Source organism: Perna viridis, chromosome 12 (assembly GCF_037379345.1).
Source record: "Perna viridis isolate PV_CMFRI_1.1 ecotype Kerala chromosome 12, ASM3737934v1, whole genome shotgun sequence".
Classification (NCBI taxonomy): domain Eukaryota; kingdom Metazoa; phylum Mollusca; class Bivalvia; order Mytilida; family Mytilidae; genus Perna; species Perna viridis.
The window spans coordinates 3,384,489-3,436,007 of NC_142456.1; the positions used below are offsets into that span (position 1 = coordinate 3,384,489).

The 51,519-nt window shown below is 33.4% G+C and overlaps 1 protein-coding gene across 3 annotated transcripts; it reads left to right on the forward strand.

The window, feature by feature from the left end:
* The first annotated feature begins 1,127 nt into the window (after positions 1-1,127).
* On the forward strand, positions 1,128-40,093 carry LOC148600789 (uncharacterized). Of its 3 annotated transcripts, XM_088556075.1 has the most exons (10): positions 1,128-1,219; positions 1,634-1,724; positions 11,953-12,049; positions 20,319-20,465; positions 21,171-21,299; positions 21,788-21,863; positions 22,532-22,644; positions 34,874-34,913; positions 35,368-35,477; positions 37,215-40,093. In XM_088556075.1, exons 2-10 carry the CDS (start codon positions 1,662-1,664, stop codon positions 37,751-37,753), a joined length of 1,314 nt encoding a protein of 437 aa, XP_088412201.1. In that variant the 5' UTR covers positions 1,128-1,219; positions 1,634-1,661; the 3' UTR covers positions 37,754-40,093. The 3 variants fall into 3 exon arrangements, 2 of the variants coding, with proteins under 2 accessions (XP_088412201.1, XP_088412202.1); XR_015917220.1 differs by lacking the exon at positions 37,215-40,093 and having other exon boundaries at positions 34,874-34,998; XM_088556076.1 differs by lacking the exons at positions 34,874-34,913; positions 35,368-35,477; positions 37,215-40,093 and adding an exon at positions 26,110-28,931.
* Positions 40,094-51,519: the final 11,426 nt, after the last annotated feature.

A 51,519-nucleotide genomic window follows, 5' to 3' on the forward strand; every position in this document is an offset into this window, starting at 1 on the left:
TAGATGCAATGACAACCATTTCGATTATCTTGATGTGCTTAATTTCAATCACCATATGAAGAATGTACTTACTGTAATAAATGAACGATCCCCCAAAACGCATCCTACGTAATAGTACGTTACGTCTCTAAATAACTATTTCAAAACACGTAATAGTACGTTACGTCTCTAAATAGCTATTTCAAAATACTTTGGCAAATCCAAAAACAAATTCTAACATCGTTGGAAATTTTTCAGACCTTTCTGTGTTTACATTATCTTCCTTGTATCAATTTGATCCGATGGAGCAGCGTAGAGAATCAGTGGCGGATCCAGAGTTTTAGGTAAGGGGCGGGGGGGGGGGTGGGGCAAATAAAATTTCTTGACAGGATCACCGGTGAGGATCACGAATTGATCCGAATTTGCTAGGGGGTTTGAGGGCATGCCTCTAAAGAAAATTTTGAAATATTAAACTTCAAATCCTGCATTCTAAGCGTATCCTGAACAATTTTCAACAATATTTAGTGTCCATCCTTGTATGTTAAAAGTTTTGGAACAATCGTACAAACAATGATAGTGACTTTTCGAGATCTTGAAACCTTCCATGCATTCTGCCCAATTCAATTAGCCTTTTTTATGGTAGTATTTTTAAAATTCTTATGAAAATTAAGAGATCTTATTTCAAAACTTTGAGTAGAAATTCCACATTCATATACTACAACTGCTTTGAAGGGTTGCAAGCAAAACGAGGTTGTGGATAAATGCAGTTACGCTGGTGTATATGCGAAAGAGCGTACATGGACATTACTCCTTATACATACACTTTCCTTGTCAAGAAAATAAAAAGTATATCCCTCCTTTCATAAACTTTAAGGTATTCTTCTTAAAAAGATGTTCTAAATCATCGATAAAATAAAATTAGATCATGCACTTTCCATCAACAATGAGACAAAACAAAACCTTTGTTACCTTGCCCGCTTTTCCTATTTTTTCATAGATTTTATTCGTTGATTTTGATATGAAGGTAACTCATTCAGTTATTTAGTTTTGTTCCGTTTCGTTTTTATTCCATATAATTTCGGATTGCTTCATTTCGTTACGATCTATTTCATTCCGTTTCGCAATTTACAGTACCATATTATTTTTAGAAAATGGATTTGCCAAAGTATTTTGAAATAGTTATTTATAGACGTAATGTAACATTAAGTGGGATGCTTTTTGGGATTGTTCATTTATTACAGTAAGTACATTCTTCATAAAGTGTTTTATTAGTGTCTTTCTTGTCCAAATAATTTAATTAAAATTTAAAAATTACTTTGTTCTGAAATTAGATATAGAAAGAGTAATCAAGGGAACCAAGGTTATAGCGGTAATCAAAAGAATGTAAACCAGGGACAAAGACCAGACATGGAAAACAGACATACACAACAAAGAACATAAAGTAACTAAATTCATACATAAAATCATAAGAACATAATACGCATATATAAAAAAATATGTACATTGCGGTATAGTGGGTTAATTATTGTGTTGAAAGGTTAAAATACTCTTTTGAGGATGAGTTAGCAGTAGCTTAATTGTGTCTACTACGTGTACTATGTATGTTTGGTTTGTCATCGCCACAAGACAATGAGTTCACTTTTTTACAACACAGATCTTGCTTCAGGACCTTTAATTGAGACATGGTGATAGGAATTAAGCACATCAAGATAATCGAAATAGTTGTCATTGTATCTATTTTACAGGTAATTATATTAATATTAGTAAGGTAATTACATGTAATTGGAAGGAGTGAAAAACCAAAATATGATCACTTGTAAAACCCTGTTCGGTGCATGTGTTACCTTGGCACGAGTACTAATATTTTAGTTATTTATCATTTCATTTTTTATTATATAAATTTTAGGTAGATTTTCTCTACAATATTTTGTTATATTCAACATAACTACTGCATTTTGTGATCAACGGATTGAAATTTTGACTGGAGAATGTTCGAGAGTGAAATTCACTTATGAATTATCGATATTTATTACATAGGGAACATTCGATAAACCACTGCTTTCTATATATAATTCGCTTCATTCCCGTTTTTTTTTAAATAAAAAGAAAAAAAAAGATAAATAAAAACATATTTTATTACATTTTCAGTCTGATTTGATATTAACAAGACATATATGTACGTGTAACTGTTATTGGTCTCGCATTTTCTAGTTGTCTGCAATGTTTGGAATTGGCGTGAAATTGATTTCGAGTAACACACCTTCATTTATTGAAAATGCCCAAATCGTAATAGAAACAAAAAGACTCTTTAGTCGTTTGGATTCTTGAAAGAGTAATAAAGGGAACCAAGATTCTAGCCGAAATCAAAAGAATGTAATCCAGAGGTAAAGACCAGACATGAAACACTGACACACAAAGCTTGGGTTACTTTTTTAAACGACTGTAAAACAAATATCACGAAAGGAAGCCTGGTATCGCTTTTAGGTGTCTTGAACCGTAATAGGAATTAAGGACCATTAAAGGCCAGGAACAAGCATTTTTAGTGATGTTTGGGCAGTAACTTGAGTAAATGTTAATGGATCGGTTTGAAATTGAACAACAAAGAAGAAGGCTGCGTTGGGTTGAATTTTAGGGTTGTGATTTGAACCGTTTAGGATTAAGGGACCAAAAAGGAGCAAGAAACAAACATTTTAATTATGCTCGGACAATAACTTGACTGTAAGTAATTGGATGTCTTGGAAATTGTTTCACAATGTTCAATTGCACAGAAGGCTGGGATTAGTTTTGAGGTTATGACTATTGAGGAATTTAGGACAAAAAAGGGACCTGAAACAAGCATTTTCTAGATTTCCGGACAATAACGTGATTACAAGTAAACGGATTTTTTTCGAAATTGTACCACAAGATGCCATACCACTATAAAGATTTGTGGGTTTGTGACTAAAAAAGGGGCCTCTTCTGAACAAATTCTTATTCTTTGTCAAATATTTAAGCAGAACCAAAATTCAAAATGTTAAACGTACATTTTTGTTTCATATTTGAGAACTTGCATTGATGAAATGTTTATCCTTACAAGAGTCATTAAGTTAAATTTTATGCACCGTATTAATATTGAAATAATATGCGTTGACAGAATCGTTTGCAGTTATGGTTGCTATCTCGACTTATTGGTTTATTGTTGCTTTACGTTGAATTATATACTTTCATTATAAGTATCAGAGTTTGTGCTCGGAGACGAAACATCTTTTTTTTGATGTAGAGCTAAATTTACCGAAATTTTTAAAGAAGTTGGTTAATTATACCCTTGCAAACAAAGTTTGGGGGGGTATATAGGTTTCCCCGTTCCATCCGTATGTCTTTCCGTCTGTCTGGTCTGCTTGCAGCATTGTTATGAGACTTTGTTGGATGTAATATAACCACATGGAAATGAAGTATTTTGAGATATCAACTTGACATTCATTATATATATTTTTGTATCATAGATGTTGATAACATCATTCCCCAGACAGCATGCCTCCGTTGGGCCAACGTTGGCTGATGGTTGGTTCGTTGGCTTTTAGTTGGCGTTGGCAAGACGTTGGCCCAACGTTGGCCCAATGTAGTAGTCCTTAGTTATGGAAATATTTCTTTCTGATTCAATTTTAACCAAAATGGTTTTTACTTGACAACCAAATGGTAAAACACCACTTTTTAAAATTTTAATTATTTGTATTATTCTACATTTGTCCAACCCAGAGCCAACAGTGAGCCAACACTGAACATTGAACCAACGTCGAAACGACTTTGGTAACAAACATGTTAAAAATACTAAATATTAATACTCTTGATGCAAAAAGTATGTCGGTCTCAAGAAAAGTAAAACTCGGAAGCAAATCCGGATGTATAAAAACAAATATTGTGTTGCATCTAAACTGCGATACAAAGCTTGGCCAACGTTATTCGCGTTTAATATTTAGAATTTAATAACACAAAAAAAAAAAGATTATTATTAATAACCAAATCTTATTTATGTTAATAACAGTGTACATGATTGTCTTCCCCATATGCAGGTTTGTAACTGAGAGCATAATACACCTTTTACAAAACAAAAATTTGTCTTTAATTTTGAACAAATGTATACGTGTTTTCAATGCAAATTCATCCTAAACACAAAATAGTGATAGGTATTACCATATTATGTCTATTCAGTGCAAACACATTTGCAAATTTTCAATATTTAGTATACCAATGCTCGTAGTATCTCTAATGTTATAATATATTTTCTTGTTTTAATATTAACTACAACCAGCTTGTCATTGGCATATTCTTACTGTGAAGAATTTATATGGTAAACTGAGGAGAAATTAGAGCCCTTACTCTGAAGGAGTGCACAGCATCAGCACCTTGCGATATGACCAGGAAATACATTATAAAATTATGTTCTAATATCTTAAGGAATACAATCTTCTGACTTTATGGTTGGGATAACGTTGGGGTTATGTTGGGCCAACATTGGAGATTCGTTGGGTCAATGTTGGCCCAACTAATGTTTGCCTCCGTTGGGTCAACGTTGTCTCTCTTTGCACTTACAACGTTGGACCAACATTGGGTACCCTATGTTGGCCCAACGTAAATGACTCCGTTGAACCAACGTTGGCCCAACGTAGGAATGCTGTCTGGGTCTCGAGTAGGTGCTGAATATTCCCTTTCCGAAATCTTTTTTAAATACAAATGTATGCCATTTTGATAAAGAATGTGATGATCTAAAAACTTTAAAAAATTAAGTTTACTGGACAATCCAAAACTTAAGCAATGCATGCAGACATAATTTTGTTTCCTCATACAGGAAATCCTCTTTATATTAACGAATGCGATTTTTTAAGAAGAGCCTTGTATTTATTATTATATGCCGTTACACTTTAACAGGAAAAAATGTTACAGATATAAGAAGGTTTGAAAATTTTAAATCAGCGTTGTTTTTTCATCCAGGAACCGCAGGCATATGCAACTTGATATAGATGGAGAAAATATATGTTTATTATCCCAGATTTTATTGCCTCTCCCTCCAATCTTTCAAGAGCTTGGAAATAAAGACACTACATACAAACTGAATTCTGCCTCTTATCAACCCTTCATCTCAAAATTGACAAAACGGAAGCTTTCATCTTAACTCTGACAATAGCCACAACTTCGATTTCACCACTGCCAACCATCTGTCCCTATGAGGTAACATACAAGTTGCTTCATGATCAGTGTATGGAGTTTTGATTCTCACCTCATACGTATTGCCAGAAAGTACGACTGTCACATTGATTTTCAAGATCGGACACATCGTGTTACACTAAAAAGCTACTTGAACAAAGACATATTGATCATAGAATATGGTCCACATTCAATAAGTAATACGTTCTTCATCATGATCCAATTGAGCATCTATTTTATTACGACAAGCGACTGTTTTTTTTTCTTTTTCGTTTGACTCGACTTGAACAAGCAGCACGAGTCGTATCTTCCGAGAAGGAGCAGAAACTGTTTTATCTTTCAAAGCTCATGGACAAATTTCTGCTATTTAGTTTAGTTTCTGATGTTTGTTTTCTGTATGTATCTTAAGTTCTTTTGTGTTGTGTGATTTGGTTTTATTCAACCTAAGAAATTGCAATGATTTGAGTGTCTGTATCTTAATGAAATTATAAGGTGCCATTCCACAGAAGGAAGGATGGGATTGATTTTGGGTATTGTCACCTAAGACGTTTAGGAATTATGAACTAAAAAGCGTCCAGAAGCAATTATTTCTTTATGTCTGGATAATAACTTGATTATAAGTGAATGAGTCTCTGTAGAATTGTACCACAATGTGCTATACCACAAACGGAAGAAGGCTGTATCAAATTAAAAGGCTAATGCCTATATTCATTTTACAATGTGGCGGCGAAAAGAACCAGAAACAAGAATGTTTCTGCTTGATGTCCAGACAATTAGTCGAAGTGAATCTCTTTTGAATTGTACTACACGGTACCGTACCACGGTGGGGGTAAATCGATTACAAATTTGGAGCCACAAAAAGACCAGAAACAATTCTTTCTTGATATAAGGATAATAACTTAAATATAAGTGAGTGGATATCTTTTAAATAGTAACACAAGAAACCATATCCCAAAGGAAGATTTGGATTTACGGTTGAGGTTGTGGCTGGAACCAACAAGAGGCCTCTTTGATTCTGTTCCAATTCTGATCCTGTCTGAAATGATCATCACAATCAAATTTCAGAAGTGTATCAAAATTGAATGCTCTCTCTATACTAGCCCCTGTTCAAGGATCAACTTCTTTGGTCGTATCAGGCGGCACCCTGTAAATCACTTTATTTTTCCTTGAAAAAAAGGCAATTAAGTTTATAAGAAAATTCTTATTGTACGCTATGAATAAATGCTGTGTATGCATGGAATATTCTGATGTCTACGGCTGATACATTGATCTATATTGACTTAAAACAATTGAATTGGACTTTAAAACTAAGTAAACCCATCCAAAGTAGATATGTGAACAAATAACAATGTAGATTTGTTCTAGAAGTATTATTGGTTAAATGTTGACACATATTAAGTACCAGTCCATATAAAATTCAGACACTGTCTATGGTAAGATGATTCCTGCTGTAGAAAAAACCCATGGAACCAATGATTTTTTTGTCTACATATGCTAATTTTTTTATGTGACAATAGTCCTTTCTGTATTTAGATCTGAAATTTTGAGAAAACTACATTTAAACCTTACACTAAAGTCAACCATATCAAACTAAATCAAGAACGATAACCCTTGCGAAGTGCTAATTTCATGTACAATTTAAATAAATTTTGTCACAAAAGCGCAACACCAAAATGAGAAACTAAGACTGGTCATGTGGTTTATAACCAGGAAAAAAATGAATTTGGTAGGTTTTGGACATGCATGAGTCTCCCTCTTTCTGATATTTATGACCCCTGCTACTTAAAAGAAAAATACTTTATTTATTAGCGAAGAAATCGGTCACTCACTTTACATCTATACTACTAAAGGAAGAGACCGATTTCTTTGAACCACAACTACTCTGTGTAGTGTTGTGTACTTCTAAAATTTGTCTTTGAAACAATCTTTCTTTTCTACGGAAAACGCGAATTTTTGGGATAAAATAAATATCCAAATTTGAAGACCGTCATTGGTCCGTGTGTTATAATATGCTTTCGCGCATGCGCAATTGACACTCTGTCTGGATCATGTGTACATGTGTTACACGAATGTTGTTAGTTCATTATTTTGCCTAATTACACGACATCTACCATTTTTCTGGGGTACAAAACTGTCCAGACATGGAAAGGCGTAGAACGTGTCAAAATAAACCTTTCCCTTCTATTTGTAAACATCTGCGTCCGAAATCCGGACCTCACCCTTTTTTTATGTGTAAACTGGTATGACTGGTTAGACAGAACCCCGCCCCCCCCCCCCCCGAAAAAAAAAAAACAAAAAAAACAAAAAAAAAAAAAACAAAAAAAACAACAAAAAAAACTGGATCATCTATCACAAACAAACAGGAAATGACATTTCCGCACATTTATGATGTGTCGAAGTAAACATTTCCCTTTTTTTCTGTGTAAAAACACCTGCACCAGAAGTCCACGGGTAAACTTTCCCCCTTTTATGTGTTATAAAAACATCTGCACCTGAAATCCGGGGTTAAATCTTCCCCCTTTTATGTGTCAAAACACCTGTATCCAAAGACAAGGCCAAAGTCCGGTCCTGCAGACCAGACCAAGAAGGCCACTTATACGGTGCACATAATAGCGGAATTATTGATAACATAAAAATCAAGGTTACTCTCTTGCTGCCCTCTGGCCATGGAGTGAAAACTTGGGCAAAACCCCAGGATAACCAGTTTATATCTCTAGGATTGCAGATAGAGACTGCTAATCTTGAAGTATTCGATCGCTGCAAAAATACGCCACTGACGCAACGCATGTCTGGAGCAAGTGTATTTTAATGGAGTTTGGTCTTTTTACCTCAATGGGCCAAATCAACTTTTAAAGTCTGCCCATTGCGTATGCCGTTGTCGTCATCGTCGTCGTAAAACATCAGCTGCTCCCATACCCCTGGGTCGAATTAAACATGGGACCAATAAAACAACTTCTCAGTCCCAGATTAAAGCATTTATTCCAGGAAAGAGCATTTGCATGAGGATATGAAACTTCGTTTAGGGACACACCATTTAACTTCCGGGGAGTGTGGTGGGTTGGGGGGGGGGCTTGTTTTATTTCTTTGGTTGTTAAAATATATCAATCCTGACTTTGGAGAAAGATAATTTGGTCAGGAAAGGTTAAGAAGTAATGTGAGTAAATGAAGAAAAAAAATAATTCGCTTACATGCGTTAGAATAGTACATATTTTTGTTCGCTGTGCGCAAAAAAAATAATATTCTGAGTCGAAAACAAAACCCTGAAAGGTTAATGGTCAACTCCTCTTAAACCACTTAAGCAATTTGAACAAAACTGTACACCATTGATGTATAATAGATGATCGCTGATCCTTTACAACGATTACTCATTTTGTTTGGATCCGTCAAATTAGTATTGTTTCCACACTTTGCTCGAGCGACCACAATTTTGCGGGCATTCTCTAGTGTTCTATACAGAAGTTACATATTTTTACACGACCGAAATATTTTTGCGATCGTAAAATGGTATGGGTTTTAAATTTACAAGAAGGTTCCAACCCTTCCAATAGAAGATCGTGATTGAATCCAGGGGTTTTCTACTGTTTTAGAAATAGGGACCAAAAGGGGACCGAAGCTAGCAATATATAATTCTAGTAATATCATATGCATATTCATACTATTGTTTAAAATATTTCATACCACTTAAGGTAACACTGGAATTGATTTTAGGGGTATAGATTTACGGTACAGTTTTCTTAAGTACGGACAACAAGTTGACTGTATACTAATGGATCTCTCTGAAATTGTACGAAAAGATGTCATACCGAAAAAGGAATACTGGGGTGTATTTTAGGGGTTGTGACCGAATCATAGTAGGATTTAGGGATTATTTTCCTAATGTTTATATTATAACGTGAGTAAAATGGAAAAGATTTCTTTAAGAATTTTACCACAAAAGACCGTTTTTCCTAAAGGAGGGTTCAGGTCAACTTCGTATCATGTGTCAATTGTCTAATCATTATAAAACTTCAAAGCTTTATCAAGCTTCGAATGTGTGCCTATACCTGCCCCAACTGTTCAAGGTTCGTCCTGCGAAGAATGTATATATATATTTGCTACACTGCTCCATCGGATCAAATTGATACAGGGAAGATATATAAACGTATAGAAAGGTCTGAAAAATTCCCAACGATGTTAGAACTTCAAATTTGCGATGCAAATTTTTTGTCGTTCCCTCCGCGGGACTCGAACTCGTACTGCTGTGACATCTATGGCAACACCGCCTGCACAAAGTCCAGCGCCCTAGACCACTCGGCCAGCTAGGCTATATAAAAGTATAGCTTTCGCTGGCTGGGTCATTCCTTCTCGTAGGATTAATCTAGGGCTGTAACTTAGTACACGATGTATGGTGGTACGGGACAGTTCATTTAGATGTTAATATGTAGGATAGAGGATCAAATTAATGATGCATGTCACAACAAATCAATATTATACCTCTCAGAATTTGACGACATTATATATATATAATCGTCTAAATAATAGTCAACAATCACTCTTACGGGGTGATGGATCGTTAAAAACGATGCGAAACATAACAATAAATTAAATAAACGTCTAAATATGTTTAACATCACCAGAAGATGGTAAAATTTAAATTGAATATTTCGGATAACAGATATCCTTCCTCAGCATATATTATATATATATAATTTAAGATGACATTTTTTATTGTTAGAAAAAGATGCCGTCATTTTTATTATACGACCGCAAAACAATTTGCGGTTGTATATTAGTATGCCGCTGTCGTCGTCGTCGTCCATAGACGCGGTTTTCGTGTGATAATTTGAGTATTAGTTGGTTGATCTTAATAAAATTTTATAACAAGGCCCCAAAGCACAAAATGAAGTTTGGTATTGATTTTAAGGGTTATAGTCCCATCTGTGTTAGAATTAGTGACCAAAAAGAGGCATAATCAAGCATTTCATAGAATTCAACTATATAATTCCAGTAAAAGCATAGGAATGTCTATGATATTGTTCCACAATATTCTGTACCACAATAGTCAAATTTGGATTGATTTTTGGGTAAAGACGTGAACTTTTCAGAAATAATGGGCCAAAGCTGGGGCCAGAAACATCAATTTTCCTGATTTCCAGACAATGACTTGACTATTTTTTTTTTTTTTTTTTTTTTTGGGGGGGGGGGTCAGATTTTGAATTTGTTTTATTGGATACCTTATGAAAATCTGTGCCTGCATTTTCCAATCAGATTCCAGATACCTCTTGTGTTCTTTTTAGTTAAAGGGGTAAAACGGGCCACACCCCAAAAAATAACTTATTTATTTTTGGTGCGATTTCGATTTTTTTGTATTGGATACCTTATGAAAATCCCTGCCTGCATTTTTCAATCAGATTTCAGGCATCTCTTACGATTTTCGATTATCATGGGTCAAAGGGGTCACACCCTAAAAAATAAACTTTTCAATATTCGGTCTGGTTTTGAAAATATTTAATTGAATTTCAAGTTTTGTGCTATATTGTGTCCTAACCAGTTGTTATGTCCATAATAAATTGTAAGTCTCCATGTTTATGTCTGTCAAACACTAATATTGTGTTCACACATGCCCAAACTGTTCAGGGTTCGACCACTGAGGTCGTATCATGCTGCTCTCAGCGAAGCTTTTTATCATCTTGGATACCAAACCTTTCCTGTCACCTGATCAATAAACAAGGTAATGATCTTTAAACCACGTTTCTTTTAACTGGACAACTTTTACCAATGAAATAATTCTGTCTAAAAAGGCCTGTGTATTGGAACAGATTCATATGAATTTATCATAGTTTTTGCCAAAATATTGAATTATAAGGAATGCAACTTATATCTGAATATATTATTTTATTCTGCGTAAATCGAACCAAAGTTCTTTATACAAGATAATATATTAAGATATAAGTTACATTCCTTAAGTCCATATATGTATTTTTTTTATTTTCAAGATCATCTACGTTTCTTTAATTTCCACAAAGTTAAAGGTCATTAACTTTGCACATTGACTACTAAATCAATATTATAACGCGTCGTCCAATAGAATGATGTATGCGACAGTATTCATGACACTGAAGGAGGTCATATGTAGGTCAAAATATATGTCAGTTATCTTGAGCATCTTTTAATCGATCTCCGTACATTTATATTAAAGAGTAATCAAGGAAACCAAGGTTATAGCGGTAATCAAAAGAATGTAATCCAGGGACAAAGACCAGACATGGAAAACAGACATACATAACTATATATAACTATATATTTGTATATTTTTCTTTATTCAGATATAAAATTAGAAGTAAACCTTTTCTTGTCAATTTGAATATTTTACTTCATTTATGTTGAAAACAGGAAAATGTATTACCACGACTTTTGTATTTAAAACGATATTTTGTTTTTGATAAGGAATCGTAAAATCAAAACGGATAATGTGTACGTTTTATGCGGAAACTATGGAAAACTGAGTACATAATATTTGCAAGACCATGTGAAAGCTACTTTCAATGCCCTATTTAGACTGTGCTAACACGCCTACAAAGCCACGTGATGAACAATAAAATAAATATATCCTTCCGTTTTATGAGTGCAGGGTAGTTGATGAAATACGTGAAATATACATCCGCGAGGATAGGCTCGGGGTAAAACAAAATATTTTATCGAGTAAGCGTACAGTGGGCATACACAAAGATTACTCCGCAGTGAAGACAAACGGGACTATAGAATTAACCTGGTGATAAAATAAATTATCAACAAAAATACATATACTTACAGATTAACACATGTTTTCCGAATGGATGTAGACCGGGATTCATTCAAAGAAATATACAGTCCAAGCATATTTGCTGTCGACCAATTGTTTGTGCAGTCGGTAAGTATACTAATTTGTCGTGGAGTTCCAGGAAGACAATTTGTCATATTTAAAATTTCTATTTTAGGTAGAAGAGAAAAATGAATAAAGTTCCAAAAGCAAAGTACTTTTAAGTCAGTATCAATACGCTTAGCAGATTTCGTTTTCAAACGCGAATTGCAGAAGAGAAAAAAAATCTGCATAAAACAAACTCGGTAACACAAGCATAAATACAACAGTAGCAAAACACATCATACAAAGAACCATTTTTTTAAGTCCAAAGAAGGTTTGGTTTAGAAGGTTTCAATGTATAAGCAGACTTGATTTTAACAACGACCGCGAGAAATTTGTTGTAAATAAGCCATGTTACACATCACCTCACATGATGGAAATTCCGCTGTAACAGAAGTGTTACTGACTAGTTCAAAAAGTTTCCCTTCGCCCACAGTGAATAATGTTAAGGAAACACGAAGTAACAATTTAATTGAATGCATTTCTTCTGAATCATCTTACTTTGCTTCTACTGTTTAATATGCGTCAATTAATTAGTTTTGTCTCTATATGTAAACTGTATATATGTGTGTCCCTGAGTTAATTGAAAAAAAATGCGTACCGTGAGGTCTCAGTCTTGTATTCTTCGTCCTATAGGCTTCTATAATAAACCTTATATTTTCATGATTTAAAAAAAAAAAACAAATAGACAGGGAGTTTCAATCTAACTTTTGACCATGTTACGGTAATGTCAAAAATAATTTTAGGTCCATTTTAGTGAAAAAGGCACGAACTTTGGTACACCAGAACAGGTCAAACTAAAAATAGACTTCTTCTACTTTCACTTTTATTTTGAATTAAAAAATAGGCCTCTTTTCTGAAGCATTATTTTTCATGAAAGTACCTATTTTCCTAAATGAGCCAAGTTTTTTTGTGTCATAGCTTGATATTAACACTGTATTTTTTTTGAATGAAAAATGATAATAATTTGCGGACAAAAACACAAAAAACAAAAGACAACAAAAACAGAAAAAGTCAAAGGCAAAAAGAAAGCGCACTATATTTTTTTGCTTTCATGTTTTGATGTACACCCGCTTAGGAATTTGCATAACAAGACTGATACCATAAGTAAATTACTCTGAAATGAATGACAGTTTAGTTAATTTGTATGAGCATTCGATGATACCATGATCAACCTTATAGCAGTTTGTAGTCATCAGAAGTGAAAGTGTACCATTTTCTCAAATACTTTTAAAAAGCAAATGTAAACAAAAGGATTATTGTCTCATTGTTCACGTTCAACCACAAATATCATATTAGGTACTATTTATAGACATCATTTAGTTTTCAGAATTCTCAAAATTTCCCCCATAAAACCCTCTAATTTGAAAAATCACTGAATTTTGATTAAACGCTGGATTTGACGGTTTTACTTTCCTTTCTTGCAACGACGGTATCAAAATTAGGTAAAATAGATGATTTTGAAGCGTTATCTATCCCAATCTGTCTTTTGTGGTTTGGTAACTTGTAATACAATTTCAAAAAGAAGCATTCACTAATAGTCAATTAATTGTCTGAACATGAAGAAAATGCATGTTTTTGGCCCCATTTGTTGACTCTTATTTCTGAAATGTTCAAGTCTTTGCCGAAAAATAATCAATCCAAGTGTGACCATTGTGGTATAAAATATTATGGAACAATATTAAGGACAATGTCATTCCTCTGCTTTTATTAGAGAAATATTGTTAAATTCTATGGAATGCTTGTTTTAAGCCCCTTCTTACCACCCAAATTCTAAGAGTTTGGAGCCATACGTCAAAATCAATACTCAGATTATTGCACAAAAACTCAGTGTCTACGGACGACGATGACAGCGCCATACCAATATACAACGACAATTTTGTTTGCGGTCGTGTAAGGTTCCACTATATAGATAGGTCACTGCAGATAACTTTATGAAAATTTGTGGAAATAAAGCTAAATTGAGACACTAAAAGAAACAAATCCAACGATTTTTCCTGTAAAAAGTATATATTTTCAAAACCTTATATTATGGAAATCCATGAGAAAAAGATAGATTTTATTTTCTATTTTGTCATGAACATCTGTAGCCATGGTAACATAATAAAAATATTCAGCTTTCATATCAAATTTTGGGTACTTTCCCAAAATTAATTGTCAAGAAACAGGTTTTCGTAAAGATCAGGCATTTTAAAACTGCCAGAAATAGTAAGCATGCATGGTATTATTGTAAAAACAAATAATTGCTCATTTATTCATGATTTTAATTCTTAAAGTTCGAGGGAAATTGTGCATTTCGAAAAATAGCCTGTTGGTGCAGGGAAAAGAACCCAATCCAGCGAGGACCTGAATCTTTCCGGCTGGCTTAAAGCATGCATTTTACACCCCTGTACCTTCACAAGTATTGCATCTATTTATGTACGAATGCTCTGCTACTCACAATCAATATTCCCACCACGTTTCTCCTTTTATTTTAAAGTTTTACAAAAATTTGATTAGTTTTGTATAGTTTTGTGTACGAAACAGTGTACCTCACCCCATTTGTATAGTGAAGCCTAATTATATCATTGCAACCAACGTTGCAGGAAAGAAAAACGGTCAAACCCGACATTGAATTAATGTACCGTCATGTTGTAAATATGAGAGCAGAAATTTGAGAACTCTGCGCACTAAAAAATTACTGAAAGGAGTGCCCGATATGTATGTCAGTCTACTGCTAGTAGTCCTCTCTTTGTTCATTTGTGTAGCATATAATCAGTGTTTTTATTTCTGTTCTAACAAGGGACTCGGACCTTGCTGAACTGAGTTTCTGATATGTTTAATTATGTAATTTTTTTTTCACAGTGGTCAGATTTAGAAAGGGAGGTTGTGATCACGCCAAATTACTTCAACCCCGCTTTATTTTTTGCACCTGTCCCAAGTCAGGATTTTGTTGCCTCTCCATGTTTTGTTTCGTTTTCACTTTCAGTCTACTTGTATATTTCTGGAGTATATAGGGAGAACTATTTCGTTTTACCCGTGTATGATAATGTTTTGGGGCAAGCTGCAGCATGCCCTGTGGTGTGAGGGTTACACAGTCGTTAACCTATGAGCTTTTATTTTTCACTTCGGTAGTGTTGTCACTTCGATATATTTACCATTTCCATTCTCAATATATTTGAGGTCTTGAGGTGAAAGAACATGTCAGAGTATTAGCTTTGTTTATATTTGCTTTTCACGAAAGACTGATGAAACGGTAAACTTTTACCTAAAGACAAGCAACCACTTAAAGGCGGATCATCATACCAACGAATGTTCATATAGATTAACTAAATTGTCATTCATATCAAAGTAATTTACTTACGCTACCGACTCTCTTCATTGGGGAATGACCGTAAGTTATCAGACACCGGCTTTAAAAAACATAAATCCGGCGTTGAAACCCTATAACCTTCGTTAGGGGTTAGACACGGTGGTATACGCATTGTGATCGTACAGTGGTATGCTGCTGTCGTCGTCGTATTGCATCCATAGACATTTTAGTGTCCAGGTCTGACAATGACTTTTGTATAGGCATATTTCTATTTATGACAATGTCCCCCAGATTGTTTTTTTCCACAAACAGGAGGCTGGCATGGGCTTTGGGGTTGTGACGTTAAGAATTTAAGTATAATCGGGCAAAAAGGGACTACGTATACATTCAATCATTTTCATGTCAGGAAACAACGTACTGGGAAAATCACTGGATATCTCTCTGAAATTGTTTTAATGGTGCTTTTACCATCAGGAAATGTTTGAATTGATTTTAGGGGTTGTGATGAAACATTATTAGGCCCTGGTAAGGTGTTGGTTGAGTAAGATGCTAGAATGCATAGTATGATCCATAACGATGTACAAAAAAATACAGTTTTATACATATAGGTAATGCTTATTTAAAAACGAGTATGATATGGAGTCAGTTAGAAAATAAATAAAGAATTGAGTATTAAACGAGTAATTTTTTTTTACAAAAAGATTGAATTGTGATAGTCAAACAACGAACACTCCAGTGTTACGATCAACATAAACTACGATTTGAGCATGATAAATATTTAATTCTTGAATCGAATGATAATTGACAAGAAGCGACACGCCAACAAAAACTATATTATAAATAAGTCCCTTCATATCAATTTAAATGTAAATTGAATCTGAGAATACCGACCCCCTATCTAAATCGTACCATTTTTTGAAGTCCAATAAAGGTTTGGTTAAGAAGGTTTCGTTTCAGTGCATTAACAGTATATTTGTTATCATATAAACACTGTTCGATACACAAAAAAAAAAAAAAAAAAAAAAAAACCTTAATCACCGTATCAAGATGTATGATAAAGATTTATGTATTCATTAATCAAATATTTTTGAAATTTGTTGTAAATAAGCCAAGTTACACATCACCTTACAAGCTGGAAATTCCGCTGTATTAAAGGTGTTACTAACTAAATCAAAAGGTTTCCATTTGCCTGCGGTGAATTATGTTAGGAGAACACGAAGTAACAATTTAATTGAATGTATTTCTACTGAATCATATTACTTTATACTACTGTTTAATATGCGTTAATTAATTAGTTTTGTCTCAATATGTAAACTGTATATGTGTTTGCTCCTGTTGCGGACTTCGTGTGCCCCTGAGTTAATTGAAAACAAAATGGGTACGGTAAGTAATATACTCTGATATGAATGACAGTTTAGTTCATTTTAGCATTCGGTGCTGAAATGATCAATCTTTGACTGGTTGCTTGTCTTCAGGGGTGAAAGTGTTTCGTTTTCTCAATTAATATTGAGAAACAAATGTAAACAAAGAGAAAATTGTCTCATTTTCCTATTTTTCCTCCTAACAGTCTGTCCGGAATCTTAAATATCATTTTGAGTACTCCTTTAGGCATCATTTAGTCTTCAGAGTTCTGAACTTTCCCATAAATCCTCCCATATTTGAAAAATCGGGGAATTTCGAATGAACTTTGGATTTGATGGATTTTCGTTTTGATATCATAATTAGGTAAAATAGATAATTTTGATGCGTTATCAATCCTAGTCTGCATTTTGTGGTATACCATCTTATAACACAATTTTAAAAAGATTCATTCACTTAAAGGTATTGTCTGGAGATCAAGGAAATTCATGGTTCTGACCCCTTTTTGGCCTCTTATTTCTGAAATGTTCAAGTCGTTGCCCCAAAAGTCAGTCAAAGTTGGGCATTGTGATATAGAATATTGTGAAACAATATTGTAGACATTCCTATGCTTTTATTGGAGTAGAATACGTGAAGTTAATTTATATAAAATGCTTGTATTAGGCCCCCATTTAGAACCAAAATTCTAAATCAGTTCGGGCCGTAACACTTAAAATCAATATCTTTCTTTTCTACATATCCTTAAAGATCAACCTATTTATAATTAAATAATCGCACAAAAACCATGTGTCTACACTCCACAATTTTGTTTGCGGTCGTATAATTATATAGTTGCAACCATGGTTGCAGAAACCGTCAGAATCGGCGTTGAATGAAATTTCCGTGATATTGTAAATATGAGAGGATTTATGGGAAATTTATGAACTCTGCAGACTAAATGATTAATAAAGGAGTGCCCGGTATGTATGTCACTTTACTGCTAGTAGTCATTTCCTTGTTCATTCGTGTAACGTATAATCATTTTTTTAAATTTTTGTTTTAACAACTGAAGGGACTCAGACTTTTTTTACTGAATTTTAGGTATGCTTAGTTGTGTACTATTTTTCCCACAGTGGCCAGATTTAGAAGGGGGGGTTGTGATAACTCCAAAACACGTTGGCTACGCTGTATGTTTCGCAACGTAGACGTAGAAAATAATAGCAGTGATAAGACCTATACTGCTACCACACTTTCCAAAGAGGAGATTGTGGAAAGCCATAAATCTGTGCTATCCTCCTTTGCTCTCTCTACCAAGGATGATGATTGTGATTTACCGTCTATGTACTGGATTCCTAAACTCCACAAGAATCCATACAAACAAGGTTTCATAGCTGGATCTTTTAAAACTTTTAATTTCTATACTCATAACTGTCAAAGAGGGTCTGCAGTCCTACCACAACACTTGTTACTCCCGTAGTGATATTAATTCAATGTGGATCCTGAAAAATTCGAAAGATCTTTTGGAGACACTCAGTTCAAGACTGACTTCAAAACATTATACATCGTTGTTTTTCCAAAAAAAAAGATGGCACACCGTGATACAAGTATATAGTTCTTTGTAGAGATTCCTCACACTTTGTAAGAAATAATTCCAAATCATCTTCCAAGTATACAGAGGAAGATGTTTATACAATGCTGGAATTTTTAATCGACAACACATTTGTCCAGTGTGGTGGACGTGTTTTTCAACAAACGATCGGCATTCCAATGAGAACAAATTGTGCTCCTTTACTTGCTGACTTATTCCTTCATTCTTATAGAATTCTGGAACAGGGTTATGTTGGCACAAGATTTAAGTCATCACTACAGAAGTTTTATGGTCGTCATCATGAACTCGTGAATCGTTATGGTGTATTCAGCTGCACCATAACACTGATTTATTCAACGGGTCGGAGTTTTCCTTTCCTCGTTTGTCTATCCCGGATTTGACTTTTTATGAGCAACTCGTCGGGTGTTTCTAGAAAAGCAGAGGACGCTTACCCTACCTGTGCACCTGGTCCATGCTCCCAGTTTATAGTGGAGTCCGAGTTGCTCATTTGCTTTTGATACTTTGTATGTACGATTTTAGTTACTTTATGTTCTTTGTTGTGTATGTCTGTTTTCCATATCTGATTTTTGTCCCTGGATTACATTCTTTTGATTTCCGTTATAACCTTGGTTCCCTTGATTACTCTTGCACCTGTCCCAGGTAAGGATTTTGCAGCCTTTGCATGTTTTGTTTTGTTTTCACTTCCAGTTTACTTTTATGTTTCTGGAATTTATAGGGGCAACTATTTCGTTGTACCTATGTATTATGTTGTTTTGGAGCCAGTTGCAGCATGCCCTGTTGTATGAGGGTTTCCTCGTCGTTAATTCAAGACAGATGGTTGGCTCTTGGGCCGAAATTTTTCACAACGCAGGGGTTGTCTCTTTTACATATTCAAATTTCCGTTCTCGTTATATGTAAGATTCAGGACAGGCTGTTTTGAGGTGGGATAGAAAAAAATAACCTAATATTTGCATTGCTAACATTTGTTTTTACATGAATGACTGAGAAAACGGTATACTTTTACCCCTGAAAACAAGCAACCGCTTAAAGTTTGATCATTTAAGCACCGAAAGTTCACATCGCTGTAAAGATTGACTAAGCTCTCATTCATATCTGAATAATTTACTAACGCTTCAACTCTCGTCCTCATGACATGACCGTAGAAAACGCGTGCATTGGGTGTTGAAACCATGTAACCTTCGTTAGGGGTTAGACAAAAATTAAACGATATTGCATTAATAATTGATTACATAACCTCACACCGTTTTGTCATTATGCATCTAGACAGGGTCTTCAGCTACTAGGAAACAGATAACGGTCATATAATGGTATCATTTGCTGCCGTAGTCATTGTTGTCGTCCAAAGGCATTTTGTGTCCTGAAGATCACTTTATGAGTATGAGTAAATGTATCTTTTTTGAAATAGTACCCAAGTTACTCCGTGTGGGGTTCAGGTTTCAAAAGACAACCATTTTCCGTTAAAATTCGAATCAATTTGACCGCAATCCAAAATCAGAGTTATTTCATGCTTGAATGGTTTGTTTATACTTGCTTCAACTGTTCGTGGTTCAACATTTGTTGTTTTGTCAAACTGCCTAATGATAAACATAGCATAAGTTTTTTGTTGAGATCATTAAGAGAATTACCCATTTTTAAATAATCCATGCAATATTCATTTGACTTGGTAAGCTACATATGATAATATAACTCTTGACAGATTATAGTGTAAAATTGTGAACACATTTTTTCATGACATTCAACAAAGGATTTTATCGCATGTCAATACACTTTTCATGGCATTATATATCTTCTTTAACAAATTTTCACTAAAACTAAATCTTCAGTGGTTTGCTGTCACAACTTTACGGTACAATTACAATGACACTTCCGGTTCCTGATTGCATAGGCCACAGCACATGACGTAAAATCAACATTAGCTTTTGTAAAATAAAGAACACTTGGCAATATTTAACATTTCTTAAGAAATTCTAATTTCCTGAAAAACCTTGATACATACAGTTAAAGAAAATGAAGTTTGAGAATATTTTTCTATCTTGTAGGTCAAATGTATGATTTCTGTAAAGAGAACGACGGAAACGATGTCTGCATGAGTTGCCCAGAAGGAACCTACCACAAAGATGTTATAGATACGGCTAAGATGCCGTTTGTTATTGATCCGTGTGTTGTTAAACCTAGTTGTCACCAACGTAAGTTATGTTTTTTTTTTAAATTGAAAAAAAAAAACTAGAATGTGTCTTTGGCCACAATTTATGACAAAAAATGCTGCTTAAAAGGGTTAGGAGTCAAGAAATGAAAGCAAACATTACAATAGATGTCCCAAATCAAACGTAATTGATTAAGCACAGTTGAAAGGCGATGTTAAAGGAGGAACTTCAAACTGCGGACTAAGCACAATCAAGAACAACTAAACTAACACAAGAACAAATATCTTGAAATATTGTTTTGAAAAGAGTTTTATTTATGAAATATCAAACTTTAAAGTATAATTTTTCGTTAACCAGAAAATGTTTTTGTTTTTGTTTTATTTTGATTCATCGTATATTGTAAAACATATTTGTTAAAAAATAACAATGATCCGCAGTGTATTTTTTTTTCTGATGACCCTTGAAGGTTCAGTTTAAATGTTAATGTGATTTAATTAAAACAAAATCCTCAAAGCTATTTTTGTTATTCTAAAAGTGTAATTTGATAGGCTTGAGTATGTGTTTGACACATGATTAATGTCTTTAATTTGTCTGTGTAGTATTGAGAAGATTTAGGAGACCACAGCGTTTCTCTACAACACTAGAGACGATATTAGTCAATAATGCAATAATGCTTTGAAGGCTTACTTCCCAGCCTAACTTTAATTCTTACTTTAAACATTTCTTTTTTTGCTTTATCGATTTCAGCGGAAGTTACAAAATTTAATGATAAATGCGTATGTGACCGCAAAAAAGGTTACTTTGGTGAAGACCCTCATAACTGTCGACTCTCAGAAGTTCAGTGTAATAGTCCAGGCTTTGAACTTACCGATAATGGTAAGTATTACATTTGAATGCATTATACAAGTAAATGCTGATCCCAAGCTCAGGATCTTTGAAAATGTAATTACCTCGTTCTTGGCCAATAACTCCTTTTGATTGATACCTTTGATGGACTTTTGATTTTCATCATGTTGTCCATTGCTTTGTAACTTGGAAAAGTCAAAGAAATTTCATTCTTACAGGTTGGTTTTTACCTCTGAATTCGTAAAATGAGAAAGCATCAAGTGCTTAATAAAATCAGGGTAACATTTGTTAAAACAACTCGAGTGTTTGAATGAAATATTTTGATAAATAGAGGTGCATGGAATGAATAAAATAAAATGTAAAAATCTACTACTTTATATGCTTGAATCATTTCGACTTGAAACAAATCACCGTCGTATTTATTGTAATTTAATACTGGATTTTCAAAAATTAACGAAAGTTTATGTCGGAATATCTGTGTATTAAATGGATATTTAAGCATTTAAGCATTTTTACAGGGAAGTGTGAATTATGCAAAACAGGCTTTTTTAAACCAGAAATTGGGAGCAACCATATTTGTAGAGAACAAACAAGGTATGGTACTTGGTTAAAGCACGTTCTTGTGTTTTATGTAGTTTATACTATTTTTAAATACATTTGCATTTGTATTTGAAAGAGTAATCAAGGGAACCAAGGATACAGCGGTAATCAAAGAGTAATCAAGGGAACCAAGGTTATAGCGGTAATCAAAAGAATGTAATCCAGGGACAAAGACCAGACATGGAAGAGTAATCAAGGGAACCAAGGATACAGCGGTAATCAAAAGAATGTAATCCAGGGACAAAGACCAGACATGGAAAACAGACATACACAACAAAGAACATAAAGTAACTAAAATCATACATACAAAGTAACAAAAGCAAATGAGCAACTCGGACTCCACTCGGTAGGGTAAGCGTCCTCTGCTTTTCTAGAAACACCCGCCGAGTTGCTTATAAAAAGTCAAGTCCGGGGTAGACGAAAGAGGAAAGAAAAACTATGACACGTTGAACAAATCAGTTTTCATAGTCAAATTAATTTTACCAACTGCCTGATTCTTACAGAGACCGACACTTAATTATTGAAAACTTTTTCATGAGTGGGCAAGTCCAAACAAATCGATTTTTATATTGTAATTGTAAACAATTACATGTCTATTCAAATCAAAGACGATATTCTGTTGGAAAAACGTGATAGGTACTCAGAATGATTGTTGTTTTTAGCTGTAAAAACAACCAAGAAACAGTTAGTAATGGTTCTGCTACTGAAGATAGGACTTGTAAAAATAGAACACGCTTACAACTACATTACACATCTGATGCCGATGCCAGTAATTGTAAGTATGTACTTGTCAAAGAGTAATCAAGGGAACCAAGGTTATAGCGGTAATCAAAAGAATGTAATCCAGGGACAAAGACTAGACATGGAAAACAGACATCCCGATGTATATATACTTGTCTTGTATACCTGCTTTAAACTTCATCAAAATAAGGTTCATGGAATATCAATTAAAACCTTTTTGTTCATTTATAACTTTGTTTCATTTAAGTAAGCATTTTAAAACGATGTATTTGAAATTTCTTGTGCTGATATCTAACACTCACCAGAATCGTATAAGGTAAAAGTTATGGGTCTTGGTTCGGATGTTGGATTTATTGTGAAAATGTTAAGGGGCTACATCCCAAAACAATTGACTTTTTTATTTTTTGTCCGATTTCAATATTTTCTTATTTAATGAATTTATTATGAAAATCTCTGCCTGCATTATTAATCAGGTTACAGAGATATCTTACGATGTGTTAGCTTTTAAATTCACGTTGTAAAACATTATAATGAACATTAACAAATATATTGACAAAGTTTTGTACTGGTTAAACTGGATATAGCAATGAAAAGTAAATAATGTCATTTACAAAAAGGATGTTAGATTAACCTTTTTTATTACAATTACTATTTATATCAACATTAAGATATACATGTATTCATAAAAATGGTCAAAATAAGAAAAACCTCATTGTGTGTGTATAAAGTTCATTGAATAAACTCAACATCGTAGCTATAATTTATACAACTGTAAGTTGAAATAAAGGAGCATTTTAAATGTCAACCAACGCGAACTTTTCGTTTTGTGCGAGGCTATATGTGTAACAGTTAGTGAGTTAGCAACCTGAAGTTCAGATATGCAAGACAAATGGCGACTTTGGTATATCTGTAAGTCTCTTTTTTAACCATTCTGTTTTGTAAGCCTTCTAGAATGTTGTAGTAGATATATCTATGCATTCATATTCATTGTAATTGGATGTCTCAAAATGTTCAAAAGCATTATTTTAAAGCTATCTCCTTATTTTGATGTTTTACGCAGTGACGAAAGAAGTAAAGATAAATTAGTTTGTTCTGCATGCATCGAAAAGCTTGCTTCACCCAAAATGTAACACAATTAATTTTTTCCTTAATTTACATTTCTTTTGCTTGCACGAATGACTACTGAATTAGATTTAAGCCTTACATATCTTGATACGTTATCAAAAAGGAACACAAACTAATCCGCCAAGATCAAACCGTGCACCTGTCTTTTCATGTGTGATTTTGAATATTGTATCTAAAGTTTTACCACTGGTTTTTCATAAAGAAGATGTATGTAAAATGTGTTGCACTTAGAACAAATAATAGAATGGGGTTAGATGCCTGGGAAAGCTGAGTAGTTCTTTCTTCTTGCAAGACAACCGTAATAATTGTGCGTTGTATTTAGTGCATCGCTGAAGGGGAAGATCATCCCTGAGAGATTTGGATCGTTCGTCGTGTCGGAATCTCACATTGCATATCGGTCGATTGGGTCATAGTGAAAACTTTTTTCTTCGAGGCACCGTTAAATTGTTTCTAAGAAATTCACTGAACTCTGTCTAAAAGGTTTAAGACGAAAACCTTGATTAAATCTTACTTGTCTTGCAGTCACGTCATACATTAAATTGTTGGATTTCATACAATCGCAAAAAATGCAGTCGTATAATATTATTATTCTGTCGTGGTCGTCTACACTTCATGTCCGGACAATAACTATATATATATCTTTTAGAAATTATACAACAAGGTGTCATACTGCGAAAGGAAGGAATTTTTGGGGGTTGTTAGTTGAACCGTGTTGGAATAAGGGTCAAAAAATTAGCTAGGAACAAGAATTGCATGATGTCTGGACAATTACTTGATTAAATCTAATGTATCTCTTTGAAATTTTACAATATGGTGTAATACAACAAACTGAAGGCTACGATTGATTTTGAGGGTTGTGACCCAGACCGTTTAGGCACAACGGCCAATTATGGAGCCAGAACAAGCGTTTGCATGATTTTGTGCAGAAAGATCTGTGTTATGACTTAAATTGTTGATGACATAGAAAACCCGCATGTTCATGATGTCTGGGAAATACCTGGATAAATTACGAATAAATCTCAACGAAATTGTACAAAAAGGAGTCATACCACATGAGGAAGTCTTGAGTTGATTTTGGGTTTAATAACCTGAACTGAACTTGAAATGAGCCACTAAATGGGGCGCGATGCAAGCAATTTCCAGATGTACAGATTAAAACTATAAATCTCTTTGGCTTTGTATCAAAGGCGCCATACCTTAAAAAGATGGCTGAATTGTTTGTTTTTTAGGGGGGTGTGTGCGTTTTGAAATGAGCCATAATAGACCACTGCGATTCTGGTTAAATTATTTTTTTTTGTGTGTGTATTAAATATTTAATCACAGTCATAATTCAGAGCTGTATCAAACTTTAATTGTATGTCTTTACTTGCCCCAATTGTTTTTGGGTTCGACCTCTGCGGTCATATCAAGCTGTGGCCTGCTAAGCTCTTTTAGCGATATCATTAATGCTTAACTTGACATTTAAAAAATTTATAAAGGTACGTGTTTTTCATATTTTCCACTTCTATGTATACTTAAGTGCTACAATTTTCCCACCATAAAGTCAATACAAAATTGTGCATGCGAATATTGTTTGTTTTGTTTGTTGGGGTTGGGGTTTAACGTCCGGGCAGCAATGTTTCAGCTATATTCAGACGATGAACATGAAAAGGATGATAAAGTGAACACGAATAATGACACAAGGATAATAGGGTCGACAAGTTTTGATTGCCACTAGAAAAAGGGGGATGGGTAAGGTCGGGCAATTTAGCCTCCTGTGGCGGAGCCCTATGGTTACTACTCCGGGAAAATACCACAGTAGGGTTCTTTAAAGTGCGAGGAACGTGGCATCTTCCCAACACCACTATGGTTTGCGGTCAGTTTTTCCGTATTATAGCCTGACAACCCCAGCATGTAACATGCCAAGGGTACCCCATTCCACCTCCTGGGGCACACATCCCAGTTACTCTGTGGGCAGAGCGCTAGGTTTCTGAGCACTATTTAGTCACCTTTTACGACAAGCTTAGCGCTGCTGCAGGCCTATTCTTTTAACACCCGGACCTGCACGGTGCGTGCATGTGAATAATTCAGGTTTTAAATGTAAAGACACCTAAAAAAATAAATCAAAGACATATGTATTATTATAAACCGTGATTTTGCTCTTGTAGTTTTATTTAATTTTTGTAGTAAAATCTTAAAATTAAAATATTTGTCGACAAACATAATACGATTTCAGAAAAGAGACTCGGGCATGCAGACTAACTCAAATCATTATCATTATATGTAACAGTAATTCCAATGCGTTGTTATTTATATGCGTTAATTAATAAAAAAAAACTTACATCATACTACATCACTGTAGTGAATTTGAATATTCATTTCTATATTTTTGTAGCATACGTTCTAGTTAAACGTGGTGATATACGTAAATTGAAATCTGATTTGGAATCTGTGAAACACGAGTTAAAGGAACTGAAAGAAATCAAGGTTCCTAGCCTGGAAATGCTTTTAGTTGATTTACGGAAAATGATCGATCGATTAGAAAGACGGAGAAAAAGGAAAAAGAGGCTAAATAAACTTTTTAAAGATAAAAGAAAGAAGAGGAAAGACAGAAAAAAGAAAAATGGAAAAAGGAAGAAGCAAGGTAGAAAACAGCAGAGCGGAAGTGAAAGTACTAATAGTAACAAATGAATTCTGTAATAGCTGTAAATCTCATTTATTTTTTTAATTACATCTCATTTATACATTTTTAGATTAACTTAAAAATAATTTTCTGATACTATTTGTAGAAAAAAATGTTTGAAGTCAAAATTTTGCATGTGCCACCCTTCTACCTAGGTCTTCTATGCACACTATTTTGTATTTATGTACGTTTGGTTTCTAAACTACAAGAAGGAATAATCGAGAAAAAAAAATGCTTTAATTTTGTATGAAATATCTCATTTTGTAATATATACATAAATTTATATTGAAAACAATTCTAACTTTGTTTTTCTATTTTTTTTCGATGATACGATTTTTGTTCAACTTCGACATGATAATTTAGCTACTGTTTATTTACATTTTTAAATACAATTTTACATTTATATGGATATTGACTCTTTGAATGTTTTTTTTTTAATTGTTATCTGTATTAATCATATTTCAGTTACATTCTTATAATCTTATTCTATTACAAATGTATATGTAAATATAGTGGTTTGAGAATCTCATTCAAGGCACTTGATTTTTAAACAAGTCGTGTTGTGTTTTGAAATAGAAGAGCTAATAAAACTGTAATTTAGGAAATAAAATTTAGCAATTGGTTGATAAAGTATTGTAATGTGGAATTAAATATTTGTTGTCAAAATTTTAAATTGGGTTGTGTGTGTACAATTTTGAATGATGAATATTCATATTCTGACTGACAGGTCGATATAAAAATGAGTGGTATTTTTGTATTAGCAACTTCTGGATCGATGACAAATGAGAGTGCTTGAAAGTATTAACCAGCCAAGGGATCCAACTTGTCTGTCTAGATTTATATCATAGATTATTTACTGAAATTTTCAACAAATAAAAAAATAGAAAACGGATATAAATCAATGAAGATCTACTTTGAACTTCTGGATGATAGATATGACTTTTTATCTTACATTTTGAGTACTTTTTGTAAACTTTTTTTTCATGATCTTAAGTGACGAAAGATTACTAAAAAACGTAAACAACATAACGGAATAAGCAATATTACCATCAGTGTTACCTTTATATCCGATATAGAAAAAGACCAGTAGATCATCAAAATGAGATTTAGATAATCTTAATTTATTTTTTACTGGCCTCACTAATGAATACATTAGAAATGTAATTAAGATATTAAACATTGTCAAAAATTGTTAAAATGTGAAGAACATGAACCTCTTAGAAACTAAAGTGTACATGATTGTATGGCAGTATTTATTGTAGACTAGTCCTAAACAGTAAGAGACTGTTCATGTGAAAAAAACAGGCAGATCCTATGATATGGGTGACACACAATTTTTTTCCACTTAATGTTTTTGTTGCACTGTATTGTATGTACCATATGTGTGTATTTCAAAAGGTATAAAGTTCGTTTTGAATCGAAAATGAATGGCTCAGAAAATGATTTGAACGATCCTTAACAAAACAACCGTTTGCTAAAATTAAAGAGTAACATTTTTGTTTCAATGAATTTCGGTGCGTTCTATGTTATTAACTTCTCTTTTACTGCTGCAGTTAATCCCAAACCTACATTCAACTTTGGGAAATGATATATTTGTGATATGAAATGGGTAAATTTTTGAAAAAGAAAATTTGAAATTTGTGATGTGCCATCCACTGCCCTTTTTTTGCATTGACACCCTCTTAATTTGATAAAACACATTGCTTTGTTAAGATCTGTTGCTTTACGTTATTTGTTTTTTTTTCATGATTTGTTTTTTATTGGTGTCATTGTAGTATGTTACATAAGAATAGGGTCTTTAACTATTGAATTAACCAATGTGATAGCCCCGTGCAGGTCCGACTGTTATAAGAATAGGCCTGCAGCAGCGCTAAGCTTGTCGCAACAGGCGACTAAATAGTGCTCAGAAACCTAGCCAGGGGCTAGCCGCTCTGCCCACAGAGCAACTGGGATGTGTGCCGCAGGTGGTGGAATGGGGTTTCCCTAGCATGTTAAATGCTGGGGTTGTCAGGCTATAATACGGATTACCTGACCGCAGACCATAGTGGTGCACCGTGTTGGAAATATGCCACGTTCCTCGCACGTTAAAGAACCTTGCTGTGGTATTTTCCCGGAGTAGGACCCATAGGGCACCACCACAGGGCTAAATTGCCCCACCCTACCCACCTCTCCCTATTTCCAATTTCAATCAAAATTTGTCGACCCCATTATCCTTGTGTCCCATCCCATTTTTCATTTCATCATCATTTCATGTTCATTTTACCATCCACTTGATTGTTTGTAGCCTGAATATAGCTGAAATATTGCTGCTCGGGCGTTAAACCCCAACAATCAATCAATCAACCAATGTGATATTTTAGCATTTCATATATATGCGAAATATACGTTTTTTCACATGTACGAGTACTAGAAAGAGTCATCATTTTAATTCCTAGTCAGAATATTAAGAAACATAACCTTGTGATAATTTTAATTACTATTATTATTATGTTATTGAATTATTACAGTACTTGTATAAACTTATTTAAAGCTTACAGTTGATTCATGGTTGTAATAAATCCTTCATTCAAGTTAACTAACAAATAATACAGAAAAGTTGCTAATCAAAATTCCATGATAAGAGAATAAGATTGATTGGTTATGATTAAACGTCATATGGTAGATAAGTTATGTATTTCACGACTACTTGAATTCAAAGAGGTTAAGAATAATATAAATGATTAAATGATATTTTATTATCTATCAAATTGATATATGCAAACAAACATATTATGACAATTAAACACTGTCTCACCCCCCCCCCCCCAAAAAAAAAAAAAAAAAAAAAAAAAAAAAAAAATATGGATGTGCAAAATCAGATCAGGAACTTTGACACTTTGACAAAATGCTGTTTCAAATAAACGATACCAGAAAAATAAATAGAACAAGAGGCTCCCAGGAGCCTGAATCGCAAACCTGTTTATTGTTTTCATTTCAAAAAGTCACAACGTTTTGCCTTTCAAGAGCAATAACTCTAACAACGATTCGTCCCGAAACTGTGATTCCAGAAACGTTTGTATGTCTTATCATAAGGATTATTTCAGCAACTCAAAGTTTCATTCTATCTATCGTAGTTTTCAAGTTATTTGTTGAAAACGGTAAAACAAAACGTCATTTTCCACCTAAGGGCAATAACTCTTGCATTGAGTCGTCGGAAAACTTTGATCTCTTGGAAACGTTTGTATGTCTAATGATAATAATCATTTCAGCAATTGAAAGAATTTCGCTGAACCTAACGGTTTTGGAGATATATGCAAAAAACTACTGTCTGATCCCTATGTTCTATTTTAAGTAACAGCGACCGTGTTTTTCGATGGATCAAAAACCCCATATCAGTTCTATGAAGGATTCCACGAGGAAAATCTGAGATACGTTTGGTTCCAATTGATCAAGTGGTGTCAGTGGAGAAGAATTTTGAAAATTGTTAACGACGACGAGTGATAGCAATAGCTCAAATGGCCTATGGCCAGGTGAGCTAATAAAGTCGATAATACCATTTCACGCATTTTGTCGGCTCTTCATTTGTCAACACGGTAGTAGCCATGTTTTTGAATACGATATGTACATGGAATTTACAATGTTGTAAAACCTATTTTCGACGAGGTCGTCAAAGGCAAACAATCAATCATAATGCACGGAAATATACAAATTAGATTGGAATTATTGCATGATATTTTAGAAAACAAATTGTTAATGTGAATATTATGAAAAAAAAATATATTTATGGTGCTTTCAATTTTCTATAATCTATTTATTTATTATATCTAACTTGTGGTAAAGATAAACTGTGATATAAATAATAAAATGCATTACGTTTTCTGTTATTGTTTTAAAAAAAAATTAAGATATTTAAGATATGTGCAATCGAATGTCTTTTTTGTATTAATGGAACATATGTTTTGTAAGAGATTTAAAGAAATATACACCTTATATTGCATCATTCTTTTTTTAAGTCAAACAAATTCCATTTAAATATCTAACGAAACATTAAGTGGAAAAAGATATTGATCTTCTATATAAACACAGAATGTCATTGTTTGTTTTATTGCTGTTGTGAAACTCAAGATATTTTTGTATATAATCTTTATATGTCATTATCTATAGATGTTTGTATAGATACCAGTGATTTTTGCCGAATATTCTTAGTTAAAAATGTTTGGTAATTCACACAGTGAAATAAATTCGGTAATTTCACTGTAACACGTTCTCCCACTCGTTCTAAGAATGTATTAATATTAAACTCGTGCGCCGAACCAGTTACGCGCACTCGTTTAATCTAGACATTCTTCGGCACTCGTGATCATATCTTATATGAATAATAATTAAAATATAACAAGAATAGGTATGGTGTATACGTGAAAGAGAAAACAACCCCACCGGGATGAAAAAGTCAACCAGGACCCACTGGTCCTCAATGAACGACACCACAGGGCATGTTGTAGTTTGCCCAAAACATCATGATAAACAGGTAGAGCGAACGAGTTGCCCCTATACACTCAAGTAACATAAAAAGGAAAAAAAAGTGAAAATGAAACAAGACCTACAGAGGCTAGATTTTCCACTAACTTTGATCAAGCGCAAACAATGCGTCGGGGTTGAAGTAACTATTTTTTAGCCAATGACGTTACCATTGACGACGGACAAAATAACCAGTTTACTGCTCGGGAGTGATATCGCCTTGCAATTTTCGGCGTTATATATTTGATAATATGGGAAAGGAGTTTATATACTATAGTTTCAACAGATAGTATTGGAAAACGCATAATCTTACATATCCTTGTTCTCATTTTAGAAAGGATAAAGAAACTGTAGTACTGTGTACTCTGTTGGAAAGAAATTAAATCAATATGAATGTACAACTTTAAACTTGAAAAAACAATTTATGGAGTGCTACTTCTGTAATTTGATCAGGAATTTATTAGCATTGATTTAAATCGCATTCATAGTTTTAGTAATATAGTTACAATTGCAGGAGATCTTTGAAATGTTGGTAAATATAACCAATGAAAAGAACCTGAAACTTAATTTTCAGTTAAGTAATATAAATAACATAACAAAACATGGGATGTTTATTTTATCAAACTTTTATTCCCACCGAAATTAAGAAGTGCTTCTTCATCATTTGTGTTTTTACACGACCGCAATAAATCGCGTATAATTGAATAATGCTGTCGTCGTCGCCCGTAGACACTTAAGTTCCGTAAAATAACTTGAGTAAAAGTGTATAGATCTTTATGAAAATAATACTACAAAAGAAGCCAGAAAGAGTAGGCCTGCAGCAGCGCTAAGCTTGTCATAAAAGGCGACTAAATAGTGCTCAGAACCCTAGCCGGGGGCTAGGGCGCTCTGCCCACAGAGCAACTGGAATGTTTGCCCCAGATGGTGGAATGGGGTACCCTTGGCGTGTTAAATGCTGGGGTTGTCAGGCTATAATACGGAAAACCTGACCGCAAACCATAGTGGTACACCGTGTTGGGAAAGATGCCACGTTCCTCGCACGTTTTAAAGAACCCTACTGTGGTATTCTTCCGGAGTAGGAACCATAGGGCTCCCCCACAGGAGGCTAAATTGCCGAACCTTACCCACCTCTCCCTATTTCCAGTGGCAATCAAAATTTGTCGACCCCATTGTCCTTGTGTCCCATCCCTTTTTCATTTCATCATTTCATGTTCATTTTATCATCAATTTCATGTTCATCGTCTGAATATAGCTGCAATATTGCTGCTCGGACGTTAAATCCCAACAAACAAACAAATCAAAAATATAATTTAGGGGTTGTGACTTTACTTGAACCGTTTAAGATTTCGGGGCGACAAATGGACCAAGCCTTTTCATGACGCCTAGACAATGACTTGATTAATTATGCACGGATGTCTTTGATATTGAACCATAATGTGACTTATCGCACAAAACGCTGGGATTGGTTTTTGGAGATTGTGCCTCGAGGAGGTTAGGGATAGAGCATTTTCGTAATGTCTGGAAAATAATTTGTTTAATTGTGAATGGATTTCTTTAAAATTGTACCACAATGCGACATAGCACGAAAGGAAGGCTTGGATTGAATTTGAAACCCGTTTTCGAATAAGTTACCAAAAAGTTAAAGAAGTAGGCTTTTTTCATGATTTTTAGATGACATCTTAACTAAAAATAAATGAATCTCTTCGATATTGTAGCCTAGGGTGTGTGATTTATATTGGGGATTATGACTCAAGCCATTTAGGATAAGGTGCCAAAAGGGTCAGAAACTAGCATTTTCATAATGTCGGGACAGTAACTTGACTTTAAGTGAATAGATCTCTTTGGTAAAACGCTGGAATAGCATTGAAGATTTGTCAATGTATATAGAACTGTCCTAAGCATGTCATTTGTTTTTGTGTATCACTTGAAATGCAAATACGTCCTCAATTTTACCTCAAGGTTTCATACAATTTATGGAACGTTTGTATTGATTATAGTTTTACATATTTCCATAAGTTAGACGGGTCGAGTTAACCTGAACCGTTGTGCAATATTGGCCCTTTTCTTTGTTGTTTGACAATTGATTGTGCTTAAGTAAATGTAACTTTATAAAAGTGCTCAAGATTATACCATAACCACTGACTGATTAAATGGTTTATGACATGTATCGGTCTGAGAAGCATAAACGTATTCTTAAACTTTGTAGAAATTGTTTATTTTTTAGTTGAAAATTTTAAAGATTTTTAATATTTTGTGCAGAATGTGCCGTGTCTACCATTTACTCAAAATGAAAATTTGAGTCTATTAAGCTGAAATGCTATGTTCCCACTGTTCAGTCTGTGCCCATTAAAGTTAAGCACTTTACTTTGAATATTCCTTCACTGATCCAAAATGTTATCAGGTGTATCCATCTGCGCCATGAAAACTGATTTATTCGACGTGTCATAGTTTTCCTTTCCTCGTTTGTCTACCTCGGACTTTACTTTATATGAGCACCTTGGTGGGTGTTTCTAGAAAAGCAGAGGACGCTTACCCTATCGGTGCACCTGGTACATTTTTCCAGTTTTCAGTGGAGTCCGAGTTGTTTATTTGCTTTTGTTACTTTGTATGTATAATTTTAGTTACTTCATGTTCTTTGTTGTGTATGTCTGTTTCCCATGTCTTGTCTTTGTCCCTTGATTACATTCTTTCGATTACCGCTATAACCTTGGTTCCCTTTATTATTCTTATAAAAGATCCTTTTCATATTGTACGATCATAAAGAAGCTGCTTGGTTCGGTGCCTGTTTGGCTCCTATTAAAAAAGCTTCGTCTTTAACCCGTCAGTCTTCCTTTGGTGGTATGGCACTTTAAATGTGTTATACAATTTCACTAATAGTCTAGTTGTTGCCTGGACTTCAGAGGAATACTTTTTTGCCCCCTCCCGGTTAGGATTCAAAATCTCTAATACAGATGGATACACCATAACGATCCACGAGTTCATATTGACAACCATAAAACTTCTTTAGTATTGACTTAACTCTTGTAGCAACATAACCCTGTTCCAGAAGCCTATTTGTTAGAATTCTAGCGCGATACAAAAAGTCTGTGTAGTATCGTCAAGCCCTGGCATAACGTATTAAATTTTTTCAATATTCCATGCCACAGTAGGAAAACTGGGATTGGTTTTTAAGGTTTTGACTTTAGCATAAGTAAGGAGAAGGGACACCAAAGGACCGGAAACAGGATTTTTTTATATCTATTTTTCGATGATAACTTGAGTGAAGAAATTGGGTTGCTTTGAAATTCTAGCACATATTGTAATATCAACAAATGAAGGTATTTGTTGTTTTTGGAGGTTTTGACTGGAACAAATAAGGAATTAGAGACCAAAAAGTGACCAAATCGTTTCTGGTCAAATTTGTATTATGTATTACATATCTAACCATCATCAAAATCAAGAGCTGTATTACGTTTCGATGGTGTGTCCATACTTATCCCAAATGTTCATGGGAGAGTATTATGATAATTAAGTTTGAAATCGATTTTACTTCGTCTTCGCTTTCTATTTATACAACTGCGGTCGTATAATGGAAACATGCTGTACTCGCCATAGTCCGTTGACACTTCACGTCCATTAAATAACTTGAGTATAAATGTTTAGATCTTCATGATATTGTACCATAAAAGAAAGCCTTTGCTTTATTTAAGGAATAGTGACTTAAACCGATTATGAATAAGGGAACAAAAGGGGCCAGAAACGGGCATTTTCATGATGTTTGTTTAATGACATGAGTATTAGTGTATAGATCTGTATGAAAATATACCAGCTTTACTTTACTATGAAGAAGTATATGGAGTGGTATTTTGAACAGTAATGCAACCAATTCATTATTAAAGTACATTACGAAAACAAACATGTTGTTTATTCCAAATGAGTTCATTTTTTAAGTTAAAACATTATTTTTGACTGTTAAGCAAGGTATAAACTCTCATTTCAGCGATCAGTAAACATATTGAAGAGAATGAAACAGTAACGATGTGAGTAAAGATTTGAAAGACTTAAAGCGATTAGCAGTCTCAGTCTCACTACTCCATTGGATCAAACTGATACGTGGAAGATAATGTAAACATATACGAGGGTCTGAAAAATTCCCAACAATGTTAGAACTGTCAAATTTGCAAAGCCATACATTTCAGGATAAATAAATTAATTTTTGTCATTTTCAAATAAATGGTTACTGAATAATATTTTGAACAGTATTGTTTGAATCTAATTTTTATTTATACTAGTAATTACATTTACACTTTCAAGACTTTTGTTACATAACCTCTTATATTTTCTTTTCCTACCAAAAGCGAAGACGAATCCTGGGAGATAGATGTCGTTTTTATAAGGCTAAAAAGAAAGCAAACCTACTTAATTTGGGATTTTGCCTTTGAAACCCACATCTATTCAAATCCGTCACTGAATATGAAAATATTCTCATTTCAGAATTATAAGTTTAGCTGTAGCTGTAGTCATATTTTTAATACTGGTAATCCTAACGATATGGAAAGGAAGCGAACGGTTGGTTCGATTGTGTATTAAATTTGTTCTTAAAGGTAAGAGTTCATTAAAATTAATCGAATATCAGAGTTTTATTAAATTTTTGCTTTTATTTTTTTTTTATGTCGTCGTGGTCTTGATTAATGAATATCCGGTTTTTCGTTCTACACAAGTTTTTTTTTACTTTTTTAATATATCGCGCCATAATGATGGTAATTAAGCATAAATGAAAAAAAATCAATTTACATAATAATTTTCCTTCCAACCAATTTCTTTTAATGATATCAAAATACTCAATCAGATATGCATTGTGTCGACGACATTTATCTGAATAAATAAACATGTTCTTCTAGATTGTGTAAATTTTGTCAACTTAAGGTATAAATATTTCAATTGTGACAATATGTCTGATTTGTTTAAGATCGTTCCATCAAGAAATGTTGCTGACTTCTTGCAAAAGATTGGTTTATACAATATCGTTTTTTAGATATATTTTTATTGTTTAATATTTTTAAATATTCTTAAAGCCTCCTTGATGTTTTATTTCTTAAATCTATCCCTTTACATACATTTTACATGTAAAAAGCTTTTATCTTTTAATGAATTATTTTATGATGATACTTTGACCACGACACTTGTTACTTCCGCAGTGGTATTACATGTATATCAATGTGGATCCTCGAAAGTTCGAAAGATCTTCTGGAAACCCTCAATTCAAGAATATAATCAGAATACAATAGCATTAAAACCTTTTTTTTCAACTTTTTATACTTCTATTCCCCATAGTCAGTTAAAATCCAGACTCAAAAAACATTACACATCGTTGTTACTCCAAAAACGACAGTACACCTAGATGAAAAAGATATAGTTCTTGGTAAAGATTTCTCATTTTTTGTAAAAAAAAAAAGTCTAAATCATCTTTTCAATATACCGAAGAATATGTTTTCAAAACGCTGGAATATTTGATCTACAACATATTTGTTCAGTGTGGTGGACGCGCTTTTCAACAAATGGTTGGCATTCCAATGGGAACAATTCTGCTCCTCTACTTTTATGAGGCTAATTTTATAGCTGATCTGATTCATTTTGCTAGATCATTTAATCTCGTTTCCGTATAGATGACGTATTATCGTTAAACAGTTCTAGTTTTGGAGATAGCATCTACCCCAAAGAGATTGAGTTAAAGGATACTAAAAAATCTGTAAAGTTAGTCTCATATTTTGACCAACACTTTTATATTGACAGTAAAGGACGAACGCGATGACCTTTCATTCCGTATTGTCATTTTTCCTTTCATATGTAGCAACATCCCTTCAGAACTTTCGTATGGAGTTTTCAAATCATAACTCGTACGTTATGCCAGAGCTTGACGCAACAACGCAAACATTTTTGTATCGCGCCAGCCTTCTTTCAACTAGGCTTCTGGACAGGGTTATGTTGCTACAAAATTGTAGTCATCACTATAGAAGTTTTATGGTATATCCATCTGCACAGTGATAACTGATTAGTTCAACGTGTCATATTTTCCTTTACGCTTTCGGCTACCCTGGACTTGACTTTTTTCGAGCAGCTCGGTGGTTGCTTGTAGAATGTTTCCTTGATTACTCTTTGATCTCTTTTTAAATGCTGCAAGGTTGTTCAAATGCTCTTGCGTGATATGGCTCAAGTCACCGAAACGGCATTAAAAACAACAATCAGTCAATCAATCAATCAATCTGTATGAATATATATTATGAAAAATATAGCCCTCTTTTGTTCAAAATAAAAAGCATTTGCTTATGTTTTTTTTTCAGAACAGTATAGTCTAAAATTTCAAATTTATCAGACACCATTGACAAGAATAAATAGATGGTATGATAAAATATTTCCTAATCTTACAACCTTGCCCAAAAAAAGATGTTGCATAAAATGCAGACGAAAAACATATGATGGAGAAGCCACAGAGATTATAACAGAAGAAAATTTACTCCAGGAAAATGAAATCACATTTATTGAGACTTCTGACAGACAAAACGTCATGAATAAAAGAAACCGCAAACATTCCTTAAATTATGTTAAAGATGGTTCCACAATAATAAGTACTGCGCGTTCGTCAAATAATTATGAAAGACTAAGTACGGCAGTAGAAGAACAAAGCTATGAACCCCAATCAAATAATTCAAATACATCTAATATTTATCAGACCATAAATAATTCAACTAAAGAAAACAAAAAGGTCTCAATGTCGAGGAGTGACAAATCGATTGTAGAGAAAGTTATTTTCCATGCAACAGAGAATATGACATATGATATTGCGCTAAACAAACAGGAGTGTGAACCACCAATCACATAACCACTTTTTGTATGAAATTAGCACCAGGAACAATTACTGAAGATTACAATGCGAGTGACCAAAACCCATTTGACTGTTAGAATCTAATTCAAATCAACATGAGATTATCAATGTGTTATAATCATGAAAAACATAGTAATATTGTTGTTGTGTTTAAAAATGTTGCTTTGAAATAATAAAATAAATAATAATCCTATAATTCTGAGGCTTCAGGTAGCATATCTTTCTATCTGACGAAATGCAGTAATACTTTCAGATATTTAATCTTGATTCGTGCATTTTTTGTCATTATTGATAATACCGGATGTTAAAGTAAGTTATCAGTCCGAGAACTTATGTTTGCAGTCGTGGAATTAACTACTTAAAAGCTCGTTGCTTGTTACTGGTTTTAGTTCGGATTATTAAATAATTATGCGATCAGTTATACCGCTTGAAACTGAGTTTGCCATGAATGAGTCAGGTGAAGGGTATTGAACTTGCAATTGCGTTCAGGTTTGAAATAATGCCTTATATATAAAGGCATCGAAGTGCTTTAGATCCAAATTTTCAACTAATCATGATCCTGCTATTTGAAATGGATATCAAAAGTTATGATAAGTTAAGACATTAGTTTTCTGATAAAAACAAAACTTTTTGCCTCATTTGCCTGTGCAAGGCTTTGTTCTATCTTATGTTATATATATTTATTTTATAGTGTAGTATATTGTTGATTAATGATCATGCATTTCAATTGAACGTCATAATATATAATAACAGGGTTATTACTTGGCATTGTCGCTTTGACAACGTCTTGAGTATGTTAAGGGAGTCTTATTAAAAGGGATATGAAAATGCCATGTTGTTTTTATGTCCTATATTTTATTATTATAATTATATTTCCTGCATTTAACATAATATATGAAATTCAAATGGAATGATTTAATATTCTTTATGTAATTTCAAAGCATGTCATTTACAGAAATAAGATGTTTGTCAAAATATTACATGTAACCAAGTTTTCCATCAATTGGAGCAGGCCTCATAATTTGTTAAAATGTTGGGATTTTTTTATTGTTTGCAAAACATAATATGGTTTTAGGCTATGTATATGATGAACGCAACTCAATGTTGTATTTGGAAACAGCTCCTCCGCACTTGCCCAATCGCTTTCTTCCGTGTCGACTTCCGTCAGAATATTTTTTATCCATTCATAGTTCTGGTCTTACATTCTATATATATATTATACGTCGCTGACGCTCCGCCCATATAAATGACTATGTTTCTTTTAGAAAAGTAAATTACACAATAAGTTATTGTAATTAGACTGGACATTTCATATTTTATCTTTAGAAATATTAAGACGTTTGTTCTTAAATCTGTTTTTTTTTCACTTGCGTTATAAACGATGAAAGCATGTCTAATACCCGCTTGACTTTTCGTCCTTCCGCCCATCTGTCCGTCTGCCGTCCGTTAAGCTTAGTTGGTGTCTACTTTGTGTAATCTGTAACTCAAAATGTAATGAACCAATATCATTGAAACTATGCATAATCTTTCTATACATATTGAAGATATGCACCTATTATTTTGTAGAACGACAAAAGTTAGGTTCTGTCGGTTTATACACCAAGAGAAAATATGCTAAATAACGAACCATAATGAGGAAATTGACAACTTTCACTACTATTATACTTGTGACATGAAAAGCACAAACCGATCGAATTCATATTTAAAGCCGGATTAATGAGTTTTGCAATATAGAACCAATACTGTTTGTCATAAGAAAAGCTTGTAGACATACACAAAACTTTTTTTATTTACGTTTTATACGATTTAAAGTAATAATGAACTTTCATTTGAAGTACCATTTTATATTCAAAGACGCAAAAATGACTTGACAAGTAGTTACTTGTTTTTACTTCAAATAGCAAGGGATACAAACTGGCATTCCTAGTAAGAACACAAGTCTAGTATTTTCCAATCAATGAATTATATTCAGTTGTCTGTAATCATTGTCAGTTTACTACATGTTTCTTGTTTAGCAAATAAATGTAACATCAACTGGAGTTAAATGTACCGATTGTGATGTATTTTCATGTTTCTCATACATTATCGAACATTTCCGTAGTGGAACGTTCTCTTTATCTTAAACAAAATGATAGCTTATTTGTGTATTGATTTGGTAATCAAGTAATATCAACCAACCCGTAAGGTAATAATCCAAAATACCCAAGATGTGATTTGTGTGCTTGTCCATCCGTGTAATAGTTACAATATAAATGTGCTAGCTGACACGTCTTTGTAATGTAATACATAAAACTGTATACATGGGTTTAGTGCAATAATTAAAAATTTTACTCATTTCTTCTTTGTACGTGTTATTTTTGTTATTCCATGTTTTTGTTTTGTGTCTGTTCTCCCTGTCTAATCCCTGGATTTTAATCTTTCGCTTTCCACTAGAATATTGAGACCATTGATTTATTTTTCAGCACTAATTCTTACAGGTATACGTCGGGAAAGATAAAAAAAATAATAAAACTCTTCAAATTTAGACGTACTTTAAAGTTTAAGGCAAAACTAAAAGTTTGCCAAAATGGCTAAAAACGTAAATAGATTAAAGGGAAAGACCACCTTTGCATTCAGTTAGGCTCTTATGAAAATTCGTACCTATGTAAACAGAAATAAATAACCTTTAATGCAAAATGCGCTTTTGAAAATGTTCAAGGCTTTGCAAAATTCGAAATCTTTGAAATATATGTGGATAGCCATCTTGCATCTGTTTGGTACCGATACAAGTACTGCATATAATATGTAAAACAAATGTTTAAAAGAAATAAGCCTATTCGAAAAGAGTTTTGACCGGCAACACGAACATTTTTCGGAAGTAGACATTAGATTTTACTCAGACATACTAGTCTTCTGGCCTGCAAATCCCGTTGTTCGTCATGCAATGATGTCTGACATTTGCTTACATGGTGTGTCTCAATCTCTTCTGTATATTTTGGGTTGAAATTATAGGGAAAAAGTCCAAAATTTGAGCTTTCGTCGAACATTGTAAACAATTAACTATTAACTTTCACTTTATAAACAGACTTCTTGACGTCACAGCTAAACCGATCCTGGCGGCGCCCAGACACGGGGTGAAATTCAAATTCTCTTAATTAATTAGTTCAGAAAAGGAAATTGTTTTGCTTCAATCTAATATTCATGAACGTTTAACAGATTAGTTAATGATATTATATATTATATATTATAATTATATATATAACTTGCATAATAATATAGTATTCTCCTTTCAATACGGAATGCATACATGTATACGTTTAATGTGAAACTTTATGAGTGATTTTAGTGGCATACAATTTTAATCAAATGAGCTAAAAATGCACCTTATGATTTCGTAAAAAAATAAAATTCTTGTTACGTTTTTATCTTTAAATTTGTCAATCTGAACATATAAGAAGAGCTCAAATAAAAGACGGTCTCAATTAAAGATTATGGTATGCAATTGCCCTAATTTGTAGTATCGTAATCAGACATGTCACCTTTAATCGTTTTAAAGTAAAACTCATGTGACTTAGAATGCATTTGTGGGCAAAATTATGCATTTTTACCAGGGATTAACGAGTTTTCCTTGTTTTTCGCGGTGAAATTAGTCAGTTTTAATTGCATACTAAAAAATGGCAAGCCCTCACTTAAATTAAATTTTTAATGAATGATTTAAAAGCAGTATTTACTTCATTTAATCTCTCATAATGGTATTGCTTTTATTAAAAATGTATGCTGACAGACAAGATGATGACGGTGCGAATGAGAACATGAGTTTTGTTTTAAAATAGGGATTTCTTTTCTAACAGGAAGATTTGCCATGAGATCACAACGATCAATTAAGCATCTAACTATTGTCGTCCCTTTTGTGTTTGGGAAAAAAGAAAAACTTATTAATTCCTGCTAAAACACTCAAAGACATGAATATACATCTGAAGTATTTTTAAATTATCATCATCTATTCTATTCAGAAGAGAAATGTAATGAATTGCACAAAAATGCACAATATGCGGGGAACGATTTGATTGGTTAGTTCCTTGGTCAAAATAACGTTATTTCGCTCTTATAAAAAAAAAATCAGTGTGAAAGGGGAATCAAGGGAACGATCATTGGAACGTCAATAAAAACGAGCTTGATGCAGGGGTGAGTTATGCTTTTGACCAATGATTTCAACTGAATATGGAGAATGGCAATATGAAGAGTTGAAAAATCATAGGTATTGATGATTCTATCTTGCATTTAGATTTCCCAAAAGTTCTTTCGAATTTTTCATGGTCGACTTTGAATTGATACCGCTACAAGAGTAATACGTGCCGGAGTAAGACTGCGTGGATACCATCTATGACAGCTGTAAGTATAATACTTAACAGGTACTATATTTTTTTTAATTCAGCTAAAAAAGCATTGTTTGTATATATTATTATGGAGTTTTGAAGTCCAATATAGGAAGGAAAACTACAGTCAGTTTTTTGTAGAAAACTGGTTTATGGTTGTCAATATTTTATGAAATCAGAATGATATATAAGAAATGAAAACATACGCTAGATCTAATTTTAATAGGACTTGATCTTTAACATATTGTTGATTGGAATAACTTTAAGCTTCAGTAACCGATTTAGAGAGAACATAATCTGATAATGCAGAATAAGAAAAGAAAGAGAACGTGAAATCGTTAGTTCGATACAGGATTAATCAATGGTAAATAACAAATTCGAAGTTCAGGCATATCAAGAAAAGACACAACAATCTACATGCATGCACCAAACCAATATGTGCAATAAATTAAATTAGCAATCATTATTCCTTAAAAAATTGAGATCACTGACAATCTCGCTCTTGTATTCCAATGAACACCCTGGTTTCTAGATCAAGAAAAAAATATGAGTACGACGAGGTAAAATAATTTAGGTACAATCAATAGTGGATAAGATGTAGCAAATGCGCCCCCCCCCCCCAAAAAAAAAAAAAAAAAAAAAAAAAAAAATTGAAACGTGCGTTCTTCTCATCTTCTGTCACCGACGTAGATGTATCAGGAACAGAAAATGGGTAAACAGATAAAGTAGGTCGCCCAACCTACTGTTGATTAAATCAATTTATCCATCGGCTTATTAAAAGACAAAAATCACCTCCGCATTGCGCAATCGTCTACTTCCATGTCGACAAACTTCGACTTCAGTCAGAATATTTTTTAGCCATTCATAGTTCTTACATTCTACATACGCTCCGTTCATATTATGAAAAATAATTCATATTTTAAAAACCAACGCGTATGTGGTAATCTAATTGTTTAGACAAAATCACAGATGACATATTGCAAGCAACTTTAAACTTGTCCAAATCACCGATGTGAAATCTGTAATCTGTACATTTAGGTTAAGGCATCCGGTAACTATTAATCCAATACCAATAGGAAAGGTTGAATAAATCAATTTTCTGTATAGATTTTAAAGTATTCCGTGTTTTGTCGTCAAATGTGCCCCGATTTCTGTGAAATACAGAGGTTAAAAAGTTCACATTTCTGTAAAGATGTTTAAATATCTATAGCTTTATCTTTCTGTAAAATTTGTAAGTATAAAAAGGTTCAAATTACAGTAAAAGGTTTGAAAAATCAAGATTTGACGTCAGGTGTGCCCCGTTTCCTGTAAGTATGGAGGTAAAGAAAGTCATATTTCACTAAAAATGTTGAAATGTCTAGAGATTTGTATTCAAATGCCTCCCGTTTAATTTCATTTTTCTTATAGTATTTTATTAACATTGAATATTTTCATGAGATTTTGATTGAGCTGTCATTCTCAGAAGGAAAATATATACATAAATATTACAATATTCCTTTTCAATATCCCAAATAACAAAATGGTTCCACACAGTAATACTTAAACGCTCAATTTAATACCATATGTCCTACCTCGGCAGGACTCAATTAGTACGTCTGTGACATATACGGCAACATCGATCCAAAAAGTACAGAGCCCTAGACAATATTTCAAAATAGTAAACTTAAGATGTAGCCTTCGCTGACCAGGTAATTATAATGTAAAGTGTTGCAAAACAGTTCATCTTGGTGGTGTAATTATTAATAGATCAGACTAAGGATCAATGATAACTTTGTCCAGGGGTAACAAAAACCATTAACGAAATAGAATATTGATAAATGTCTTGTAAATCAAATCAAAATCAATATTATCGAACCGTGTATTCAAACATGCATTTTTGTATGAATGAAAAAAAGACTTTGGTATGAGAAATTTCATGAAACCACTGAAACCAGCCAATACTCACAAAAAGTGACGCATTCGACAGACAGCGGGGGAATTTATCATGATAGACAACTTTGCTTTCACAAATAAAACAACAATTCATTATGTATATATGCAGCTTTTTTTTAAAATCTCAGTACATTCAAACGAAAGCTAAAAAGCTGTAAATAATATTCCTGTAAGTACTACCGAGTTTCCACATGACACTCATATAGAATGAAATAGGTGCATACAATACTACCGCCGAAACAAAAGAACTATGGTATATGGCCGGAATACAATATGTTAAAATCAATTGTTGAAAATATGAAATATCATTGATTATGCTAATTTCTTTCGAAAATTCAAATAATTTGCAACTGACATATGCCACCCTTATATAACATTTAATCAATGCATATACTAATTGTATTGACAACTTATTTTTGTGCCTATTCTTTTTTTTTTTGAAGAGGAATAACCAAAAGGGAACCACGTTTTCAGCGGAAATCAAAAGAAGTAATCCTGGGACAAAGACCAGACATGGTAGACAGACACACTCAACAAATATATATATATATATATATATATATATTCCCAACGATGTTAGAACTGTCAAATTTTTGCTCGGCCAGCTAGGCTATAGGTCTAGGGCGAGTGGTCTAGGGCGCTGGACTTCGTGCAGGCGGTGTTGTCATAGATGTCACAGCGGTACCTTTCTCAGGTAAAACACAAAAAGTCTCTTATCTCTTATACTGTATTTTGGTATAGCGTGCATGGTTGGTATTAGTAATCATCCAAAAAAACTGGGCCTGGTAGTCGTGATTTAATAGGTTACCTTAAACGCGTTATACAATTATCGTTTTTTTAAATCATCCTATGTATTTGATTGTAGCTGCTGATGAGAGGTTACTCCTTGAAACACATGTACGGCATATCGAAATTTGCTATATATACGATTGGTATTTTTGTAGTTACCTACTTACCAATTTTAATCTAAAAAATGTAAATTAAAACAAGAAAGAAAGGAAACAAACAACAAGAACGAAAATAGAAGGGACCCTTTTAAATGAAAAATTGCATGCTTTACATTCAGAATAAAACAATGTGAAGCCTTACACCATTGATATTTATTTTAAACTTACTGCACATTGTTACGTTAAAGCCAGTGGTAAGTTATGAGGTAACAATACTAATTTCTAAACTTTAAAATAAAAGCGGACACAGCTCAAACTGCTTTACGGCAACATTTACGTGCAAATTAGCGTTGTGCAGAATGCTGAGAATAAAAATGTTAACACCGCAAAAAAGTCAGTTTATAACAACTTATAGACACTAAATAGAAAATGAAAGATTGTACTCCCTGTTTATAAACGTTTTGATTAGACTCCTTCTTGTTTCTAAAATTCTTGATCGGCGCTGCCCTGGGCATTGATATTTCCTTTGAACTAATTCTATAACAGCTATGCTACCATTGTGTTTCATTCATACGGCTACGAATGATGGAGTCTTTTTGAGAGGAAAACGACAGTTTCGTGCGCTTGAATTTTTACAAAGAATCTGTTTTGTATAATCAGTTCAGATCAGAGGACATTGCATAACAACCATTAACATGACGCACAGTTAAAATAATGCTGAGCATCATAAGACATAACTATGTGACCACATGCATGTACATGTATGCACATGCTTCAAAGTTTACGTATTAACAAAGGATGAAGGTACATAAGGCTCTGTAGCGTCTAATAGAAGAAATGAAATTATCCCCCTCGAGTAAACTCAAATTGTTCCATTTTTTTTAATTTAAAAACAATCTGTTTTATCTTCCCTTTTAACAAAATAATAATAAAAATTCTCTTTATTAACGAAATAAAGAAAGCTATATACGTATTTAAACAGTACATGTTGAATTAAGTAAAAACAATTACACCTTGCTGTTTTATTTGACACTATTAGTTTGCGTTGTATAGTAACATTTGTAGAGTTTTGGAGTGTAAAACCTAGTAAACGGCATTTTTTCCTTCTGTTTTAAGTATTTTTGTCGTAATTGATATCAAGTTATCGTCAGTTCCCGGGGTGAATGGGAGAAGGGAGAAAGAAAAATGTTGGGTTATCACTATTCGGTAAAGTCACGTATTTATTTATCCCTGTAAAGAATTTTTACTTCAATCTACGCATTAAAAATATATAAGCAACCAACAATTTCTGTCTCCCGTTCTGTAAAGTAGTGTTTTTCAACAAGTATTGATATATTTATAAACAAGTTTATATGAAATTCGTTGATCATCGAAAGTGTTCCACTGAAATCGGAATCAACAGAGAAGAGACCAAATGACAAATTATGTGTTACCTATTGCCTCTTCAACTACATGATAGACAGACAGATAGATAGATAGATAGATAGATAGATAGATAGATAGATAGATAGATAGATAGATAGATAGATAGATAGATAGATAGATAGATAGATAGATAGACAGACAGATAGCTAGATAGATAGACAGACAGACAGACAGACAGACAGACAGACAGACAGACAGACAGACAGATAGATAGATAGATAGATAGATAGATAGATCCCTGCTGCACCGTGTTTAATATTTTCTTAATCAGTACAATAGGTAAATTACAATTAGCACGTATATGTATAATTCATTGTTAATAAACTTATCATTACTTTTAGAAAAACATGCACATAAAATTTGCGAAATTTTAAGATATATATACGAGAAAAATAACTAATGACACTTTTTCACTTAAAACTTATGATTGCGAATTGTATTAAATTGATGTAGGAAAGTTTGAAATAGATGAATTTGTGTATAGATGTTAACTCTCCCATCTTCAACGGGCGACTCTCGGTACTTCATCATGCATTCCATAATCTCCTACTGTCTTGTCCGTCCGTTTTTTTTGTTTTTTGGTTTTTTTTTTGTTTTTTTTTGGTTTTCATCGGTCAAACTGATGGGGAGAAAAAGGGAAGTCATGAAACTCAGAAATGACATACTTCCATTTTGGATCAAAAGTACATTTTATAAGTTTTTTTTTTCTAAATACCAATTCAGTGTCGTAATGTTTGAAATTAACCAATCACAAATAAATTCAAGCGTAGTTTTTTGTCAATAAAATGTATCGTAAAATTGACTTTACGTCAAATATTCCCTTGCGGAAAATTGTAAGGGGCGAGGTCTATTTCTATTGAGTTTCCGAACATTAACTCCTGTGCAAATAGTATTTCCGCTCAGATGCAAAAAAGATCGTCATACCTTAAACTCCCGATAAAAACCTTTTCCTTAAAATATGGATATTCTTACCACAAAAGCTCAAATGGTTCGCGGCCAGGCCACCCTTACTTAGATTAACAATCCACAATGTATTGTCGCGCTCTGTAAATCCACAACCCGGGACGCGTCTGCCTTGGTTTTTCAAGATTTACAAGAGGAAGATTGCAAACAAAAAAAAAAGAAATTTGATACAACCGTAAGACAGGATGATGCTGACTGAAATTAAAGACAACATTGTTTAACACATAATAAAGATGCTAATATTTGTATGAACATATTGAAAAAAAACACCCCAAAACTGAACTGCTGACAACAAATAGCAAGACAGGAGCGCTTGGACCCAATTTCAGATTAGACATGTTATCACAAATACCAAAATTACATGTAAATAGATATTTACACATGACTCTTAAGAATTTACATGTACATCCATGCACCTCATGTAGGGGGTGGCAAAGTAATTCATCAGGAAACAGCTTCAGCAGTGATATAAATACGGGTCGCTATAGGCGTATTTTTAAAAAAAAAAGTGTACACAGAATACGAAAGAAATGTTGACATTTTTTAAATTACATTATGAACAGGAAATTCAAAGATTTTATTCACACAAAATATCATATAAATTTTGCAATAACGTATACATGCAGGGATATGTTTGACATATGTGTACATTCTACATATACATGTATTGGAGATATTTTTTCCGAAGAGATAAAGCTGTCTTGACATATTAAATGTTTTTAGATTCACTATTCTTTATCATTCGCCCCGTGCAGGTCCGGGTGTCAAAAGAATAGGCCTGCAGCAGCGCTAAGCTTGTCGTAAAAGGCGACTAAATAGTGTTCAGAAACCTAGCCGGGTGCTAGGCGCTCTGCCCACAGAGCAACTGGGATGTGTGTCCCAGGTGGTGGAATGGGGTACCCCTGGCGTGTTACATGCTGGGGTTGTCAGGCTATCATACAGAAAACCTGACCGCAAACCATAGTAGTGCACCGTGTTGGGAAAGATGCCACGTTTCTCGCACATTAAAGAACCCTGCTGTGGTATTCGACAGGAGCAGGAACCTTTGTGCTCCGCCACAGGAGGCTAAATTGTCCGACCCTACCCATTCCCCTTTTTTTCTAGTGGCAACCAAAATTTGTCATACCTATTGTCCTTGTGTCCCATCCCTTGTTTCATTTCATCATCATTCATGTTCTTTTTATCATCCATTTCATGTTCATCGCCTGAATATATCTGAATATTGCTGCTCGGGCGTTAAACCCCAACAATCAATCAATCGATCTTTATCATCTTTTTAGATAAATAAGCACAGTTTGTTTTCTTTGTGCAAAAATAAGAATCAGGAGGGAGATACATCGTTATTTGCGTTTGAAATTAGAACAGTGTTTCTAACTTTGCCGCATTATATTAGGAAATGAACTGCGTTGCTACATACAAGCAAAATTATCTTTAAAGAGTGTTCTTCTGATTTCTATACACTAATGCTTATACATGTACCAGCTTATTAAACGTCTCTCAATCAACGAAAAAGTAAATTATTATGTAGAACACTGAGTTTTACTCAGTTTTATTCAGATAATAAAACAAACAAGTATTGAAAACAAACGGTGTATTTAGGTTCCATGATACATGTACAAGTTAAGTTGGACTTAATCATTTTTGAATTAATTTTTAGCGGCGTGAATTTTGAAAGTTTATTTTTTTATAAATGCACATAGAGATCCAGCATTAACCAAAAAATCTTTTTTCCAGTAACAAGAATGTATACATGCACCCTTTCAGTATCGATCGTTTTACTGGTTAACGCTGGATCTCACTATAAAACAAGTTGCAAAAGAGTGAAAAAAATGCTATTCTATTTACTGAATAGCCATCAAGGCGGTTTTTGTGTTATAGTTTCTCAATTATTACTTTTTTAATTAAAAACTCAGTCAATAAAATTGAAAATTTACAATATAAAGTATGTGATTATTCAGCTTTCTTCCGATTTTTTGGCAATTTTTTACCAATTATTTCAGTATGCAGAATAAGGCCTTATGGGCCCTCATCATTAATCACTAAATCCGGCATAGTCATACCCCCCCCCCCCCCCCGAGTCGCATTTGTTTTTTTTGTTTGAGAATGCCTAATTTATGGATACATATTTAACGTATTATTTGAAGTCCAACCATATAGAGACAAGTGCAAAAAAAAAGATTTTTGTATTTTCAAACATAAATCTCCAAACCTTTTTGCCAAAACGTAAGGTTAAATCTATACTCTATGTGAAACAGCCAGGAAATTAGACAATTCGTCCGGAAACGATTCCGTATGAACATAATTATTATATAACAATTAATAGTTTAAATATGTGAGAATTTGCATCTTCAAAATCATTTTCCAAGGCTCATGTTGCTGATCGAATCTAGAACGTTGTGTTTATTTTATTAGTTATTCTGTACAGATTATTTAAATATACATTGTCATATTCTATGGTGTCTTATTATCTCTTAATCATTGAAAACGCAATAAAATGCAACCACGTTTAGGGCCATTTTGTTCAGTGATTAAATATTTAATCTTTGCAGGAAAAAGTTACTTTTTACATTTTAGATTTTTTTAAATATGACAATTACCTGTTTTTTTATGCCTAAAACTCACGATTTCACTCTAATTACTTATCAAAATGTCTTGAAATCGATTCCTTTAATTACTGCAAAATAGTATAACACTTTACAACTTTACAGTTCGAAAAGAATGATATTAAAAAATACATTGATTTATTTTTCCATTGTACATACTATAAGAGTATACTCTGTAGGTCTATAAAATCCTTAGATGTCCGATGCAATAAGAAAGCGAAATTATATCACGTTTACGTTGGAAAACCAACAATAAAGAAATATGTTTAACTTATAGAAAGGTAGGTTTCTGTCACCATTTTTCATACAAATCAATACTATTGAATATGTATATTGATGTTCATGTTTACACATTTGTCTGTTTACAATTAGTCCATTAAATAATGCCAACAGACATACAATGCATATTTAAATAAATATATTCTTCACTTGTTTTTAAACATAGATCAACTATAAATTGCAAAATATATTTTTTTGACATATGTTGCTTTTCTGTAGCTCAAACCAATCATATCTTAAAAATGTATTGTTATGCCTGCCTATCACCAAATATTCTGAAATCATCTATTCTTTTCCAAACAGTTCCTGTTTCCTCTATTGTGGAAAATGTATGTACATTGTCAGATTTTATCTATGGTAGAATTGATGTGTTCCATACTTTAGTTTACTTTTCCTTTCGACATCGGCAATGACTTTATGTCTGTTCTGCATGTCTGGTCTTTGTCCTTGTTTACATTCTTTTGATTACCGCTATAACCTTGGTGCCCTTGATTACTCTTTAATTTATGAAACATATGTTGCTATCTTCGATGATAGTAATCTATATCAATTATTTTTGTATTATTAACTATTAATTGTTAATATTTGTAGTGTAAATAATTGTAAAGTGTCACGAGGGATATAATGCATTTGATAAAATACAATTGAAATCAAGATGATGCTTTAACTTTCCGATTTTAAGTTTACTCTTTATTTGTGGCAACATGCGTTATTTACTAAAATCTAAAGCCTATAGAGTTTACCTTTCACAGTAAATTACTGTCATGCATATGAACTGTAAACAGACATTCGATGTAAAGCAAGGATATGACAAAAACTGACAATGCGTTGATTTTTACTATGATCACAGTGGGCGGATATAAGGGCAAAAATACGCTTAATGAAATTCTAATAGTAAAATTGTAATCATGTTTTGAAACCGTGAACATTTATACCCCCGAATATTTACACTTGAAATAAATCGCGAATATTAGCAACCACAAAATAAACGTTTACAGTAGGCTTCTGAGACAAGGGTATGAATTACCATTATTGATATCATCACAAAAAGAAGTTTTACGATTCAAAATTTAGTTGACAGGTATGTGTTAACGGTGAGGCAGGAAATCTGCAATTGGGTTTCGCCTTTTACCGGATTTCCCTCATTCGCAATGGGACGGATGCCTTTGACAAACAGGACATACTAACCAATCCGTCTCTTTTTTTTTCATGTTTATGTCATGTACTTGAATTGTGATGCCTCTATACTGACCTTATAGTGTGATGCTTTTGAGTATCAATGTTTTGTTGATATTGATTTAAGCTCATCGCCCAATTCT

Coding starts and splice junctions, on each gene's coding strand:
- LOC148600789 (XM_088556075.1), top strand. CDS start 1,662: ATGGTGATAGGAATTAAGCACATCAAGATAATCGAAATAGTTGTCATT. Junction 21,864..22,531: donor ATTTGTAGAGAACAAACAAG/GTATGGTACTTG, acceptor TGTTGTTTTTAG/CTGTAAAAACAACCAAGAAA. Junction 34,914..35,367: donor GAGAATGAAACAGTAACGAT/GTGAGTAAAGAT, acceptor TTCTCATTTCAG/AATTATAAGTTTAGCTGTAG.